The sequence below is a fragment of the Heliconius melpomene genome, unplaced genomic scaffold (genome assembly GCF_056956725.1).
Source record: "Heliconius melpomene rosina isolate 202511_hmr_F unplaced genomic scaffold, ASM5695672v1 ptg000032l, whole genome shotgun sequence".
In the NCBI taxonomy this organism is placed as follows: Eukaryota; Metazoa; Arthropoda; class Insecta; order Lepidoptera; family Nymphalidae; genus Heliconius; species Heliconius melpomene.
Window position 1 is genome coordinate 71,656 of NW_028181866.1, and position 72,089 is coordinate 143,744.

Genomic DNA, 72,089 nt, shown 5'->3' on the forward strand with positions numbered 1-72,089 from the left:
AGGGATACATTTTTTTTTATTTTCTGTTTAAGTCCTCATATCTACTGTTTTTTGAAAGGCGTAAAAATAATTATGATTGTAGTGCAACAGGAACTTTGCTTATTAAAGTTGACAAATGTGTATAAGTTTGCACTCATTTCATAACTTCGATGTATTGTAAGTTTTCACTTTTAGTCAAATTTCAGAATTGTGGACCTCCACAGAAAGTACCATAAAGAGTTTGCACGAGGTGAATTTTATACAAAATGCAGCAAAAACTATAATCACTCGTATTTTTAGATTACATGACTTTTCATTTTCTGAGCTCCAAGGGATTCAATTAGATTCGTAATTCTGGTTATTTGATATTCATTTCAGCTTAACATATCCGATACTCGATCTTGTGGTAACCAGCTTAGAGAGAAATTTTATTTTACTGTTTTCTACTGTTTTTTTAGTTCCATAATATGCTGTTTGTTGGTTTCCTGAGGTTGGCAACACTGGTCACCAACATAATAAAATATAATTAGGTTTCAGAAGTGAAATATGAAAATAAAACTATACAACACTAATGTTACAAATACAATCTTATTTATTAAAAATCTAAATAACTATAAACTGAAGTATAAATAACTAGAAACTTAATATAAAACACCAACAACATTCGAAAACACATATAGGTATTTACTCAGTGTTAATTATAGCATATATGTACATAACAGCACACACTTTCTACATACAATAACATCAGCATCCAAAATAACTAGAACAGGTGTACAAATCTCGGAACAACTATCAAGTCAGCTCCAAGCGAGAGCTCATCAATAGCCAAGGAAACAAAACCATTTCCTCCCATCAAAGTAACAGTATTACTCACCCTCTAAGGTACAGTTTATTGATTCTCCCTCACACAACTAACATTTCAAAACAAACAAAGGTTACAAGTCATACTGCTACCATTTCTAGGTTTCCTTATCCAATGTTACTCACACCCCCTTCACCAACCATAAAATTGTTCTAATCGAAAAGAATTGTGTAACGAATGCCCAATTATTAAGCTATGAATCTCTTCTTTCTTTTTTTTTTGTCACTATGAATTATGCTCAACTGGCATGCTCGAAACGCCATATATCAAGAATCTAATTCAATTTCAAATTCACTAAGCCCTATATACATTGACAAGAATCATCTCAAGGCAAACTGGCACCCGTCTCTCCTCTAGCACACTAAGCACAACCACAGAACTCTTCAGAATCAGCCTGCATAGAACATCAACCACCTATGATCACCAGTAATCACTCACTCACTCATTCAACCATGAACATCACCCTTAAGGCGCCCAAAGTCATGTGATAAACAGTCTGAATCATTCCGGTTATTAGCACTTCTAAACCTCTCCACCTCCTCACACTATAGCTCAATATTATTGACAACAGAGTCAGTTTGATATAAAATAGTTTTGTATTATTCCAATATTTAAAGAAGATATTGCATCAGAAAGATTACGGGCTAACTTGGTAACCCCTGAAGTACATTGAGAAGGTGATGAGGTATCAGAGGCCATACTTTCAGATAATGCACCTTTGGGAAAAGTATCAAATCTAACTGTTAATCATTTAAATTTGTTTTTAACCAACTAGCATGACAGGTTGAATTATGAGAAGGAATATTATTTTGTGTACCTTTTTCAAGTTTGTCTAATCTCCAAAGAAATGCATTGTAACGCTCACCAGTAGAGGCACTCAGATACCTGGAGACACACAGAGACGCGTCGCGCATTGCAAGCAGAAGCGCGCATACACGTGCGGGGACGCGTCGCTCATCAGTATCAGAGGCGCGCAGACACGCGCGGGAACCGCATCGAGAGCAGTGGCGCTCAGGAACTTGTTGCGCATCGCGAGCAGTCTCGCAAACGCATCGCACATTGCGAGCAGAGGGTGTGCAGACGCACATCAAGATGCGCAGGAATGCGTCGTACATCGCGAGCTGAGGGCGTGCAGAGGCACACCAAGACGCCCAGGTAAGCGTTGCACGTCGCCGGCAGAGGAACACAGAGACGCGCGGGGACGCGTCACTTGTCGTGGGAGCAGAAGCACCTCATAGCGGCACGGCGGCGGCATGAATGTCCTGCAACAGAACCATGAAAGCACCAGCACGAGCGCTCGAGACACCCTTAGCGCTCAAGTCTCGTAACATGGCTTTCAAATGACTTAACCTATCTCGCTAACCGCGACCACGTGTCGTGTCCGGTCGACGTGATTTGTTTTGTGATTTACTTCCAGCATCACCCATATTTAACACTGTATTTCTATATAAGCAATAAATAATTTAAGAAAAGAGAAATGATGAAACTGGTGTTTTATTTGCTTTCACAAAAATAACAAAATTATAAAGTACAAGGATCTGGCCTGATGGGCTTAGATAGGTATCCCACTTCTGAAATTAGGTTTCAGAAGTGAAATATGAAAATAAAACTATACAACACTAATGTTACAAATACAATCTTATTTATTAAAAATCTAAATAACTATAAACTGAAGTATAAATAACTAGAAACTTATAAAAAACACCAACAACATTCGAAAACACATATAGGTATTTACTCAGTGTTAATTATAGCAGCTCTTTTGACCAATTCACATTATTTATTAATTAAAACATTTAAATTACTTTATAACTTGCTAATAATGATCTATTAACAACCTAATAACAAATCACATCGACTACAACACGTGTAACCTCAAGTATATGAGGGCCAAATATGTCTTCCCGCTAAAATTAGTAACTTAATAACAAATGAAAAGAGCGGGCTTTTTGATATTGACAGTGACATTGACATATTGCAGTACTATATTTGACAGTTGACATTTGTAGCACAGAAGTCTCCTAACTCGGCCATTCTGACCCTGCGTCGTCCCCGACGTAGCTGATCCAGTTGCCTGATCACATGCTGGTGCATCCCGACTAGCCCCAAAGTCATCGGCGTCGTTTCATGGCTGTATTGATGAAAATTCTACAGTAGTACCATATTCGCTGTCTTCATCATCTAAAATTTAAAGTTAATAAATGTCTAAACATTACAACATAAATGAATAGGCAATCAAAAGGTACAGACAAAAGATATAAAAATAAAAAAGTTTTGAGAGCTCTCATTTTTAACCCTGTAAAATCTTCATATCCAAGTATGTTCAGTCCGGTGCAGCAAACTCTGGAACCTGTGAACAGAACAGTCAGAAGGCGTCCCCTCTGTCTGCCAGGACCAAATGTCCACATAGATGTCACATGATCCACAAAGACCAAACGTCAGCAAGGACCAAACGTCCACAAGGCCATAATGTCAGCAAGGACCAAATGTCCACCTTGACCACAAGGACCAAACGTCCTTCAGAGCCACATGCTCTTCACAAAATCTTTCAGGGCCACACACCCGTCAAAATTTCTCAGGCCATATGCCTCATCAGACCAAACGTCTGATACAAGTCAAAGTCAAAAGTCAAAGTCAAAACACCCAACCCAACCCCATGTCTGTGCCCAAAGGGACCACACATCCAATTGAACTCAATAAACAAACTGCCACATTACACCAGTATTGTACACTAAGCCCCACCTTGGTTGTCAAACAAAAATTAAACATTTAGAAAAAGAATTAATGGAGGAAGAGAAAAATAAAATGTCGGTCTGTATGTATGTAAGCATGTAATGATTTAGAAAGAAATTGTGCTAGACAACAAAGCAAGAATTAGTGCAATACAGTTAAAATAACTTGACAACAAAAAAGGCAGTACAAATTTCCAGTTACTAATCCCCATGCCATTGTACCATGTTAGAGCTCCTCGAGTGGTTTAACTACCACCACTCAATAATTAATTGCCTCAGTCTTATAGAAGCTCGGCCTAACCTGACCTCTATTTATAATTCAACCAACATGTTCAATTTCTGTTGAAGTAATAAACATTCGAAATTTTATGGGAAAATCGGTTTTTTTTTTGTTTGAGTGTTAATAGTAACTGAATCCCATCATAACGCATTATCAACACGTCATCAACATATTCTAAAACATGACCACATTCAATATGTGTTTACATAAAATATGACAACATTCAACATATGTTTACATAAAATATTCATAACCACCACCACCACCAAATTATCCGTGTGTGATCATCAATCAAAGGGAGAAGATAGCTTCCTCCGACATTCAACCCTTTCAGTGCCCCACAATCAACACATATCCAGTCATACACACTTTGGATTGCACCCTCCAACACACATACTACACTCCTCTCTTCAAGATAGCTGACAATTTCATGTACTTTAAGCTTTTCCCCACCCCATATAGAAGATAAGCATTTTCCCATATTTACCGTTGTTTGCACATTTAATGGTACTGGCGACCGAATAATGTGAAAATTTATTTATTATGTACATAAGAGAATCCAGCTAATAACTTAAGTGGTACATTAATGTGTTGCCAAACGCTGAATGTGCTGACAGACACTTCAATACAGACACACACTTCAGACACATTTCACACTTCAGACCAGGACAGACACTTCAACAGACATTCCTAGGCATTGTTTACTCCTCACTAATTAAGTTGTCTGAAATTGTCTCCTATATCATAAACGATAAATTATTATTTACTATAAACATTCTTCTGGTTTCAATTTCCCATTTTAATTTGTTTAAAATAATTCAAACTCCTTAACCTCATAATAGCAGCGTTTTAACTGAAATAAAACGTTTATTAATTTACTTACCTTATTCGAAGCTTATTAAATGAGATAGGCACTACGTTTCCCGCCTGTACTTCCTTCTTAGGCCACGCCTTTTTCCCCTGACGTCACTTCCACTTGGCAGCCCCTTCCTTTTGACAGCCGTGTGTAAAAATATTCATTGCGTTTTAGTAAACACCAGGTAGCGATTAATCGTAAGCTTCGAATAAGGTAAGTAAATTAATAAACGTTTTATTTCAGGTAAAACGCTGCTATTAATTTGACTGTCCCTTATTCGAAGCTTATTAAATGAGACGTGTTTGTGATCGCCTGGTGGAAGTGACGAACGCCAATGTGATAGCAGTATAGATCACTTGAAGACTGTAATACTAGAGTAGTACATAGTATAGGTATATTGAATGCAATATAAACTAGAAAATGTCATAAGGCGTATTCTAACAAATCTACTTTTATATGAAATCACAAACATTGAACTCTGTGTGAAAGCAAATTTTATGAGAAATAAATAAAAAGAAAAATTGTTATTATAAAACTTTCTCATTTTAATGAGAATTTTTTATTACAATTATTCATACATTTATCATCAAAATATAATAAACATAATTATTCAGGCAATAAATCACCTAAATTTATCAATCACACGATAGGATCAAACAATTGTGTCACTGATTCTGTATTTATGATTAGATTTTTCAATCGCAAATAATACTATGAAAAGTACTATTAGATCGCAAATTTCCTTAAGCTAGAATTTCGTTGACGGTTCAATTGTCAAACCAATTTTTTGAAACAACCGCAGATCTAATGCTTTCGGAGATAGCTGACACTCCCGCATACTTAAACAAGGATTTGACCTAACCGCCTATTAATGTACGTGACGCGGGTCTGGGCTCACCTCCAATATTGATAAAAAGGTTAAACGATTGCCTTCTCCGATGTTCAAGTAATGATTTTGTTAATTTTTTCTAGAAAACGGGGTCCATTTTCTCATTTTCCTTATTAGCCAATAATTTACATCCTGACTACAGATTTATTACGTACAGACACGTAATAGAATCGGATTTGACCCAAATGGTGGCCAAAAAACTATAGAATTATCGTCAAGGGTGTAATTGTCTGAACCTACTGTTAACAAAGTCAAGTCATGAATTCTTCCTCCTGAACAAAGTAATAGCAGAGCAGCTGTATGTCTTTGCACTTGGAAAACATTAGTTTTGTCTCTATTTCAAATTGGGGCCTTCATATGACTGATAGCTTACACGCGCTATTGATTTCAAAATGTGCTTTACAAGTTCATGGGAACTAAGTTGACCTGATAAATTCGGATGAATTGAAATGATGAATTCGGATGCGATTTATGAAGCAAAACAGAAGTATATGATAATTTGAAGATTAATGATGTAGATCTGACAAAAAGACTAGCAAATTCACTAATTTAAGCAAAACTTAAGGTGATTTATTTTGTAAGATCTACACTAAGAAATCTTATCGTTTCCACGCGATATGATAGACCTTACGTGTTGATGAACGCCAAGATTTCCTCAGAAACTTCAACTGGTTAAAGTTCCTTCCATCTAGTGCCGCAGACCGCCACACTATCAGACCTCCATTGTCATTTCGAACAATTTCGGAGGAGGTAAGCTTGTGATCATGTCTACGAGAACTTTGTCCAGGCGAGGAATCATGCATGGTCCTGCTAGGGAATGAGCTTTGACATCCGGGTGCCAAGATATCCGTCTCCGGCGAGGGACTATAAAAAGATAGATTCCATGAGCCTGGTTAGATGACACAGTATCTTGGGAATAAGAAAAACGGTGGGATAACTACGCTAGATTGAAGTTCCAAGTCCGGGAAAAACGCCTCATGAAAAGCACACCAAGCCTGATCGACGTTTAGATCCAGTGAGACGTAATTAGTCACTACATGAGCTCGACTGAATGCGAACAGGTCTATAAATGAAATTCCCCATTTATGAAAATTCTGTCCGTGCAATCGTGTGTCAATTGCCACTCGGGTCTCTCTTGCAGCCTTGATAATCCATCAGCGTGATTGTTATAAATTTTAGGAATATAAAATGCTTTCATATGAAGATATTCATTCTGGTGAATATAAGAAAGATAATCACCAAATGCATATGCATCTGGTGAATATCTAGAATCAGAAACACATCGGGTGTTTCTTATTCTAGATATTCACCATGTTAGATTCATGAGAGATTCTAATTTTGTTCCCCCTGCATGACGTAGATGCGCTATCACAGATCTGAATGAGAACAGTACTGCGTTCCATTTCTTTTTGATTGCAATGGAGACGGCGCTCTGTTTGTAACCATAAGCCGGCAAGAGTTATATTATTTAGGCAGGCTCCCAATGCCACATCCAACACATCGGTAGTGAGAAAATGAAGGGGTGGATCGAAATGAATAAATGTTGACCGCCTGCAATTTTATAGCCACCAAAGCAGATTTTCCATTCCAGTCAAAGGAATAGCGTGAAGTGTTTTAGTTCATAGCCAAAAATTTTGCTCAAGAATTTCAGAAGTGCGCGATAGTTGAGCTTGCCCCTGGGTACTGGCAAAATTGAGAAATCTCGACAAACTGGCAAAATTGAGAATCCCGACAAACTGGCTAACAAACCTTTGAAGATTTCTGAGGCTTGTTCGTTGATCCGTCAACACTTCGTTTATTGCTGATACTAAAGGGGTAATTTGTCTGCAGATAGACACTTTGTTTGTCCAGGGATTCCAATGAATCCCCAAAAACACTAAGCTCCTCTCTGCAACCTTGGACGATTTTTCGAAATTTATCACCCATCCTAGTTTCTTTAGAAAAACTATCATTTTCTGCACATGCTCCTGGATGTGGAGAGGATGTTTTTGTCCTGGTTGGCTGACAGAAAATCGCCCAGTAGACGATAATTCTTATTGCTTGCTCTCTGAGAATTTCGAGTCATCCAATTCGTTATTGCTGCAAACGTTTGTGGAGCCATACTCAGCCCGAATGGTAAGCAGGTCATCTCCAGGGGATCCTCGGTATAATAGAGACGCAGAAATCTCGTGTGACTTTACCCAATAGGAAGGTGAAAATAGGCTTGTGAGATGTCTATTTTGAACAACCAATCTTTCGGTTGTATCAAATCTCATATGCGCTGAACATTTACGAGCTTGAAATAGCGCGTCATGACATATTGTCTTAAAGCCTTTAAAATGAAAATTGGTCGATATGAGCCGTTGCTTTTGGAACCAGAAACATTGATGATAGAAAGCTTGGAGAGCGCTTTTATCTTGCTTATGATCTGAATCATGTTAATTGATTCGGGCACGTGTCATTTTGAATTGACGGTACCGAGGTACACCAGAGGTGGCTTTAGATTGAAAGGTATGCGATACCTCAATATTATTTTTAGGACTAGGTTCGGAGCCCCTAGACAAGCTCATTGATCTCGACAGTACGCCAGAAACTAAGTCAGAAACTCAGACTTTTATTGTCTTTACTTTGAGGAGACGGTGATAACGGTCGTTTTTGTCCAACCTTACCTTGATCACGTTGTCTAGTGTTTTGTCGAAGGGAACTTCCCTTATAACAACTTTGAAAATTGCGATTATTCGGTGCGGCCGAATTGAAATGAGCAACAAGGTAGCATGTAGCTGGTAACTTGACAATCACCTTGCGGAGGGGCTGCATGAGAGCAATGTGGATGCGGGTAACTGCGGTTACGCCAAGCTAAACCCTGCGAGAGCTAAAAATTTCGATTGAGCCCCTGCAAGGGGCCGTGTGACTTTTTAGAGCTGCCTTCGAGGCAGAAGTCACATTTGTTTTCTGGGCAGGCTGCATGAGGGCAATGCGGACGCGGGTAACTGCGGTTACACCAAGCTGAACCCTGCGAGGGCTTAAAATTTCGATTGGGCCCCTGCGAGGGGCCGTGTGACTTTTTTAGAACTGCCTGCGAGGCAGAAGTCACATTTGTTTTCTGGACAGGCCAGAAACACTTCTTAATTCCACCAGCACGTTCTAAACTACAGTAAACTTTTCTGCGCTGAAAAAATTAGTAGCTGACGGAGGAACCTTGCGAAGACCGGATTTAGCAGCCAAATCCTCAGCCGACGGCCACAGATTAATTGAATTAGATCTGTGGAGCTTTTATGAAAAACGCCAGATGATCAAAGAGCGCTTATTTAAACGTCATAGTTCGACAGGACGCAATCTTTCGCCCACGACAGTAGATCCCGTAAACCATTTTGTAAAGCTTCCATTTGCTTAAAATATATACATGGTTAAGACAGCATATGTCTTGTCGGCGTGATTGAGATTCCGAGGGGTTTCATAAGAACCTGTTTCAAGTTCCGTAAAGCCCGGAGAAAAATTGTACAATTTATTGACAGTCCGCGTATCTGACATCAGACCAATCATCTTTATCCAAATGTGGATGATCAATAAGCATTGAAGGCCGTTGAAGCCTTAGGAATTAAAGAATTTCAAAAGGGAGAGTCAAATCTTTCTTACAATTAACAGATCTTCCAGAATTATCATGAACGATCTCATCATCGATACAGTATAAGCGTACCTTGCCATAAGCGATGTGACACGATCATTAAAATCTGCACTCACTTAAAATCAGCACTCACGTGACAATGGCGATTTCTTTGGAACACGATCTTTCCACATTCTATTCTTTATATTTCTACGGTGTTTACTCTTCGAATCATTTGACGACGAAGAACTACTTGAACTTAAGGACCTCCGCCACTGCTGATTCGGTGAGGAAGAAGTTCCCGGAACCACTGACACTATATTGTTTTCCATGCTAAATTCCAATACACAAAAAAGAAACACTATCCTCCGAAAAAGATGAGAGAACCATTAACTTTTATTAAATTTATCAATTAGTCACATGAAACAAAACCGTTAACATTTACGAAAGTAAAACGTTAATAAAATATAAAATTAAAAAATGTGAAGGTAGATTAACAAATTATATCGGCCTACTTAGCCATATAATTTCACTATTCAACTAAACATTTAATAAATGAAATGTGAAATGAAAAGAAAAAATATACATTATTATAATAATGTAAAAACTTACTTGTATAATATCTTTGAAGAGTCGGAATAAGTAACTCGGACGACGACCGACTCGGCGGGAAAATAAAACGCCAATGAATATTTTTACACACGGCTGTCAAAAGGAAGGGGCTGCCAAGTGGAAGTGACGTCAGGGGAAAAAGGCGTGGCCTAAGAAGGAAGTACAGGCGGGAAACGTAGTGCCTATCTCATTTAATAAGCTTCGAATAAGGGACAGTCAAATTAATAGTAGTACACAGAAATCTTTTGCTACAATAATCCCTCCCGCTAATTATTTATATAGCTATTAATAGAGGTAAGTCTAAATATTGTATCCTCAGTTATATAAGTAATAGTTGTAAACTTAGTCTTAGCAAAAATTATTTATGTAGTAATCTTAATGAACTTGATGTAATCGATAATCTTATTTGTGAAACTGAAATTATGTCTATGTACGTTATGGCTTTTAATTCACTTCCTACTATTTGTAAAACAAATTTTATTTTAGGAAATTTACATTTTTGTCAATCACTAGGTAATAACTGATGGGTCTTTATTTATTCAAATCTACTAAATTGCATGTTAATTGTAATAACAATGATTTCAATGTAACTTTATTTGACACTGGTATTTTAACTTTGAAGCTGAATTTATTTACTCAGATGTTACCTACAACATATGTTACAGATGTAATTAATTAATTATTAATATTTAGTCTCCATATACATTCTACCATTAGGCATGAAAATATTACATTTGATTTTATTAACATAAAATTTACAATTTTTATATTTACTTGTTATGTAAAATTTATTAGTTCAATTAATCCAACAATTAAATTAAATTCTACTCATTCTGATTTCAATCTTATAGCAGACAATTGTTGCAATTGCACGTAAATTAAAAATATTAATAATCCTAAGGTACAGTTCCTCTAAGGTACAGTTTATTGATTCTCCCTCACACAACTAACATTTCAAAACAAACAAAGGTTACAAGTCATACTGCTACCATTTCTAGGTTTCCTTATCCAATGTTACTCACACCCCCTTCACCAACCATAAAATTGTTCTAATCGAAAAGAATTGTGTAACGAATGCCCAATTATTAAGCTATGAATCTCTTCTTTCTTTTTTTTTGTCACTATGAATTATGCTCAACTGGCATGCTCGAAACGCCATATATCAAGAATCTAATTCAATTTCAAATTCACTAAGCCCTATATACATTGACAAGAATCATCTCAAGGCAAACTGGCACCCGTCTCTCCTCTAGCACACTAAGCACAACCACAGAACTCTTCAGAATCAGCCTGCATAGAACATCAACCACCTATGATCACCAGTAATCACTCACTCACTCATTCAACCATGAACATCACCCTTAAGGCGCCCAAAGTCATGTGATAAACAGTCTGAATCATTCCGGTTATTAGCACTTCTAAACCTCTCCACCTCCTCACACTATAGCTCAATATTATTGACAACAGAGTCAGTTTGATATAAAATAGTTTTGTATTATTCCAATATTTAAAGAAGATATTGCATCAGAAAGATTACGGGCTAACTTGGTAACCCCTGAAGTACATTGAGAAGGTGATGAGGTATCAGAGGCCATACTTTCAGATAATGCACCTTTGGGAAAAGTATCAAATCTAACTGTTAATCATTTAAATTTGTTTTTAACCAACTAGCATGACAGGTTGAATTATGAGAAGGAATATTATTTTGTGTACCTTTTTCAAGTTTGTCTAATCTCCAAAGAAATGCATTGTAACGCTCACCAGTAGAGGCACTCAGATACCTGGAGACACACAGAGACGCGTCGCGCATTGCAAGCAGAAGCGCGCATACACGTGCGGGGACGCGTCGCTCATCAGTATCAGAGGCGCGCAGACACGCGCGGGAACCGCATCGAGAGCAGTGGCGCTCAGGAACTTGTTGCGCATCGCGAGCAGTCTCGCAAACGCATCGCACATTGCGAGCAGAGGGTGTGCAGACGCACATCAAGATGCGCAGGAATGCGTCGTACATCGCGAGCTGAGGGCGTGCAGAGGCACACCAAGACGCCCAGGTAAGCGTTGCACGTCGCCGGCAGAGGAACACAGAGACGCGCGGGGACGCGTCACTTGTCGTGGGAGCAGAAGCACCTCATAGCGGCACGGCGGCGGCATGAATGTCCTGCAACAGAACCATGAAAGCACCAGCACGAGCGCTCGAGACACCCTTAGCGCTCAAGTCTCGTAACATGGCTTTCAAATGACTTAACCTATCTCGCTAACCGCGACCACGTGTCGTGTCCGGTCGACGTGATTTGTTTTGTGATTTACTTCCAGCATCACCCATATTTAACACTGTATTTCTATATAAGCAATAAATAATTTAAGAAAAGAGAAATGATGAAACTGGTGTTTTATTTGCTTTCACAAAAATAACAAAATTATAAAGTACAAGGATCTGGCCTGATGGGCTTAGATAGGTATCCCACTTCTGAAATTAGGTTTCAGAAGTGAAATATGAAAATAAAACTATACAACACTAATGTTACAAATACAATCTTATTTATTAAAAATCTAAATAACTATAAACTGAAGTATAAATAACTAGAAACTTATAAAAAACACCAACAACATTCGAAAACACATATAGGTATTTACTCAGTGTTAATTATAGCAGCTCTTTTGACCAATTCACATTATTTATTAATTAAAACATTTAAATTACTTTATAACTTGCTAATAATGATCTATTAACAACCTAATAACAAATCACATCGACTACAACACGTGTAACCTCAAGTATATGAGGGCCAAATATGTCTTCCCGCTAAAATTAGTAACTTAATAACAAATGAAAAGAGCGGGCTTTTTGATATTGACAGTGACATTGACATATTGCAGTACTATATTTGACAGTTGACATTTGTAGCACAGAAGTCTCCTAACTCGGCCATTCTGACCCTGCGTCGTCCCCGACGTAGCTGATCCAGTTGCCTGATCACATGCTGGTGCATCCCGACTAGCCCCAAAGTCATCGGCGTCGTTTCATGGCTGTATTGATGAAAATTCTACAGTAGTACCATATTCGCTGTCTTCATCATCTAAAATTTAAAGTTAATAAATGTCTAAACATTACAACATAAATGAATAGGCAATCAAAAGGTACAGACAAAAGATATAAAAATAAAAAAGTTTTGAGAGCTCTCATTTTTAACCCTGTAAAATCTTCATATCCAAGTATGTTCAGTCCGGTGCAGCAAACTCTGGAACCTGTGAACAGAACAGTCAGAAGGCGTCCCCTCTGTCTGCCAGGACCAAATGTCCACATAGATGTCACATGATCCACAAAGACCAAACGTCAGCAAGGACCAAACGTCCACAAGGCCATAATGTCAGCAAGGACCAAATGTCCACCTTGACCACAAGGACCAAACGTCCTTCAGAGCCACATGCTCTTCACAAAATCTTTCAGGGCCACACACCCGTCAAAATTTCTCAGGCCATATGCCTCATCAGACCAAACGTCTGATACAAGTCAAAGTCAAAAGTCAAAGTCAAAACACCCAACCCAACCCCATGTCTGTGCCCAAAGGGACCACACATCCAATTGAACTCAATAAACAAACTGCCACATTACACCAGTATTGTACACTAAGCCCCACCTTGGTTGTCAAACAAAAATTAAACATTTAGAAAAAGAATTAATGGAGGAAGAGAAAAATAAAATGTCGGTCTGTATGTATGTAAGCATGTAATGATTTAGAAAGAAATTGTGCTAGACAACAAAGCAAGAATTAGTGCAATACAGTTAAAATAACTTGACAACAAAAAAGGCAGTACAAATTTCCAGTTACTAATCCCCATGCCATTGTACCATGTTAGAGCTCCTCGAGTGGTTTAACTACCACCACTCAATAATTAATTGCCTCAGTCTTATAGAAGCTCGGCCTAACCTGACCTCTATTTATAATTCAACCAACATGTTCAATTTCTGTTGAAGTAATAAACATTCGAAATTTTATGGGAAAATCGGTTTTTTTTTTGTTTGAGTGTTAATAGTAACTGAATCCCATCATAACGCATTATCAACACGTCATCAACATATTCTAAAACATGACCACATTCAATATGTGTTTACATAAAATATGACAACATTCAACATATGTTTACATAAAATATTCATAACCACCACCACCACCAAATTATCCGTGTGTGATCATCAATCAAAGGGAGAAGATAGCTTCCTCCGACATTCAACCCTTTCAGTGCCCCACAATCAACACATATCCAGTCATACACACTTTGGATTGCACCCTCCAACACACATACTACACTCCTCTCTTCAAGATAGCTGACAATTTCATGTACTTTAAGCTTTTCCCCACCCCATATAGAAGATAAGCATTTTCCCATATTTACCGTTGTTTGCACATTTAATGGTACTGGCGACCGAATAATGTGAAAATTTATTTATTATGTACATAAGAGAATCCAGCTAATAACTTAAGTGGTACATTAATGTGTTGCCAAACGCTGAATGTGCTGACAGACACTTCAATACAGACACACACTTCAGACACATTTCACACTTCAGACCAGGACAGACACTTCAATAGACATTCCTAGGCATTGTTTACTCCTCACTAATTAAGTTGTCTGAAATTGTCTCCTATATCATAAACGATAAATTATTATTTACTATAAACATTCTTCTGGTTTCAATTTCCCATTTTAATTTGTTTAAAATAATTCAAACTCCTTAACCTCATAATAGCAGCGTTTTAACTGAAATAAAACGTTTATTAATTTACTTACCTTATTCGAAGCTTATTAAATGAGATAGGCACTACGTTTCCCGCCTGTACTTCCTTCTTAGGCCACGCCTTTTTCCCCTGACGTCACTTCCACTTGGCAGCCCCTTCCTTTTGACAGCCGTGTGTAAAAATATTCATTGCGTTTTAGTAAACACCAGGTAGCGATTAATCGTAAGCTTCGAATAAGGTAAGTAAATTAATAAACGTTTTATTTCAGGTAAAACGCTGCTATTAATTTGACTGTCCCTTATTCGAAGCTTATTAAATGAGACGTGTTTGTGATCGCCTGGTGGAAGTGACGAACGCCAATGTGATAGCAGTATAGATCACTTGAAGACTGTAATACTAGAGTAGTACATAGTATAGGTATATTGAATGCAATATAAACTAGAAAATGTCATAAGGCGTATTCTAACAAATCTACTTTTATATGAAATCACAAACATTGAACTCTGTGTGAAAGCAAATTTTATGAGAAATAAATAAAAAGAAAAATTGTTATTATAAAACTTTCTCATTTTAATGAGAATTTTTTATTACAATTATTCATACATTTATCATCAAAATATAATAAACATAATTATTCAGGCAATAAATCACCTAAATTTATCAATCACACGATAGGATCAAACAATTGTGTCACTGATTCTGTATTTATGATTAGATTTTTCAATCGCAAATAATACTATGAAAAGTACTATTAGATCGCAAATTTCCTTAAGCTAGAATTTCGTTGACGGTTCAATTGTCAAACCAATTTTTTGAAACAACCGCAGATCTAATGCTTTCGGAGATAGCTGACACTCCCGCATCCTTAAACAAGGATTTGACCTAACCGCCTATTAATGTACGTGACGCGGGTCTGGGCTCACCTCCAATATTGATAAAAAGGTTAAACGATTGCCTTCTCCGATGTTCAAGTAATGATTTTGTTAATTTTTTCTAGAAAACGGGGTCCATTTTCTCATTTTCCTTATTAGCCAATAATTTACATCCTGACTACAGATTTATTACGTACAGACACGTAATAGAATCGGATTTGACCCAAATGGTGGCCAAAAAACTATAGAATTATCGTCAAGGGTGTAATTGTCTGAACCTACTGTTAACAAAGTCAAGTCATGAATTCTTCCTCCTGAACAAAGTAATAGCAGAGCAGCTGTATGTCTTTGCACTTGGAAAACATTAGTTTTGTCTCTATTTCAAATTGGGGCCTTCATATGACTGATAGCTTACACGCGCTATTGATTTCAAAATGTGCTTTACAAGTTCATGGGAACTAAGTTGACCTGATAAATTCGGATGAATTGAAATGATGAATTCGGATGCGATTTATGAAGCAAAACAGAAGTATATGATAATTTGAAGATTAATGATGTAGATCTGACAAAAAGACTAGCAAATTCACTAATTTAAGCAAAACTTAAGGTGATTTATTTTGTAAGATCTACACTAAGAAATCTTATCGTTTCCACGCGATATGATAGACCTTACGTGTTGATGAACGCCAAGATTTCCTCAGAAACTTCAACTGGTTAAAGTTCCTTCCATCTAGTGCCGCAGACCGCCACACTATCAGACCTCCATTGTCATTTCGAACAATTTCGGAGGAGGTAAGCTTGTGATCATGTCTACGAGAACTTTGTCCAGGCGAGGAATCATGCATGGTCCTGCTAGGGAATGAGCTTTGACATCCGGGTGCCAAGATATCCGTCTCCGGCGAGGGACTATAAAAAGATAGATTCCATGAGCCTGGTTAGATGACACAGTATCTTGGGAATAAGAAAAACGGTGGGATAACTACGCTAGATTGAAGTTCCAAGTCCGGGAAAAACGCCTCATGAAAAGCACACCAAGCCTGATCGACGTTTAGATCCAGTGAGACGTAATTAGTCACTACATGAGCTCGACTGAATGCGAACAGGTCTATAAATGAAATTCCCCATTTATGAAAATTCTGTCCGTGCAATCGTGTGTCAATTGCCACTCGGGTCTCTCTTGCAGCCTTGATAATCCATCAGCGTGATTGTTATAAATTTTAGGAATATAAAATGCTTTCATATGAAGATATTCATTCTGGTGAATATAAGAAAGATAATCACCAAATGCATATGCATCTGGTGAATATCTAGAATCAGAAACACATCGGGTGTTTCTTATTCTAGATATTCACCATGTTAGATTCATGAGAGATTCTAATTTTGTTCCCCCTGCATGACGTAGATGCGCTATCACAGATCTGAATGAGAACAGTACTGCGTTCCATTTCTTTTTGATTGCAATGGAGACGGCGCTCTGTTTGTAACCATAAGCCGGCAAGAGTTATATTATTTAGGCAGGCTCCCAATGCCACATCCAACACATCGGTAGTGAGAAAATGAAGGGGTGGATCGAAATGAATAAATGTTGACCGCCTGCAATTTTATAGCCACCAAAGCAGATTTTCCATTCCAGTCAAAGGAATAGCGTGAAGTGTTTTAGTTCATAGCCAAAAATTTTGCTCAAGAATTTCAGAAGTGCGCGATAGTTGAGCTTGCCCCTGGGTACTGGCAAAATTGAGAAATCTCGACAAACTGGCAAAATTGAGAATCCCGACAAACTGGCTAACAAACCTTTGAAGATTTCTGAGGCTTGTTCGTTGATCCGTCAACACTTCGTTTATTGCTGATACTAAAGGGGTAATTTGTCTGCAGATAGACACTTTGTTTGTCCAGGGATTCCAATGAATCCCCAAAAACACTAAGCTCCTCTCTGCAACCTTGGACGATTTTTCGAAATTTATCACCCATCCTAGTTTCTTTAGAAAAACTATCATTTTCTGCACATGCTCCTGGATGTGGAGAGGATGTTTTTGTCCTGGTTGGCTGACAGAAAATCGCCCAGTAGACGATAATTCTTATTGCTTGCTCTCTGAGAATTTCGAGTCATCCAATTCGTTATTGCTGCAAACGTTTGTGGAGCCATACTCAGCCCGAATGGTAAGCAGGTCATCTCCAGGGGATCCTCGGTATAATAGAGACGCAGAAATCTCGTGTGACTTTACCCAATAGGAAGGTGAAAATAGGCTTGTGAGATGTCTATTTTGAACAACCAATCTTTCGGTTGTATCAAATCTCATATGCGCTGAACATTTACGAGCTTGAAATAGCGCGTCATGACATATTGTCTTAAAGCCTTTAAAATGAAAATTGGTCGATATGAGCCGTTGCTTTTGGAACCAGAAACATTGATGATAGAAAGCTTGGAGAGCGCTTTTATCTTGCTTATGATCTGAATCATGTTAATTGATTCGGGCACGTGTCATTTTGAATTGACGGTACCGAGGTACACCAGAGGTGGCTTTAGATTGAAAGGTATGCGATACCTCAATATTATTTTTAGGACTAGGTTCGGAGCCCCTAGACAAGCTCATTGATCTCGACAGTACGCCAGAAACTAAGTCAGAAACTCAGACTTTTATTGTCTTTACTTTGAGGAGACGGTGATAACGGTCGTTTTTGTCCAACCTTACCTTGATCACGTTGTCTAGTGTTTTGTCGAAGGGAACTTCCCTTATAACAACTTTGAAAATTGCGATTATTCGGTGCGGCCGAATTGAAATGAGCAACAAGGTAGCATGTAGCTGGTAACTTGACAATCACCTTGCGGAGGGGCTGCATGAGAGCAATGTGGATGCGGGTAACTGCGGTTACACCAAGCTAAACCCTGCGAGAGCTAAAAATTTCGATTGAGCCCCTGCAAGGGGCCGTGTGACTTTTTAGAGCTGCCTTCGAGGCAGAAGTCACATTTGTTTTCTGGGCAGGCTGCATGAGGGCAATGCGGACGCGGGTAACTGCGGTTACACCAAGCTGAACCCTGCGAGGGCTTAAAATTTCGATTGGGCCCCTGCGAGGGGCCGTGTGACTTTTTTAGAACTGCCTGCGAGGCAGAAGTCACATTTGTTTTCTGGACAGGCCAGAAACACTTCTTAATTCCACCAGCACGTTCTAAACTACAGTAAACTTTTCTGCGCTGAAAAAATTAGTAGCTGACGGAGGAACCTTGCGAAGACCGGATTTAGCAGCCAAATCCTCAGCCGACGGCCACAGATTAATTGAATTAGATCTGTGGAGCTTTTATGAAAAACGCCAGATGATCAAAGAGCGCTTATTTAAACGTCATAGTTCGACAGGACGCAATCTTTCGCCCACGACAGTAGATCCCGTAAACCATTTTGTAAAGCTTCCATTTGCTTAAAATATATACATGGTTAAGACAGCATATGTCTTGTCGGCGTGATTGAGATTCCGAGGGGTTTCATAAGAACCTGTTTCAAGTTCCGTAAAGCCCGGAGAAAAATTGTACAATTTATTGACAGTCCGCGTATCTGACATCAGACCAATCATCTTTATCCAAATGTGGATGATCAATAAGCATTGAAGGCCGTTGAAGCCTTAGGAATTAAAGAATTTCAAAAGGGAGAGTCAAATCTTTCTTACAATTAACAGATCTTCCAGAATTATCATGAACGATCTCATCATCGATACAGTATAAGCGTACCTTGCCATAAGCGATGTGACACGATCATTAAAATCTGCACTCACTTAAAATCAGCACTCACGTGACAATGGCGATTTCTTTGGAACACGATCTTTCCACATTCTATTCTTTATATTTCTACGGTGTTTACTCTTCGAATCATTTGACGACGAAGAACTACTTGAACTTAAGGACCTCCGCCACTGCTGATTCGGTGAGGAAGAAGTTCCCGGAACCACTGACACTATATTGTTTTCCATGCTAAATTCCAATACACAAAAAAGAAACACTATCCTCCGAAAAAGATGAGAGAACCATTAACTTTTATTAAATTTATCAATTAGTCACATGAAACAAAACCGTTAACATTTACGAAAGTAAAACGTTAATAAAATATAAAATTAAAAAATGTGAAGGTAGATTAACAAATTATATCGGCCTACTTAGCCATATAATTTCACTATTCAACTAAACATTTAATAAATGAAATGTGAAATGAAAAGAAAAAATATACATTATTATAATAATGTAAAAACTTACTTGTATAATATCTTTGAAGAGTCGGAATAAGTAACTCGGACGACGACCGACTCGGCGGGAAAATAAAACGCCAATGAATATTTTTACACACGGCTGTCAAAAGGAAGGGGCTGCCAAGTGGAAGTGACGTCAGGGGAAAAAGGCGTGGCCTAAGAAGGAAGTACAGGCGGGAAACGTAGTGCCTATCTCATTTAATAAGCTTCGAATAAGGGACAGTCAAATTAATAGTAGTACACAGAAATCTTTTGCTACAATAATCCCTCCCGCTAATTATTTATATAGCTATTAATAGAGGTAAGTCTAAATATTGTATCCTCAGTTATATAAGTAATAGTTGTAAACTTAGTCTTAGCAAAAATTATTTATGTAGTAATCTTAATGAACTTGATGTAATCGATAATCTTATTTGTGAAACTGAAATTATGTCTATGTACGTTATGGCTTTTAATTCACTTCCTACTATTTGTAAAACAAATTTTATTTTAGGAAATTTACATTTTTGTCAATCACTAGGTAATAACTGATGGGTCTTTATTTATTCAAATCTACTAAATTGCATGTTAATTGTAATAACAATGATTTCAATGTAACTTTATTTGACACTGGTATTTTAACTTTGAAGCTGAATTTATTTACTCAGATGTTACCTACAACATATGTTACAGATGTAATTAATTAATTATTAATATTTAGTCTCCATATACATTCTACCATTAGGCATGAAAATATTACATTTGATTTTATTAACATAAAATTTACAATTTTTATATTTACTTGTTATGTAAAATTTATTAGTTCAATTAATCCAACAATTAAATTAAATTCTACTCATTCTGATTTCAATCTTATAGCAGACAATTGTTGCAATTGCACGTAAATTAAAAATATTAATAATCCTAAGGTACAGTTCCTCTAAGGTACAGTTTATTGATTCTCCCTCACACAACTAACATTTCAAAACAAACAAAGGTTACAAGTCATACTGCTACCATTTCTAGGTTTCCTTATCCAATGTTACTCACACCCCCTTCACCAACCATAAAATTGTTCTAATCGAAAAGAATTGTGTAACGAATGCCCAATTATTAAGCTATGAATCTCTTCTTTCTTTTTTTTTGTCACTATGAATTATGCTCAACTGGCATGCTCGAAACGCCATATATCAAGAATCTAATTCAATTTCAAATTCACTAAGCCCTATATACATTGACAAGAATCATCTCAAGGCAAACTGGCACCCGTCTCTCCTCTAGCACACTAAGCACAACCACAGAACTCTTCAGAATCAGCCTGCATAGAACATCAACCACCTATGATCACCAGTAATCACTCACTCACTCATTCAACCATGAACATCACCCTTAAGGCGCCCAAAGTCATGTGATAAACAGTCTGAATCATTCCGGTTATTAGCACTTCTAAACCTCTCCACCTCCTCACACTATAGCTCAATATTATTGACAACAGAGTCAGTTTGATATAAAATAGTTTTGTATTATTCCAATATTTAAAGAAGATATTGCATCAGAAAGATTACGGGCTAACTTGGTAACCCCTGAAGTACATTGAGAAGGTGATGAGGTATCAGAGGCCATACTTTCAGATAATGCACCTTTGGGAAAAGTATCAAATCTAACTGTTAATCATTTAAATTTGTTTTTAACCAACTAGCATGACAGGTTGAATTATGAGAAGGAATATTATTTTGTGTACCTTTTTCAAGTTTGTCTAATCTCCAAAGAAATGCATTGTAACGCTCACCAGTAGAGGCACTCAGATACCTGGAGACACACAAAGACGCGTCGCGCATTGCAAGCAGAAGCGCGCATACACGTGCGGGGACGCGTCGCTCATCAGTATCAGAGGCGCGCAGACACGCGCGGGAACCGCATCGAGAGCAGTGGCGCTCAGGAACTTGTTGCGCATCGCGAGCAGTCTCGCAAACGCATCGCACATTGCGAGCAGAGGGTGTGCAGACGCACATCAAGATGCGCAGGAATGCGTCGTACATCGCGAGCTGAGGGCGTGCAGAGGCACACCAAGACGCCCAGGTAAGCGTTGCACGTCGCCGGCAGAGGAACACAGAGACGCGCGGGGACGCGTCACTTGTCGTGGGAGCAGAAGCACCTCATAGCGGCACGGCGGCGGCATGAATGTCCTGCAACAGAACCATGAAAGCACCAGCACGAGCGCTCGAGACACCCTTAGCGCTCAAGTCTCGTAACATGGCTTTCAAATGACTTAACCTATCTCGCTAACCGCGACCACGTGTCGTGTCCGGTCGACGTGATTTGTTTTGTGATTTACTTCCAGCATCACCCATATTTAACACTGTATTTCTATATAAGCAATAAATAATTTAAGAAAAGAGAAATGATGAAACTGGTGTTTTATTTGCTTTCACAAAAATAACAAAATTATAAAGTACAAGGATCTGGCCTGATGGGCTTAGATAGGTATCCCACTTCTGAAATTAGGTTTCAGAAGTGAAATATGAAAATAAAACTATACAACACTAATGTTACAAATACAATCTTATTTATTAAAAATCTAAATAACTATAAACTGAAGTATAAATAACTAGAAACTTATAAAAAACACCAACAACATTCGAAAACACATATAGGTATTTACTCAGTGTTAATTATAGCAGCTCTTTTGACCAATTCACATTATTTATTAATTAAAACATTTAAATTACTTTATAACTTGCTAATAATGATCTATTAACAACCTAATAACAAATCACATCGACTACAACACGTGTAACCTCAAGTATATGAGGGCCAAATATGTCTTCCCGCTAAAATTAGTAACTTAATAACAAATGAAAAGAGCGGGCTTTTTGATATTGACAGTGACATTGACATATTGCAGTACTATATTTGACAGTTGACATTTGTAGCACAGAAGTCTCCTAACTATATTTTATTTTATTTGTAATATTATTATATCGAGCAAGTACATAAAATTAAACACTTTACAAAAACTAAAATTTATGGAACACCTTTCCACAATTTTTGGTAAAAATATAAAGAAATAAGAAAGATAGACAAAAAAAGAATAGCATTTTGTAGATTTACTTTAACAAATGTATTATTTATTGTTCCATTATAGAATGATTGAGAGACAATACAAAATTCGCATTATATTTACGCGGTGTATAACTGATAGTTGGCCTGTAGGATCTTTGATATTGTATGGGAGTATTAAAAATCATTTCTCGTCTAGGAGACTACTTCAATGTTGAAAATTTTAAAAACACCTTCGGATTTGTTTGTGCTGATTTTGGAATCGGTTCTTTACTTTTAGCAAGTATGTTTTATCTGTACATTATGTATTACTTAACTCTTTGCCATAAATGAAGGCTAAACGTTTGTGAAGCCTAGGAGTTTGTAAGCATTTGCCGAGCCATCACAAGCGTATGAAGCACATATTATAATAATATTCAAAAAAGGTTTTAAGCGTATAAATTTATAAATATTACATACAAATTTTAACAAATTAATCTTTGAAATATTCACTATTTTAGGTAAAAAAAATAATGATACAATAATATTTTAGATAAATGATTTATAACCTGTGATAATATGCTTATATTGAAGCATTAATTATCTGTGCGGACAATCGTCATCAGTAATCTTGAATATCTTCTTGTTTCTACCTTTCCCTGTGTCCTCTGAACGACGCTAACGGGTAATGTAATGTACTTTTTTTTTTTATATTCATTTAAAACATAAATTTAACTTCATTTGTTTGTGTATTTACTTTATTTGGTAATTTCACGTTGCTTTGTGTTATTGTATAAGTTATGAATAATTATTTCGTAAATTTCAATTTATAAAGATGGCGACGAAAAAAACTTTAGTGTTTGTCGTGTCAGTTTTGAAATGTGATCTTTAATTACATTTATATAAATATTTAAAGTAATTATTACAAACGAAGCTAATAAAATTAGTTCAGCAATACAATATATTATATTTATTTTAATAGTACCTACCTACGGTAATGGCGGACTATGCTCATTGCAATTGTTAAGATTTCAAGTTATCATAACTTAGCTACAAATACTTAAATATTCTCTAGCTTATTCCATATTAGTGTTTGACAATTACTTATTTCATTTCCAGTTGTAATTTCAAAATGTATCGCCGCCACGTGCTGTCATGCTGTGTCGTCAGTCTTCTAAAAGTAAGTGTAAGCACATTCGAGCAGTTTCTAAAGTGAGTATTTTATTATTTATGATATTTTAAGAAATAAGAAATTAATGATTGAGGCCAATCTGGCGCAGGGGCACAGTGTGACAGTTTTATTTGGGTATAAAGGGTAATTTTAAGCTGTTATAATAACATTAACTAGGGGGCGCGAATCGGACCTCAATGTTGACTCGCTGCGGTAGTGTTCACATGTTGAGCGAAGCGAGCATCAATTGTTTTCTAAACTCAATTATAGTTGCATTAATGACCTGACCGGTATCTATAGCAGGCGCTCAGCATTACCCCGTTAAAGGAGACATGTAACCCTATGGGGAAATTTGTCACTTGATTATTCCTCAAGTTCATTGAATTTTTAGAATAGTTTCTCAACTATTCTTATTTAATTTGCAATTCTATTTGGTTTATAATGGTGGTATAAATTCCATAGTTACTTTGGAAAATCTTTTGGCTTACTTTTACTAAAACAAGAAATAACATTAATCTACTAGATGATTGATTATTCGTTTAAATTACATTGCAAGTTAAATAAAAGCTTTGAAAAACAGAATCGACTGACAGCCATATGTGTTGATGTCAATGACTAATTTAAGTAACTCGTTCAGAAACAGCCTTAAATGTAATGTTATTGATTGAATCAAATAATCCAATATCAAAATCAAATTCCAAATAATTTAATGAACCTAAGGAACCTAGGAAATATTTTCAATTCAAAATATTTCCTCCTCCTCCTTGCTTTAAAAGATGGTTTAAAATACAGATTTATTATAAATATAAGTATGGATATGGATTGCTTTATATTTGCAGACAAACTCATGCCTTGGAGTTCATTCAAATGCCGATAACTTTTTTTAATGAACAGATTTAGATGAAACAAACTTTAATGTTGAGTTAGTTATCGCATTACCGTAATACATACAGACAGACAGACAAGAAATTAAAAAAAATATTTTTGCTCTTTAAGTGTTCCTCTATCCATTTCAGTCAAAAATATTAAATGTACAGACAAAATATTTTCACTGTGTTATTATATATATAGTTTATAAAATTATATAAACAATATTACATCCCATCTTTATATTGCTGACTTTAAAATGATTGTCATTCAGCTACATTAATGTCGAACTAGAATATTGAAAACTAGTGAGAGTAAATAAATTTAATAGTAGTTTTTATTTTGTCCGCTTGGTCAATTGGAAACAATTACTGGTTTGTATATGAGCTTCTCACTTTTTGTGGGATGTTGTGGTCTTATAGCCCAACACTACATGTCTCAAGTGGACTCAAAGATAGAAATACATACATGAAGACCTCGTGTAGGTATGGAGAAAACCAAAACATAACTTTTAACTCATTGTTAAGTATAGTGACGTTTTTCCATTAAAAGATATTTGATATTGTTGTCTATCACTGCTGCTGCTGTGGAAACAGCTTGCCTTTCTTCTTTTGGCTACTTTGACCTATTTATGGTATTAATTATATATTATTACATCAATTGCATTTTGTCTTGCAAAAGCAAGGGATTCATGCTATCTCCATATAACTTAAGCCCTAAAATTTACCAATTTGAAAATGTTATGTATGTTAAGAAATATTAATAATTTTATCAAAATGGGTGGTGTACATAATATTAATCGGTACTAGAAATAGGCTTAAACTTATCACACTTGTAATTGGATTGCATAAAGTCCATAATTCTTGTATGGGACAATATGTATGCTTTTACCTGTTGTAACTGTTGAGTTTCTTGCCGGCTCTTCTCAGCAGAACTACCTTCAAACCGTTGGTAGCTTTTAGTTGACATGTACATTCAACGATTCAAAAGTGCTTTTATAGTTTATTTGAATAAAGAATATTTTGAATTTGAAGTGAGTGATTTGAGTGAAGAGAATGTTCTATATCACAATTTAAGAGTTGGAAAAAGATGTATATGTATTTAGAAAGAATAGAATAGAAAAAAACTTTATTGCACACAAAAATACATATAACATAAAAAGAAACAATATATTTTTATAAAATGTATTGCAAAGGCGGCCTTATTGCTTCAAGCAATCTCTTCCAGGCAACCCTTGTAAAATAAAGGACTAAAAATAAAGAAATGTGAATAATGTTATAGTGCAAAAAAAATACAGTATTTTTTTAATATATATATTATATGTATATATATATATATATATCTTTAGTCGTTATATATATATATATATATAACGACTAAAGATAAACTAGTTATATTTTGAAAAGATACTTTTTTAACCGATTCTTAAAAATATTAAGCGATTTAGAATGACGTATTTCGGAAGGAAGTTCATTCCAGAGAATAGCAGATTTTACAGTGAAGGAATTGGAATAGAATTGGGTACGGCAAGTTGGAAATTTAAGAATATTATCGCTCCTGGACCTAAGTTCAAGGCGTAGGCTAGAATCGGAGCCGCGGAAGCAGAAACGATTTTTTAAATAAGCAGGATAGAGAGGATTATAAAGGATTGAATAGAGGAGAGTAAGCATCCGGAAGTTACGGCGATGTCTGATAGGAAGCCATCCAAGCTGACGACGTGTATTTAGTGTTATTTCTAAACGAATTATTTCATAAATGATAGAATTACTTTGAAATTAAATGCTCACTCCATTATTATTTATAACTTGACTTCCCTTTGAATTTCCTGTGCTGTTTCTTCTCAGTTCTTAGACAGCAACTATTGAAAGAGTGGTAAATTAATCAACATTGGTTAATTTACATTGTAAATAAAATTATTTGACTTAGAAGGAGTACAACGGGACCCTATTACCTTTATACTTCCTACTAATAATGTAAGCAAAGAATGCCTATAAAAACTAATGACTAATTTCTATATTATTAGCTGCATTCTAATCAAGTGGTGTAGTAGTACAGTCTGATATGTGATGGTCATGGGTTTGATTCCTACTTCTGGTGATGGATTGTTTAAATTTTCTTGCTCGGGTAACCTGGAGGGAGCGGGGACAAGATTTGCCACTTAATGTGAAATATCTTACATTGGAACAGAAAGTGGTGCTAGAACTGTGTAATCATGGTTATAAATTAAAATTAAAAATTAAACACATACGTTTTGCAGTTGGCGGTGACGGAGAGTGTATTGAAGCATACAAATGCTATTGTCCGGCGCTGCTCGCGACTCATCGTACCGGCTGCTTCCTGCATCTAATATGTCTATGTCAAATGTCGAAACTATCAAAAATCTTCAAAAAAGTTGACAAAAATAGTTCTTCACAGTGATTCTGATGTGCGAAGGAACAAAAGGAACTGTGAAAGGTATATAAAATGTCTTTTTACTTTCAGTGTGTGTTGAGTGTTCCCACACTCAACAGGGTGGCAAGAGAACCTGGGAACTCAGCTTAACAAAAAGTTGAGTTCCATGTATTCATATTTTGTAAGTTCATGTATGCATTGTGCATATATATATATATATTTAATTACCTAAAATTTTTTGATAAAAACATTGGATTGAGGCTGTCCACCCCCTCAACCGAAAAGTAATAAATGCTTATTTAACGTTATTACAGGAAAAAATACAATTTGAGATTACAGATTGTATTTTTTCCTGGTTCCTAATTACAGAGAGCGACGAGGACGGGAGCGGGCGAGGGGAGAAGGGACCGCCGCGAACATCTGGTAAGCTTATTCATAATTACTTTCTCTTATTATATTATGTGGATGTTTCATTAAATACGGTATTATATTTATCGGTTTGATAGTTATGTATTGAAAATAAAATGGTGCATGATAAATGAAGTTGCCCTCCCTTAGCTACTGTGCTATTAGTAGAGTATCTGGAAAATATTTTCTGGCCTGGACTTCAGCTTTGAACAGATATGTTCGTGTAAATGTTGTTTTTTAAGGTTTCGTATATTTAAAGGAAAAAAGGAACAAAGTGATCTTATAAAGATCACTTTGTTGTCTGTCTGTCTTTTTGTCAAGAGTCTTTATCTCAGAAATGCTTGGAAATATAGAGTTGAAATTTAAATTTGATTTCCTGAAAAAACCACCAACCACTTCTTCGCCCTGGTATCGAGGCAAAGCACTAACTCGCAATATCTGTACAATTTGGCAGAAAGTAGGGAAGGGAGTGTCTTAACACTAGGTTCCTTTTGCCTACCTGCTGTGTGCGGGATACAGCGTGATACTGATAATTAATCAGTTTTTCATAAATAATAATGTTTGTTTATTATTTATATTAAAGATATGCGGCGTTGTACGAGAGGCGCCTCTGAAGATATAACCAAGATAAGATGTAAAAAATATATTAACAATTATTTATAGCACATGTAGTACAATCTCAGTAATCCCAGGAACTACTTTATGAATAGTCTGTTTATGGAAGTAGGCTGTTGGCTAGAGCCTAATAACTTTCACCAGTGAACATTTCTTTATTGTTTTCTCTTATGTCATTAATTTAAGAAATATATTATTTTTAACTTAACCTTTGCTTGAGTTGGAATAACTTACATTTTTTATTTAGATTACTGAGATTGTTCTATTATGATTAATTAATTAAACGTACTAGTAATCGTATTTTAGTTATAGTTATAAATAGTATTATTATCATTAACACTAGAAGCGCCGCCGTCCCATTTTTGACCCAAACGCAAGGTTGATTGTATATAACTTTTTTATTTGTTAATTTATGAAGATGAAATTTTTTTACTATTACCATTTTTACACCTTTATTTAATTAAAAATATAAATAATTTTATAGCAGTCATACTTTTTGAAAAAAAATGAGATTACCTAGAGCTGCCGCTGGGTCATTTTTGTCCCGCCATTATTATTTTATTATTTGAGGGTATAATTGATTTTATTATTTGAGGGAGGCAATGCGGGGGCGGGAAAAAATTGAATAGTAGTTAGTAAATCAAAGACGTGCTTCCCAATTAACGTTTATTGCAAGACTGGCTATGCACAATTGCGTTTACCTAGTTATGCCAACACATCACCTTCACCCTAAATTAAAGACATATAACAATGAATACTTAAATTAATACTTACTTAAATTACAACTAATACTTAATTAATACTTAATAAATACTTAAATTAATTAGAGATATTAATCAATTCAAAGCCGTAACGTTGGGGAGGTTTACGGTTTCTAATGGCCTTAGGTGATTCCCGTGAACATTGAGGAATATCGCTACTATTTTTATTACATGATGCATCGGGGCTCGGTGTTGGTAATTCCACCGATTGGTTCTTATCATCCGAACCGGGCGAGTCCGACGACTGAACCTCATTTTGTTCGTGCACCACTTGACTGTCGGCCGTGCCGCCTTCCGACACCACCTCTCTAGTCACAGCACCCCCCAAAGCTACTTACCCGTGATTGCCTTGCTACCGGCAGCTCATATCTGCGCTTCAATTGATCAACATGCCTATGTACGTCGGTTCCAAATTCCGATCTAATTGTGTAATCCGAACTACCTAATTTGCTCTCTACCCGTCCTGCCACCCATTTGTTAGGACCCCTATAATTTCTGTACCATACTGCATCATCTGGTGCCATCTGTCGGTGCGCTCCGCCTAATGCGTTCTCAATTCGAGCCTGTTGAGTCTGAACACGCGCTTCCCGATCCGGTTTTAACACGTCTAATCTCATTCTTAATTTCCTACCTAGTAAAATCTTTGCAGGACTCTCACCCGTTGTATAGTGCTCTGTATTCCGATAAGATAACAAGAATCTACACAAAGCTGTATCAGGATTTAATTTCTGTAACAGAGCTTTTTTAATAACACGTTTGCAAATTTTTACGGCATTTTCTGCAGCTCCGTTAGAAGCTGGATGATAAGGTGCGGAGAATAATTGTTCAATACCATTACTACGTAGGAATGTTCGAAATTCATCACTCGAGAATACGGTAGCGTTATCGCTGACTACTTGACGGGGAAGACCGAATCTCGCCCATATGTTTCTTAATACGGCTATCACGGCATGCGAAGTTGTCCGTGTCATATTTATAGCTTCGATCCACTTAGAACAAGAATCAACAATGATTAAATAATTTAAACCCGCTATAGGACCTAAAAAATCTAAGTGTAATCTTGACCAGGGTCGGTTAGGGTAAGGCCAGGAGTGTGGTGCCTGTTGGCGCGGTGCCTCCGCCGCGGTGGCGCATACTTCGCAAGCACGGCACACTGCCTCCACCTGTTCATCCACTCCCGGCCACCAAACATAACTCCTAGCTAACGCTTCAGTTTTCACTATTCCCATGTGGGGTTCGTGTAATTCCCTCAGAACTCTGTCCCTGCAGTTAGAAGGTATTACTATTCTATGTCCCCATAAAATACACCCTAACTCGGTATATAATTCTTCTTTACGATTAAAAAACGGTTTTAATTCTCTTATGTCTACTTCGTGTGGCCACCCGTCTTGAATAAAACTCAAAACACGACTCAAAATCGGATTGGAGGAAGTCTCTTTTTTTAAAAGTCTATAATCTAACAGAAGAGCTACGGTTGCAAAATGAAGGTATGTCTGTTCTGGTAATTCTTCAGTATTTACTGTGTTCTCCTTATGCGATCTAATCAAACGTGAGAGTACATCAGCTACATTCCTACTCGTATTCACAAATTCTATTTTAAAATCATACGCTGACAATTTAATTGCCCACCTCTGTAAACGACTCGCAGCTGTACTCGGGATACCCATGTTAGGTCCAAATATGCTCACTAACGGCTTGTGATCGGTCTGTAGGGTAAATTTACGACCGTATAGATATTGATGAAACTTATCCACCGCAAATATAATAGCTAACGCCTCTTTATGTATTTGACTGTAATGTTTTTCCGCGCATGTGAGGACTCGTGACGCATACGCAACGACTCGTTCCCGTCCTCCCGATTCACGCAGTGCTAGAATGGCACCAATGCCGTGTTCGCTCGCGTCGCATGTGAGAATTGTTTCTAAATTCATGTCATAGTGTGCCAATACTTCGGTGCTACATAACATTTTCTTAACTCGTTCAAAAGCTATATTCTGACTTTTACCCCATATGAAATGTTTCCCCTTTTTGAGCAACCCATACAATGGACTTAAATACGAACTCAGATTTTTTAAAAATTTACCTTAAAAATTGACCATCCCTAAAAAAGATTTAAGTTCACTAATGTTAGTAGGAGGCGGCATTGAAACAATAGCTTCTATTTTGTCTTTATCGACTTCAAGTCCGTTTTTACTTATTATAAAACCTAAATACTTGACATCATTTGCAAGAAATTTACACTTATTGCGCTTAATTTTCAACCCGTTAGTTTCTAAAATGTGCAATACCTTATCTATGGTTTCTAAATGCGTTTTCAAGTCCTTATTTGTAATTAAAATATCGTCATAAAATATAAGCGTGTTAGGTATATTTTTTAAAAGATTTGACATGAATTTTTGAAAAATACCGGGACTCGAAGATAGCCCGTATACCAAACGTTTATATTTAAATAATCCACGATGCGTGTTTATGACCGTATAATCCCTAGATGACTCATCGAGCTCCAGCTGATTATACGCTTGTGAGAGATCTAGCTTTGTATACCAAACTTGCCCCGACAGTTCGCTAAATAAATCATCTAATTTTGGAACCGGGTACCTGTCAACCATTAAAACACGATTGAGCGTTACCTTATAGTCGGCGCATATGCTAATGCCCCCGTCCGCCTTACGAGCTATGACTAGAGGCGTGGCCCAGTCGGAGTGGTCAACCGGCTCGATGACGTTGGCGGCCAGCATGCCATCTAACTCGGTGTCGACCCGGTCGCGCACCGCGTACGGCAGCGCTCGCGCGCGACAGTATACGGGTTGCGCTCCCGCCCGCACACATAGGCTCACCGTTCCACCATTGAACCGCCCCAACGTGTCATCAAATAATGCTTTATGTCTGGAAATTATAGAATTAATAATTTTATCTTTATCATAAACATTTGTTTTTAGAGAATTTACACACAATTTAGGTATTTCAATACCTAACTCGGCTAGCCATTGCCGCCCTAGTAAATTAGTTGTTCCATTAATAAAAATGTACAAATCTAACATTTTCGTTACATTTTTATACTTCACATTTACTTCTATATAAACTAATGGTTTTACAAGGGATCCGTCGTAAAAACTCAATTTGATACGGCACGGTTTTATCATAATATTATTAAAATGTTTATTATAAATATCAAAACTAATACACGACAACGGAGCTCCCGTATCTATTTCCATTTTTTAAAAAATATCATTAACTAAAATAGTGATATGTACCGGCTTGTATTGCGTTAGCGACATTTGATACATTGGCTCGTCACCTTCTTCACAGAATTGAAGGTCACTACTCTGTGCCCTATAGTGACTCCGTCCTACCTTTTCTGACGCTGCATGCATCTTCAACGAGTCATCCTCAGATTGCGTCACCCAGTAGGTACTGGCCGACCTGCCATACGAATGGCCTCCACGACCACGTGCGCTGGCGTCACCCCGCCCGCCGCGGCTCCCCGCGCTGTCCCGCCATTCTCCACGTGGCGTTAAAACGTTCTTATTTTTTAAAAGAAATGATTTTTCCGTTAATTGCACGGCCTGCCTCGCTTGTTGAGAATTTTCTAATAATTTTTTCCACGTACTCCGCAATGGACTCCCCCGTCAACTGTCTCCGTTGTCTAAATCTATACCTCTCCGCCATTACTGAAGGCTTCGGCTGTAAATGTTCTTGCAGAAGATTTATAGCTTCCGAATATTTTAACGCTGATGGTTTTAACGGACACGCTAAACTCGACAACAGCTCGTAGGCTGCCTCGCCCATTAACGATATAAGCGTTGGTAATTTTAATTCCTCCTTAATATTGTTTGCCACAAAATACATTTCCATTCTTTCTGTATATGCTAACCAGTTCCCGGTTGTTAAATTAAATTCACTGATTTTACCGACCGACATTTTTAATATATTAAACCGGTTTGTCCTCGTCGCCACTAGTAAATCAAAGACGTGCTTCCCAATTAACGTTTATTGCAAGACTGGCTATGCACAATTGCGTTTACCTAGTAATGCCAACACATCAGTAGTTTTAGCAGTCAATGCCTAAGTTTTTAGGGTTCTGTAGCTTTTAAGGAAAAAAAAACCCTTATAAGATCATTTTTTTGTCCATCCGTCTGTCTGTGCCTTTATCTCAGGAATGCTTGGAGAAATCGAGTTGATATTGATATGAGTATATGAATATCAACTATATGACGATCTACAGTCCCTTGATTTCCTGAAAAAGCGCCCTTAAAAAAACATATGGCCATTTATATAGTAAAAAACGTGTATTTCGACACTATAAAGGGAATCAAATTAATAAGGTACTTTCAGTTAACTTAGAATTATGAAACTTGGCAGCTAGCATCTACATGTAGTACTAGTACAGGAAAAAATCTGAAAACTATACATTTATGTATAAATCTTAAAAAATAATAGCCTAAAAAGTGGGGTGAAATTGGTGTCAATACAAAATTTTGCCGCTAGTCCATGTGAGGTATTAGATGAAAGGATGACTAAGCTAGGCTTCAATTTCAGAAAAACACTTGATACCAAATGTGGGCAATTGTAGGGTAGGTAGAGGGAACCTGGGAACCTAGTGCTATGCACTCCGCTGGCATTTTCCGCCGAATTCTGGAGGCGTTACCACGCAATATTATAAATCATCTGTGATGTATCACTGATGAAGAATATATTAATGCATTACTTGGCCTACTAATAATATTAAGTAATTTCAATAATTTATAATTTTGTAAGAGTTATTCAGTTAGTTGTCACGACCTTAGAACGTATTAGAAATATTTTATTCTTTCTTGGTTAAATAATAAGAATTGATTATTAAAGATGGTCTACATATTTTACGAATTATTTTTATAATATTTTTTGTATTATACCAACAATTAACATAATAAGTAGAATCGGACAAATTTGACACGACGGCGGTTCAATCTTCGGCACTTCTAGTGTTAATATAAATTTGTAAGTCGGTTGTGGGTTGTGTTCCCATTTGCAATTTCTATAATCTTTAATTATTAGTAAATAATGAAATGCAACTTTTATACCTAAGTATTATTATACTGTAATTTTTTTTTATGAAGGAATTAAAGTATTAAAAAAAACAGATTTTTTTTAAAGACATCTTTAGATATAATTCCCATATACGAGAAATAACTATTATTTAATTTTCCTGTTGTTGAGTCCCGCACCTCTTAGAACTATAGAAGTTTTTAACATTATTTTTTATTATTTATAGGTATGATGTATGTAGTAGTAGTAGTAGTAGTAGTAGTAGTAGTAGTAGTAGTAGTAGTAGTCGTCGTCGTCGTCGTCTTAGAAGTCTAGTAGACATGTTTTACTTTTTAATGTGTTACAACATTTTTATGTTAGAAATCTCTATTGAAATGAATATGTTTTTATATTTTCTACTTTGAACGTCATATTATATTAATATGTAGTACGGGATGAGTGTTTATAAATGAAAACTCATGGCCACTCTTTTTAAATGCCAACATTTGTTACAAATTACAATTAACAATTTTAACTTAGAAATAGAGCAACTCATTTCATCAAAACCCTGGTTTCTGCTTGTTGCACATTCTTTGTCTTATCAAAGAACCTGATACATTTAGTTTTACTACTATTTAAAAGCAAGTTATTGGCACTAAACCAGTGTAATATCCTAGAAAGAGCACTGTTTACATCGTCAATTTCCAATTGCCGTCTATTAACCTTAAAAACTAAAGATGTATCATCTGCAAACAACACTATTTCTCAGATATCTCTCATAAGGTGAGGTAAGTCATTAATGTACAAAAGGAACAAAAACGGACCCAGAATAGAGCCTTGTGGCACCCCCAATGCTACAGGTGACCCGTGTGATAGTTTCCCGTTGACATTTACTTTTTGAATCCTATCACTTAAATAAGAAGTGAGAAGATCCAAAGCAATGCCTCTTATACCATAGTGGTGTAGCTTCCTGATAAGAGTTTTATGCTGCACACAATCAAATGCTTTGGACAAGTCACAAAACACCCCAAAGGCATCACGTGACTCCTCCCAAGCCGCGAATACACTCTCTAATAATTTGACCCCAGCATCAGATGTTGACCTTCCACGAGTGAAACCAAATTGACCTGTGTGCAGTAATTTATTTTTTATTAAAATAAGTAAGAAGCTGACTGAGTATCAGCTTTTCAAAAATTTTACTAAACGTAGGTAGTACTGAAATCGGTCTGAAATTTGTAGGGTCTTGCGTACTACCTGATTTAAACAATGAAGTTATTTTACTATATTTCATCAAATCAGGAAACACTCCACAATCAATACATCTATTAAAAATTGTAACTAAATCAGGAATGAAAATATCAATTAAAGAATTTATGATATTAACTGAGACACCCCGCAAGTCGGCTGTCTTTTTCATACTAATTGATTTGAAAGCTACACTAATGTCTGAATAATTTACATGACGGAAAACGAAACCATTATAAAATTCGGGAACATTGTCTTTAATTAACGATTCTGCAATAGTGGTAGAAGAACCTAAATCGTTTGTTAGACTGACTGGGAAAGTAGAGAAAAACTTTTCAAATGCAATGGCCACTTCCAAATCGGAATCAACAATGTGACCGTCAATACTAAGTTTAAAATTAGAATCTTTCACCCTAGTTCTCCCAGTCTCGGCATTAACAACCTTCCAAGTGGCTTCAATTTTATTATTACTATTTCAGATTTTGTTTAATAAATAAAGATTTTGCAATTTTGCAAACACTTTTGAAAATTTTAGAGCAAGATTTTAAGTACTCTTTAAACTCTTCACCACTATTAAACTGTTTTTCATAATATAACATATACAGTGTCTCCCTACTCTTATAAATACCTGCTGTGGCCCAGTCACCAAAGATAGGACTATCGGTAATTGTAATCTCTTTGGGAGTAAATATTGAATGAAATTTATTAATAAAAGAGTAAAAAAAGAATTGTACAAAGAATTGGGAGGTAAAGTTATATCTAAAACTGGTAAATTAGTTAGTAAACTAACTCTCATACGTTCCAAACGACTAGCTGTGACAGGTACAAAAGCAATTTTTCTCTTAGCCACCTGTTTTTTCTTACTAGAGAATTCTACTAGCTGACCAGAGTGGTCAGAATCCAATTTATTAATAATGCTTTTGTAGCATGGAATAATGTCAGTAAATATGTTATCTATACAAGTACTAGTCGTAGGAGTTATTCTGGTTGGCTCCATAAATAAATTAAGTAAATTGTGTGACTTAAAAAGACTTAATAAATTTATGGTGGGGCTTAAACTTTCCAAAATATTAACATTAAAGTCCCCACACACTAACAAAGGCTTACCCGACTTGGTAAGTTTGCTTAAGGCCTCATCCATTACTTCTAAAAATAATTTTAAATTGGCAGAGGGAGGTCTGTATACACATATAACAATGAATTGCTCTAGTTGAACACACGCTAATTCGATAGAACATTCTACAGAAAGGGACACAATATCTTTCCGTTCCTTGAACTTAAGGTTCTTGTTTAATATAATAAGCGACCCCCCGTGTATTGTGTTGATTCTGCAGAATGAGCTTCCTACCCGGTGGTTTCTGAAATTAAACATGAGCTGGTTTACCTTTAACCAATGTTCAGTAATACACAAAATACTAATTTCCTCCGAGTTCATGAATAATTCCAGCTCTAGCTGCTTGCCCCCCGTCAAGCAACGGATGTTCTGATGAACTAATCTAATAGACTTAACATTTTTATTATTATTTTTGCATGGATATTGTGATGATGTGCAGTGTGCGTTATTATTGTTGTAATTTAATTGTAAAGCTAGCTGGAGGGAAGAGCTCAAAGGGATATTTAATAATAAATTAGAGCTAGAGGTTGCTACCTCTGTTGTCTGAGAAATTAATTTAAATGTTGAGAAATGTCAACAGAGTGTAAATTCTTCTTCTTCTTCCTGGCATTAATCCCGGCTATTACCAGGGTCTGCCTTCCTACTTAACCTACTCCACTTTGCACGATCTTTTGCGTCCTCGGTGGTTAGACCATTGGCTCTCATGTCCTGCATCACGACATCCAACCAGCGCTTCCTTGGGCGTCCGGGAGGTCGCGCCCCAGGAACTGGTATAGCAAGGCACTTGCGTCCGACATAGTTCTTAGGCCGGCGCGTAACGTGGCCAAACCATCTCAAGCGACGCTCTTGGAGCTTATCCGCTACGTCACGGACCCCAAGACTACCTCGAATGAATGTGTTGCGCATGCGGTCAGACCGCGTTACGCCGCACATCCACCTCAGCATCTTCATTTCCGTGACGTGAAGCTCCTGAGTGTGCCGAGATAGTGCTGGCCAACATTCGCTGCCGTATAAAAGAACCGGTCGGACGATGCTCTTGTACATCAGCCCCTTGAGCTTGGGCGGTATTCTGCGGTCGCAGACCACACCAGTGGTCCTCCCGCCATTTGGCCCAGGCAGCGCTTATCCGGCCATGGACATCGTGGTCGATGCCTCCAGACTCGTGCATAACAGATCCAAGGTACCTGAACTTCTCCGACTTAACGGCTGGCTCAGGACCTATAAGGATGGTGCTCGAGTCCCGGCTCCCGCAGGCCATGTACTCTGTCTTCGACACATTTAGTTTAAGACTTAGAAGAGGTTCACTTTACGCTCCAGCGTCAGTCGGTTCTCGGCAATGAGTGCTATGTCGTCGGCATACATCATCAGCCATGGAGGCTGGTCCTGGATGTGAGCCGAGACAGTATCGAGCACTACATTGAATAAGAACGGCATAAGAGCCGAGCCCTGGTGAACCCCCACTGTAATCGGGAAGGGTCTAGTGTCGCCAACAGCAGTCCTAACCATAGAAGCGGAATCGTGGTACATGTCTCTGATAATCTCAATATAGGCCTCAGGGATCCCTTTGGATCGCAATGCCCACCAGATACACTGACGAGGCACACAGTCAAAGGCCTTCTGCAGATCTAAAAAGGCCACGTGCAGAGCTCTCCTTTTTTCCCTGTATGCCTCCATCAAAGTTCTGAGGGCGAAAATGGCGTCCATGGTGCCCGATCCTGGCTGAAATCCATATTGAGACTCAGAGACAGTACACTCTCGGCGGAGCCTGAGGTCGATCATGCGCTCGAAGAGCTTCATGATATGACTCATAAGCTTAATGCCCCTATAACTACCACAATCTTGAACACTGCCCCTTCCCTTGTAAATAGGGGTAATAAAGCTAAGCCGCCACTGATGCGGCATCTTACCAGTGTTCAAGATATGGTTAAAAAGGTCAGTAAGCATGAGCACACCAAGAGAGCCCAACGATTTCCACGCTTCGATCGGAATGTCGTCAGGTCCCACCGCTTTTCCGTTCTTCATGCGTCGAAGGCAATTACGTGTTTCGTCAAGGGTTATTGGGGCAATAAGTCCGAGGTTAGGCGGTGGGTCGTGATGAAGACTGCATGGATGCTGAGTATTCAGCAACTCCTGGAAGTAGCTTCGCCACCTCTCCTTCACAGAGTCATGATTACAGAGCAGCGTGCCCTGGGAATCTCTGACGCAAAGACATTTTGCGATATCTTGCGTCACTTTATCCCCGGAACGTGCCAGTTTTTAAATGAGCTTCTGCCCCTCCACAGTTTCAAGTTTATCATACAATGGTGACAAACTCTCACTGCGGGCTCTGGCTACAGCTCTTTTACTGACACGTTTAGCTACTGTGTACTCCAGTCTGTCTTCAGGAGAGTTGGATTCCTGCCACTTCTTAAAGGCAGCCTTCTTTTCACGAGTCACCTCCTGGAACTCGTCATTCCACCACCATGTCTCCTTGTCGATGACACGTCGTCCCCTAGAAACGCCAAGAACTCGCCTGCCCGCCGCAATGATTGCCGACTGAGCCCGATCCCAAGCATCCTGAGCAGTCTCGGTGTCAGTCGAAAGATTATGACTTTTCACCTCTGCCAGGAAGTCGGTCTGCATCGGTCCATTCAGCAACCACCACTTGATCCGAGGCCTACGTTTCTCGGCTACTTTCTTCTTCGGAGTGACGTTAAAGTCCATGACAAGAAGTCGATGTTGGGCCGTTAGGCTTTCGCCTGGAATGACCTTACAGTTAGTTACCCTGCCCATATGACACCGTCTGGTCAATAAGTAGTCTATTTGAGTTGAGTGGGACCCGCACTTATACGTGATAAGGTGCTGAGAATTCTTTTGGAAGAACGTATTCACGACGGCCAGATCAGACGCAATACAGGTTCTCAGAATGTTTTCTCCCTCTGCATTGCGAAGACCGTGCCCAAAACCCCCGTGAACACGTTCATACGGCTCAGCAGCCCTACCGACGTGCCCGTTCAAGTCCCCCCCAACTAAGACCACTTCGGTAGACGGCACAGCAAGTAGCACCCCTTCATACTGCTCCCAGAATGTCTCCTTTTCGGCCGCGCTACATCCCGCCTGGGGAGCATAGGCACTGATTAAGTTTGTGATAACGCCCTCAATCAGTACCCTCACTCGCATCAAGCGGTCGGAGCGACGGTCAACTTCAAGGAGCCCATTCTGAAGCTCTTCAGAAAGCACTACCGCTACACCGTTTCTACCCGAAGGTGACCCAGTGTAGATAAGCCGGTAACTCTGTCCGATGTTACGGAACTTATTGCCCTTCCAGCGTGTTTCCTGGAGGAAAGCACACTGGACCCGACGTCTCATGAGTACATCTGCGAGTTCCCTGCATCGTCCGGTCAGAGAGCCAATATTCCACGTTGCAAAGCGGAGTTTCTTTCTGGGTACTAGCGTCTTTGGTCGTGCCCGTACATGACACGGTAGCCCTTGCCCACTTGTCGCAGGTGTAGGGCGATGTGCCTGCGCTTCGTTTTGCGGCGACGCCCTAGCCGTACCCAGTCTTGTGTTTCGTTGTCGGTCCATTTAAGTGGCGGTTGGCGGTTTTTAAATGGAGCGACTGCCGTCTGACCTCCAAAACCCCTTCGTGGGGAAAAACCGAAGGGAGAGGAAAATAGAAGGGGTAGGATAGGTAAAAGGAGGCAGCTAAGGAAAAGAGGAGGGGAAGGGGGGGGGGAGTTAGGACACCATTCTTACGGACTGGATGAGGATGTAAGAGTGGCGGCTCGAGGATCCGGGGTCGCGTACCCGTATGTCCACAAACAAATATCGGACAGATATTAGTCAGGACATCCTCTGGATTGTTCGTCCATAAATTTGTCTATAGTAGCTATAATCCCCCGGCACTGGCGGCGGTGGTCCGCCTTCTGTTCATATAGATTTTTGTGGGCGTCGACGAGAATGCTGACTAATTTTTTATTTGAATCATGCTGTGTTTCGACGTGCGTAGTGTCCAATTTCTCCTTAATATGTTTGAAGAGATCCCTCAGTAACTGTATTTCCGTGGGTTTTTCGCGATCGTTTCGGCTAAGCCAATCTTGTATATTAGAACTGATTACAGAACCAATATTTTCAATATTACTTCTGCTATCCACTTTTCGAGTTGGCAGCCATTTTCTAATTTCATCCGATGATGATTCTATTGTTATTAGTGTCTCCGGTGAATTATTATTTATTTTTTGTATTAATTTTCTTTGTGTGTAAATTATTAGACATAATGTCAGAATAAATTGCAATGTCAGTCTGCTCAATAGAAGCAGTTGAAGTAGTAGCCATGAACTGACGTATCATAATTAAAATATTGGTATTGAGTAATTTAGGTCATATAAATAAATGCTAGCTAAGCGCGACATGTACGCGCTTGCTCGTACATATTCCCGGGCGGGAAAGATGAGGGTTAGTAGAAGAGATGATATGCTGCGATGATAACAAGGTAGGTGATTATTACAAAATTGCTTAACTGCCATGAACTCCGTGATTAGTAATAATGATAACTAGATGAGTACATTTTTTCTTAACATCTAACTTATACTGAAGAAGTGTTCAAATATCCCTCGGGAACACTTAGTCTAGGTGTCTCTTTCACTAAGACATTTGCACTTGTAGACTGAGTCGACGGGGGCGCCTCTCGGGTCGGGGCCGCCTGTGGTCCTCGCTCCGGCGCCCATTACGCTCGCCTGCTGCTGCAATTGTAAACCTATACTGCTCCACCGAGGCCCACTAAAGCGAATAACATGTATATCGCAGCATAGTGGTGGACGTCGTGAAAATACATTTCTGCTAAGGGTTCGGTATTTTTCATTAATTCGATATTTCTCAGTGCGTTTTATTAAATTAAACTCTGCTTCTACCACCGACGTCTGATTCTTCCATAGCTTCCAGTGACGTCACCTCATGCCGTAGCTGCAATGTGATCGTGATTGTATTTTTTCACAAATATTTTCCAGGTACTTATGTATTTCCCAAATAGCCTTAATGCCTTCTGAATACGGTTGAGTATCGTAATACACTACTAGCCGCCAGTCGTCTCTAATTATTTGCATGTCTTTAATGTGGTCGAAATAAATACTATTGTTACTTGGTAAGGGATTTATATTATAAAAGGACTGACCTAGTGGGATATTTATAAAAAATAATAAAGAAAGTGCTACGGAGGCAAAGTTAACGGTTTTATTTTCCGTTACAGATTTAATAGAATTTTGTTCGTTATTTTCGGGAAGCCTACATAATTTTATAACTGGCCTTTTCATGAACCCGTCTTTAGGTCTAAGCGTCACAACTTTTACGTAGCCGTCGCTACCGGGGTGTAGCTCTAGTACGCGACCTAAGGCCCATTTCCCCGGCGGGAGATTGTCTTCCTTACTTACTGATGACAATATCGTCTCATTTTACATTTGATTTAGGCTCCCTTTATTTACTACGAGCGGTAAGTGAAGTTAAATATTCCTGGGGCCACCTATTCCATTTTCTTAAGTGAAAACCACCCTTCTTCATTAAGTTAGTCATGTCTGTTTGTAGCTGTTTGGCAGCTTGAAGCGAGTGGGCATCATGAATGAGGTCAACCAAGTAAAAGGATTCTTCTAGTACGCTAGGCGCTAAACTATCTTGAAAGTTCGGCCTCTCGTCGTGAGCTAATCGTTGAAGCGTCATCATTGCAAGGAATGGAGCCGCTTTAGTTTCATATGAAATTGTAGCTAAGTAATATTCAAGCAATATTTTATTTGGATTATCTCTCCATTATAAGAGATGATTAACCCATATAGACCCGCCGTGCCCAAATGGGTACACCTACAATAGTACCCTTGTTTTTTTTATATTTTTATTTTTATGCAGTTTATGTCTAGGATTGAAAAGATAAGTAGTATATACTTATGTTGTAGCCGTAAAATCCAATTAAAATTTTTTTACAATCGTTCATTTCGTGCCTTTTGTAAAGCTGTTTCACGAAATCTGTGAAGGCAAAATGTAAGTATATTTATTTTTAATTTTTTCTTCTAAATACATTTCTTTTGGTACAAAACATACTTAAGTACTTAGTATTCTATGTAATATAATTACATTTGATTAGAAAAGAAGAGTCGTAATAGGACAAATTCAACTTAGACCTAAAGACGGGTTCATGAAAAGGCCAGTTATAAAATTATGTAGGCTTCCCGAAAATAACGAACAAAATTCTATTAAATCTGTAACGGAAAATAAAACTGTTAACTTTGCCTCCGTAGCACTTTCTTTATTATTTTTTATAAATATCCCACTAGGTCAGTCCTTTTATAATATAAATCCCTTACCAAGTAACAATAGTATTTATTTCGACCACATTAAAGACATGCAAATAATTAGAGACGACTGGCGGCTAGTAGTGTATTACGATACTCAACCGTATTCAGAAGGCATTAAGGCTATTTGGGAAATACATAAGTACCTGGAAAATATTTGTGAAAAAATACAATCACGATCACATTGCAGCTACGGCATGAGGTGACGTCACTGTAAGCTATGGAAGAATCAGACGTCGGTGGTAGAAGCAGAGTTTAATTTAATAAAACGCACTGAGAAATATCGAATTAATGAAAAATACCGAACCCTTAGCAGAAATGTATTTTCACGACGTCCACCACTATGCTGCGATATACATGTTATTCGCTTTAGTGGGCCTCGGTGGAGCAGTATAGGTTTACAATTGCAGCAGCAGGCGAGCGTAATGGGCGCCGGAGCGAGGACCACAGGCGGCCCCGACCCGAGAGGCGCCCCCGTCGACTCAGTCTACAAGTGCAAATGTCTTAGTGAAAGAGACACCTAGACTAAGTGTTCCCGAGGGATATTTGAACACTTCTTCAGTATAAGTTAGATGTTAAGAAAAAATGTAATCATCTAGTTATCATTATTACTAATCACGGAGTTCATGGCAGTTAAGCAATTTTGTAATAATCACCTACCTTGTTATCATCGCAGCATATCATCTCTTCTACTAACCCTCATCTTTCCCGCCCGGGAATATGTACGAGCAAGCGCGTACATGTCGCGCTTAGCTAGCATTTATTTATATGACCTAAATTACTCAATACCAATATTTTAATTATGATACGTCAGTTCATGGCTACTACTTCAACTGCTTCTATTGAGCAGACTGACATTGCAATTTATTCTGACATTATGTCTAATAATTTACACACAAAGAAAATTAATACAAAAAATAAATAATAATTCACCGGAGACACTAATAACAATAGAATCATCATCGGATGAAATTAGAAAATGGCTGCCAACTCGAAAAGTGGATAGCAGAAGTAATATTGAAAATATTGGTTCTGTAATCAGTTCTAATATACAAGATTGGCTTAGCCGAAACGATCGCGAAAAACCCACGGAAATACAGTTACTGAGGGATCTCTTCAAACATATTAAGGAGAAATTGGACACTACGCACGTCGAAACACAGCATGATTCAAATAAAAAATTAGTCAGCATTCTCGTCGACGCCCACAAAAATCTATATGAACAGAAGGCGGACCACCGCCGCCAGTGCCGGGGGATTATAGCTACTATAGACAAATTTATGGACGAACAATCCAGAGGATGTCCTGACTAATATCTGTCCGATATTTGTTTGTGGACATACGGGTACGCGACCCCGGATCCTCGAGCCGCCACTCTTACATCCTCATCCAGTCCGTAAGAATGGTGTCCTAACTCCCCCCCCCCTTCCCCTCCTCTTTTCCTTAGCTGCCTCCTTTTACCTATCCTACCCCTTCTATTTTCCTCTCCCTTCGGTTTTTCCCCACGAAGAGGTTTTGGAGGTCAGACGGCAGTCGCTCCATTTAAAAACCGCCAACCGCCACTTAAATGGACCGACAACGAAACACAAGACTGGGTACGGCTAGGGCGTCGCCGCAAAACGAAGCGCAGGCACATCGCCCTACACCTGCGACAAGTGGGCAAGGGCTACCGTGTGTAATTCATGTTGGGTTGATTGTTTTGTTTCAACGGCCACTTTAGTTACAATACAAATTAAATATAGATATGAGAGTGTATTGAAATTGTAGTTATCTTTAGATTTTTTTAATTGTAAATCTGTACTTTTCCTTGAAAATAAATAAAGTAAAAAATATAATTTTATATTCAAGAGAAAATAAAGCTAAATAAATCATCAAGTTAGAGAACAAAAAACCCAATCACATACAAGCAATCTGTGCCCAAAAACGATAGTTTGCAATAGACAACAAATCAACATCCACGAGCCTCGAACCTGAACCTACCCATTCAGTTTAAACCAATGTAGAACAAAGTTTGACAACCACAGAAATACTTTGTAATAAGAAAAAACTTATTTTTCTTCTCCTATATATAGATTTTTTTAGTTCTCTGCGCGGGGAACGCGGAGAACTTAGTGCTCCACACACTTTTCTCAATTTGGTTGACTTATTTATTAGCCTTTCGAATTTTTTCCAACATTTTAAGTAAAATTCATTCATTCATTCATTGATATTAACAATAATAGAATTTAAGACCAAATAATAGACAATAAAAAACCTCACCTTTCAATTTAATCAAAGAAATAACTAAAAGAAGACAACCACTAGACTAAAAACAAAACAACAAATTTATACTTCCAATCACTTTCTGCTTTATCCAAAATAGCAACTAGACAAGACTAGTGTCATAACACTCCAATTTATTCCGCTTTAAAGATGGCGGATGGTGCAACTTAACGCTGCGGTATAATCTATTCTTTTGATAATAAGAATGGAACCTACAATCTTGAAATATTACTTAAAAGGAATCTGCCATAATGTATTCATATGCCTGCCTAAAAACGCGTTGATAGTGTAAAAAGTGTTATAAAACATTTCATGTCGCAAAAATAGTTTCGAAAATTTAGATACTACTACTAATGTGCCCATTGGCCCCATTTAAGGACGGCATTTTTTTTATATTTAAATAAAAAAAAAAAAAAATTTTTTTTACGTTTTTTATTTTCTTACATCGATATCTAGCAATTATTACCTAAAAAACCTTTTATTTACTGCTAGTTTGGCTATGGGTCTAAATGGGTTAAAGAATCATTTGCAAATTCTGATCTTTATTACTAACCCATATTTGCCTAAACATTTTTTCGATATCGGCAGTAAATGCATATTTAAATTGTCACAACTTCAGAATGAGATCCATAATTCTTGTTGAAGTAATTAAAGTAAAAAAGTTTCGGGTGACACAATGGGGAGGTAAATAACATCTGCTGGAATGCATTACGGTCGACCGCCGCTGGTGTCATATGTCCGAGCGACAAAATTCTTGAATGAATTGCGAATAATCATTTTTAATTGGTTTATTTAATTGAAGTCGTCTTTCTAAATTATAAAATTGAGCTATTGCTTTTGGTTTTGAATTCCCTAATTTCTCCTGGTACTCGGGTTTCAGTGGCAACGTAACTTCGTATCGACCGTCATCGTGCCTTTTTGTAGTAGGAAGTAAGATCTCGTTTGGATCCTCCTGAACTGACACGTATGAGTTACGTGGAAGTTGTTTTTCTGCGCTGGCATTTTCCCTTGTATAAGCAGAGTTGCCCTCACCGCTATGACCGCCTTCCGTCGATGCGCGAGTCTATTGCGAATTGTTAAGAACTGGTGAAATTACTTTACTATTAATAAAGGACGGTTTATGATAATACTGCATCTTCTGTGCGTCAGACATGTTATTATTTTTATGAATAGTCTCACTGGACAAGTCTTTGAATAAAACCCAGTTATTGTAGTTTCCGCTAAACGTAGGAATTTCCATCTTTTTATTAATGGCCTTTCTGACGGCCTGGTACTTATATTCATACGCTGAGAATGTACACTCGTACTCCTCGTTTGATCCGTTCAGCTCGCTGTCTAGCTCCCAGTAGTGTGAACGTGGGAGGTTTGCCGAGGGGAGATTGTGGTTTCTCTCCGGCTGTAATATCACAGCTCTGGATATGAGTCTTAATAGTATCATACCTCTCTTTCATCATCCCATTTCATCAGTGTGAACCTCTCTAACTCCTTAATCAACAGTCTCGAAAAGTTACTCTCATATGCAAACCAATAGCTGTCTAGAAGGACCAACATCTTATATTTATGTATCTACTTGCGCCGACTTTCTTAAAATTTGTATATACCCTTTCTATGGCCGATGCCACCTGCTTTAGGTTATCCAAAATATCCGCCACCGAAGACATCGTTGAGAGAGAAATAATATAAAATAAATGGACAGATCTTACTTGGAATCTGCGCGCCTGAATCCTTAGCGTTCAGGCGATTTTCACTGGAACTCTTAACGTAGGTACAGGTAGTACACGAAAGTCACTTATTATAGTTAATGCACTGTATCTCTACAAGTACACCGGTATACAGAACCGCACACACGCGGATGTACTAGGGTTCCGTTGTTATGTAGGTTCGGAGGACCAATATGTGTGTTTATAAATAAAACAGTTTTCTTTAACAAATATATAATATTAAATGCATCTAAAAGTATAATGAACTAAATGCAAAAATAAATTGAGCCACGCGCGGTACTACAATATTGGGATTGCGTAATTTAGGTCATATAAAGGAAATGCAAGCTAAGCGGTCTCAAGTACGCGCTTGCTCGTAAATAATGAAAGAAGCTTAATTTTTGGAACTATTCGTATGTCGCATGATCTCAATACTTTGAAAGAATGTTAAATGATTTAAAAAAAAATTAACATAATGTGATGGTTGACTTACCCACTTTATTTTTTCTTTTTTTATCTTACTAGCTGAGCCGGTGTCCGGAATAGCAGAATAAGTATTAAAAAAATAAAAATTAAACAATGACTGTTAGGCAGGCATATGAATACACTAGCGGACGCGCGCAGCTTCGCTTGCGTATTTAAGGGTGAATTCTAATAACCCATGAAACATGTATTCAATGAAATACTTTTAAAAATCTAAATTTCAAATTTTATAAAAATCGGTGCCGATTTAAATTTTATTCCATACAAACTTTGAACCCCTATTTCACCCCTTTAGGGTTAAAATTTTTCAAAATCCCTTCTTAGTGGATGTCCAGATTACGAAAGTAAACTTTTGTCCAAATTTAACGTTTCTACGCACAGCGGTTACGGCTGTGCGTGCGTCTTACCTCAGTCAGTGAGGACAAGTCCTTTTATATATATAGATTATGGCAGATTCCTTTTAAGTAATATTTCAAGATTGTAGGTTCCATTCTTATTATCAAAGGAATAGATTATACCGCAGCGTTAAGTTGCACCATCCGCCATCTTTAAAGCGGAATAAATTGGAGTGTTATGACACTAGTCTTGTCTAGTTGCTATTTTGGATAAAGCAGAAAGTGATTGGAAGTATAAATTTGTTGTTTTGTTTTTAGTCTAGTGGTTGTCTTCTTTTAGTTATTTCTTTGATTAAATTGAAAGGTGAGGTTTTTTATTGTCTATTATTTGGTCTTAAATTCTATTATTGTTAATATCAATGAATGAATGAATGAATTTTACTTAAAATGTTAGAAAAAATTCGAAAGGCTAATAAATAAGTCAACCAAATTGAGAAAAGTGTGTGGAGCACTAAGTTCTCCGCGTTCCCCGCGCAGAGAACTAAAAAAATCTATATATAGGAGAAGAAAAATAAGTTTTTTCTTATTACAAAGTATTTCTGTGGTTGTCAAACTTTGTTCTACATTGGTTTAAACTGAATGGGTAGGTTCAGGTTCGAGGCTCGTGGATGTTGATTTGTTGTCTATTGCAAACTATCGTTTTTGGGCACAGATTGCTTGTATGTGATTGGGTTTTTTGTTCTCTAACTTGATGATTTATTTAGCTTTATTTTCTCTTGAATATAAAATTATATTTTTTACTTTATTTATTTTCAAGGAAAAGTACAGATTTACAATTAAAAAAATCTAAAGATAACTACAATTTCAATACACTCTCATATCTATATTTAATTTGTATTGTAACTAAAGTGGCCGTTGAAACAAAACAATCAACCCAACATGAATTTCGTTTGCGGCAGTCGAGGGATTAAAAAAACCCAAATAATTATTAATTATTTATTAATTATATATTAATACAATTATTCTTAAAACTAACGACTGCTTTAATCGAAGTGAGAATAAAGAGTGTTTTTAACTTCTAATAAGATATTATAATTACGAGAATTAAAACACAGGTGCATTGGACAATTCGAAGAAATCGCTGGGTGGTCGCCCGAGATCAGGCGAGTCACTTTGGTACGTCAGCATATTCGTAGGGTTAGGGTTCCGTAACTCCTCCACCCCTAGAGAGGCAACTATTTGAGAATGTTGAGTGAAAAAGTTGCCGGAGTACTCGCTTCCTTAGGATCTTCTGGGTTATCTCCATTTTCCAAGCTTTCTTCATTCTTTGCAATAGTTTTCTTGTACTTTTTATATTGTAATAAAATGATGAGTGCACCTGCACTGAATAATATTTCGTATACTGGTATGGTTGTATGATATACTGTAGAATCCTTTTCGTGTTCAATGTGTAGCGGTGATTGCATCACAATTTTATCGTTGCTTCTATGGAGTCCATGAAGATTTATAGATGATATATTAATAGTTGTATCTGATGATTGAGTTCTACTTGGCAGAGATACCAGCTGCTATGTTTCGGGCATTCGGCCTTTATGTACAAGAATGAATTCTCGTTTGTTGCAATGAAAGGAGAGGATGGGATAAGAGCCTGTGATTTTTTTATTAGGTACTACTAATAACTAATCTATATAATAAAAAAAAATATCTTTAGAAATAATAGGAAATCGGAATATAAAAACTATTTGCTTATTAGCATAGTAAGAAGCCGGTTGAATTATAAGAAACTAACTTAATATGTCTATACTAATCATAGAACGGTGCATGCTTGATGCATGTATAAAAGCTAAACTATTTTCTATTCTTAATAATTCGTTCCTTAAATCGTCTATGTTTTTACTTAATATTACTAATAGTTGGCCAAATTTCGCATATTTAATTAAAGTCAAACCATTATTCATTTTGTTAGAAAGTATTAACATTAAGGTACTATTAATTTTACTTTGATTTTCTACTAGTTGAGTCAAAACACTATTATATTTAGTGATCCATTCTTTGCTTATGCTTAATTGATTATTAATTTCATTTGTAATTTTATCTTGATTACTTTCTAATAATTTTATAGCTTCGTTATACTTTAAAGCATCAGTATAGTCTAAGTTCCCTGTAATACTTTTTATAACTCCTCCGAGTCCATCAATGATTCCTCTTTTAGATCTAGTGGGTTGTAAGGATTTAATTTGAAGTAATATCTCGTCTAATTTGTTAAGCAAGTTATTTATCTGTATTTCATATACTGAACTGAACTGGTTTTTATAATTGTGTGAATGATTCTGTAGACTGTGTGTGCTATCTTTTTATATTTAATGTCCGCGAATTTAATGTCCTGAAGATGTACCAGGGGTAGCATCGCAAACACGAGGATCCTGTAACAAATTCGCTGTTTTAGGGATTCGCTTTAGTCGCGATTTTGCTATAGGGCCACGTTTCTTTTTAGTGTAAATATGTATGGGTAAATCGACAAGGACAGTGTCTTGTGTATATCTAGGGGCTGTTTTTTGTCTTTCAGCTAATGGAATCTTTACAAAGATCTGTTGATCGGGTGCATATTCTATCTCAGGTTCGCGTGTATTATTTCTATTTTGGATAAGGGTCGTTCGGTCACTAAGGGATGATTGATTAATGATGTCGTACACTTTTTTCATCCGCTCTTTATGTGTCTGTAAGTATTGTTGTAACATTTGTTGAGTGAGGTCAACGTCAAGGCAATCTCGGGGGTCAAAATGTCCATTTAGTAAATCAAAAGGTCTACATCTCGTAAAACTGTGTATGGAACTATTGTAGGCTATAAAAGCGTAGGGCATGAGATTGACAATGGGTTCGTCTTTGTGTTGTAATTTTAAAAGTCGTAGATGTTCAAGGAGAGTTGAGTGAAATTTTTCAATGTTTCCGTTGCCATTAGGAGAATTAGCTAAGATTTTGTGGTGGTTAATTTTGTGAAGTTTAGTAAATTCGTTAAATAATTGGTTGGCAAATTCTGTTCCATTGTCTGTTATAATGGTCATAGGAACGCCATGGTGGGTACAGTATTGTAATAGAGCTTGTAATACACTAACAGCTGTTCCGTCACGCAAATAATAAGCTTGTCCGTATTTGGTAAAAACGTCTATGAAAGTCACGTATTTGATACTCTGTATTGTCAGTAAGTCTATGTGAATAATTTCGAACGGTTTCATCGCTGGGGGTACAATATTAAATTGAGGTCGGACTGGGTTTCGATCGTACTTGGCTTGTCCGCATATAGTACATTCTGTGATAAATTTAGTTATTTGATCCTTCATTTTCGGCCAAAAGTAAATTCGTGATAATGATAAATAGGTTTCATTGATTCCTCGGTGATTTGTCTTTCCCTCGTGATAATGATGAATAATTTCCTGCTGTTTAGGATATTCTTTAACGTTCTCTACTTCCGTTTTCGCTAAGACTAAATTCATTGAAGATGATTTAAATTTACTTTGTAGAATTGGAACTATGGTATACATATCTAAAATAGGATTAACTAAAATAGCTGTCTTAATTTTAGAACAAATGTATTCTTTTACGGCGTTAATTATATCTTCCTCTAAATTACTTTTACTTAACTGGATGTTAATTCGAGTGTGCTTTTCAAAAGGCTTTGATACTGTAGGTTTTCTTTTTACACCGTCAACTATAGTAAAAATTATTTGTCTATGAAATTTATTAAGAGGTTCATCCGTAATCGGTATTTCTAAAATAGGGTTTTCGTGATTACTGTGTGCCGTTAACGTAGAAGAGTTAGAATGATGAGAGGCGGTTATTGTTGAAGAGTTTGATCTTTCAGGAACCGATACCGTAGAGGAATTTGACACCCTGCGTATGGTATCGGATGGATTGGCTAATAGTGAATTTAATTCATCGATTTCTTCTATTAATGAATTTGTTTCTTTTGCATGTATTTCTATTCTAGAGAGAGCGTCCGCGTTAGTATTACTCTTACCTTTTTTATATATCACTGTATAGTCAAATTCGCTTAATCGTAAACGCCATCTCGTAAGCCGTGAATTTGGCTCCTTTAGGTTCATCATCCATTGCAATGGTTTATGGTCTGTAACTATTTTAAATTTCCTACCAAATAAGTAAGGCCTAAAGTACTTTGTTGCCCAGACTATAGCCAATAATTCTTTTTCTATGGTACTATAGTTTTGTTCACTATCGTTAAGGATCCTAGAGGCATAGCAAATTGGTCTATCGGATCCTTTAGGGCCTTGTGATAAAATAGCACCTATAGCCACATTGGATGCATCAGTTGTGAGGTTAAATTCTTTATTGAAGTCGGGGTATTGAAGTATTGGGTCATTTGCTAAAACTGTTTTACACTTTTCAAAACTAGATATGTATTCGTCATTTAAAATGATTTTCCTACCTTTTTTTAGACATTGTGTAAGGGGTTTTGTTAATTTTGCGAAGTCTGGAATAAATTTACGATAATATCCAACTAAGCCTAGGAATTGTTTTATTTCTTTTGGTGTTTTCGGTATGGGGTATTTTTCTATTGCAGCTATTTTTTCGGGGTTAGGTTTAACTCCGTCTGCACCTATAATATGGCCTAGAAAAGCTGTCTCTCGTTTTAAAAATTCTGACTTATCCATTTGGATTTTAAAGTTGGATTCTCGAAGTCTCTGGAAAACTTTACTTAAATTTACTATATGCTCCTGTAAGGATGTACTAAAAACAATTATATCATCCATATAGACTAGACAAATTGAGTTTTGTAGGCCTTTCAGCACATCGTCCATCACTCGCTGAAAGGTCGCTGGAGAATTTTTTAATCCCATGGGCATACGAAGGAATTCATAATGTCCATGTTCTACATTAAATGCCGTTTTATGTATGTCCTGAGGATCTGTTTGTACCTGATAAAATCCGCTGGCTAAGTCTAAAGTCGTAAAATACTGACATTTTCCTAATTTATCTAATACGTCGTTAATGTTGGGGATAGGATATTTATCGTCTATTGTTTTTTCGTTTAATTTGCGAAAATCAACAACGATTCGCCATTTTCTTTTACCGGATGCGTCGACCTTTTTAGGCACAACCCAAATAGGTGAGCTCCATGCCGAATTAGAGGGTCTTATTATTCCTTGATCGAGCATTTGACGTATTTGTTTCTGTACTTCCTGTCTATTAACATATGGGTATCTATAGCTTTTTGTGTGGACGGGGACTTCGTCGGTGGTTTTAATCGAGTGTTTTAACTTATTTGTAAAAGTAAGAGGTTCGCCTTCTAGATAAAAAACGTCAGCGTATTGGCTACATAGTATTTCTAGATTTTTCCGCTCCTCAACGTTAAGATGCTCTGTACGAAGTCGCGTCAGAACGTCTTTTACACGTTGCGATTGTTCATTGCATCTAAAATTGATATTATTAATTTCTGCATAGACGGCTCGGTCCATTGAGAATATTACGTCATTCCTACTAGGATTTTTAACTAATACGATACCTCTGCTATTCTTAACGGACGTAAGGTTCTTTAAGACCACGAACATAGGCCTGCATTGTTACTTTTTTATATAAATCGCGCTTTGCTTCGATAGTGGTGGATAGTGTCTCATGTAGTGTAACATAGGTCATTAACATGCTAAACAAATTTTGACAATGGTCATAAAATTCTTGAGGGCTTCTATTACCTTGTGTGGCTAAGGAGAGATCATTGTATAGGGCGGTCTCATCCCTTTGGTCGGAAAAGTTATTAATTAAAAGTGTTTTAATACCTAGCCAACTATCGGGTATTCCGTTTGAATTAATTTTGCTTGCTGCTGTGCCCGTTATCTTGTTTAAAATTCCATTTAACAAACATACGTTAGAAAATTCACTACCAGGTAATTCACTAAGATATTGGATCGCTAAATGGTCACAAATTTGAATAAATCGAGTTAAAATATTTGGGTTCCCGTCGAACTCCGGGACAAGGCGGAGGGCCTTAAATATGGTGTCCGGATCGTGAGACATGTTAACTAAATTAATTAAATTAGAATAACTACAATCTAAATTTAAATTTTTTATTTCTTGCGAATTAATATTTCTTAATCTATCTATACCTAACCGACGGGCCTGCCTAGATGGAGGCTCTCGGGTCCTAAATGTGTTAGGATGGAAAATTTTGGTAACTTATGAATAGGAAGGAGCCACACGAGAACAATTCTTATGTACTCACATAAATTGCATTATCTGGTCTCTTCTCAGTTGAATCGAAGGCTGGATTCTACTCCCGGCTGCCACAGGTCCGTAGATTCTGGATTCTCGAACGGTGCTCGATAGCCACCCGGGCGGCACGCGACGCGATGATAATTATCGAGTAATTAATTTAAACCGATCGCGAACCGGCCCGCTAAAATCCTACCGACTGCGCCAATTACGTTTGCGGCAGTCGAGGGATTGAAAAAAAACCGAATAATTATTAATTATTTATTAATTATATATTAATACAATTATTCTTAAAACTAACGACTGCTTTAATCGAAGTGAGAATAAAGAGTGTTTTTAACTTCTAATAAGATATTATAATTACGAGAATTAAAACACAGGTGCATTGGACAATTCGAAGAAATCGCTGGGTGGTCGCCCGAGATCAGGCGAGTCACTTTGGTACGTCAGCATATTCGTAGGGTTAGGGTTCCGTAACTCATGGGTAACATGGACGATATAATCTTATTCATTAACAAAATGTTTATTGTTCATTTAGGTTTTCTCTTAACAAATACCTCCTTTGTTTATTGTGTATATATTGATAATATTTCTCAAATTGTATTAGGAAAAGTCTCGTCTTGTAACGAATCAAAAACATTAACCAGTAATTTGTCTCGCCTTCTTGAAATAATAATGGCATGAACGTCGAGAATACGTGTGACTTGCACTTAATATTGTATTCAAGAAAGTTGAAGGAGGTTGAGGAGGAGGGAGAGAATTCGATTTCTGTTTTTTTTTCATAATTTGATCCAGTCCTAGGAATGTCCTGCATGAGAAAATAATATATGTCACACTACTTGCACTAAGTATGTGCGCGAAAAATGGACCAATAACTCAATTTTAACATTTAAGTTTACTGTTCGAAGTCTGTTTTTGTTTTTAAAAATGATAAAAGCTCTTCTCTACATGTCAGGACACGCTCGTCCTGTCTGTAACCGTCTCCAAATATAGTGTTGTTTGGTGTTCTGTTAATGCAGTCGGGTAACAGTAAATAAGTGTGCAAGTTGATGGTGAGAAATACATTGAGGAAAGTTAGGGAATTATTTACCCACAAAACTAATGTGTATCGAATATCATTGTTAATAGAATATAATATAATATAAATTCAAATTCAAAATATTCTTTATTCAAATAAACTATAAAAGCAGTTTTGAATCGTCGAATGTACATGTCAACAAAAAGCTACCACCGGTTCGGAAGGCAGTTCTGCTGAGAAGAGCCGGCAAGAAACTCAACAGTTGCTCTTTTCAAAGTCAATGGTATATTTTACTATTACATTAGCTGGCAGCTATCCTGCATTACATTCAATAGACATTAATTCCAGACATGTTTATCCTCTAAATATTCTTGAACAGTGTAATAAGCTTTACTTGTTAGAATTTTTTTTACACATACTTTAAATCTTGGTAGTGGCAAACTAATACACTGCGGAATTTTATTATATACACGTATACTCAGACCCATAAAGGATTTATTAACTTTTTGGAGGCGAAAACTTGGCGTAACAATCTTATCTTTATTTCTCGTTTCTATCGTATGATTGTCACTATGTTTACTATGACAATGTATATTTTGTCGGTCAAAGAGAATATTATAATATACAAATTATGATCTGCAACTGCATCTTTAAAACATCTCGCAGAGATTTTAGGTTTTTAGCCTTTAGGTTATAAATATATCTCACAGCTCTTTTTTGGACAATAAATATTGAATTTATATCTGAAGCACTGCTCCATAGCAAAATACTATGAAAATAGCTATAGTAGACTAGTCGGGCAGTTTCAACGTCCGTCATTTGTCTTACTTTTTTAATTGCGAACGCGGCAGAGCTGAGTTTATCCGCAATTGCTTCGAGATGAGTGTTCCACTGTAGTGTGGAATCTTATGGCTAAGAAAATTGCTGATATCGACACACATTGAGGGTTTCTCCGATAATTACTAGACTAAAGTTATGTGTTTTAACATTTGGTAAAGTAAAGTAAACTGGATACATTTAGTTTTTTTGTCATTTAACATTAGATTGTCAATATCAAACCAGCGAAGGATATGCGATAATGCGCTATTCACTTCGTCTTACTATTGTGACGCGCTGAACAATCGTTTCTATATCAGTGCGAGTGCGATATCCTGCGAGTCCTGTGACCACGGTAGGTGTTCAACTTCGAACGTTGTTTGTGTGCCGGACGGGCGGAACTCAAGTGAATGAGCCGCTGACGCCCTGCACACTATAGGTTCGGATCGTGGGGACACGGAGTACGATGAGACCCCAAGACGTTCTTGCCAGACGTTCTGATAAGAACGTTGAAACAGGAGGTTGGAAAAGGATATTGAAACACGATCTTGAATACGGTATAACGATCGGTGACTGTCGGCTTTTTTAACTGTGTCTTGTTTCCGATGTTCCTTGTTCCTTGCTTGTTGCTGTTGGTTGCCGACTGACTGACTGACGTTGGAAGACTGACTTTGGGCCGCCCGACGCGCGCCTTTTATACGCGACGCGGTCGGAGCTAATAACGGTAAAGAGCCGAGAATCACCGAGCCGTTTTGTCTTTATTTACAACAACATTTTTACTATCATTTCGGTACATTTACATTTATATCTTTATAACTAAAATTCGGATGTTCTTATAATTTATACATATTGAAAGTATACAAAAATGTCTACAAAACGATATATAACACATTATACTATTAACTATTAGAAAATAACGAAAGACATGAAAACTATGACGGAATTTACACAAGTAATTACGAAAAAAACATCTCTCATTAATTATTAACAAACATTCGGTATATGTAAATGTAATATTTGATGTCTTCTTGTATCAATAAAACACAGCTTTAATAATTAATCTCTGGATATGCAATATAGACAGAACGCCGAGCACGTCTGCACGTGTTCACGATCGGTGCGCGAGTGAGTCGCATTCGGGGTTCGCATATACTACATCCCTTGTTTATTTTATTTTTTTTCCAATTTACAATTAAATTATTTATTAATCTTACATTTACTTACTTATTTTAAATACAAAATAACATGAAAACAATAATTAATCAATACAATTCTGACATAAATAAATTAATTTAAATCGTTATTATGTTCTAAATGTTCTAAACTATCATTGTTAACATTTTCATCAACCACAGTCCACGAATCATTAACTTTCTTCAAATGAACTATATTTCGACGATATTCTCTTCCAGTATCATCGTTCCGAATATTAACATCGCCACCAGTCACACCAGTGACTGTATGTATAGTGGGATTAAAAGTAGTGGTCAACTTATTATCTCTAATTACATTTTTTACTAGTACCTTTTCACCTAATTGTAAGTTATTGTCTGTTGCTCTTCTTTTTAAGTCTCCATACACTTTCCCTTTTTCTTTTAATTGAAGATCTCTGTCTCTTACATCCTCGTCAACTATTTTAAATTCCATATCTGGAGCAGACGGGATCTTGTCTCTAAACTGCCTCCTATAAAATAACTCTGAAGGGGATTTTCCTGTAACAGAGTGAGGTGTACTATTATACATCATTAAATAACTAAAAAGGTCTTCTTTCCAGTCCCGACTTTCTGCTTGACAAATTTTTAACCGTTTTAAAACATCTCGGTTTTGCCTCTCAACTTCCCCGTTCATTTGAGGCCAATAGGGTACTGTATTATTTACAATGATACCACATTCTTTACAATATTTTTGGAAAACCTCACTGGTAAACTGATTTCCATTATCACATGTTAAAGTCGCCGGGTAACCTAATCTGGAGAAAATTTCTTTCAGGGCCTTTATCGTGTCTAAGGAAGTAATACTACGCATAATTTTAATTTCTTTATATCGACTATAGTAATCGACAAGTATTAAAAGGTAATCACGACTAGGGAGAGGTCCTAAAAAGTCCATCGCTATATCAACCCAAGGTTCAGCAGGAAGTGTTCGTCTCTTCATTGGATGCGGTGGAGTAGGATTAGATACCAGAGTACAACCTCGACAGCATTTTACTAATAGTTCAGTATCTTTATCGATCCTTGGCCACCAAACCTTTGTTCTAAGACGAGCCTTCATTGCTACTATACCTGGGTGTCCTTCATGAGCTGCTTCTAGTACACGTTGACGCAAATTATGAGGAATAACTATTCTTGTACCTCGGAGAAGGATGTCACCATTAAAGCATAGTTCATTTTGAATTAATTTATAATTATTAATGGAATCGTGCCAATCATTATAGTAGACACCTTTCTTCACTTTCAAAATTTCTCCATCTTCAACAGAGCCTCCTTTAATTTCATGTAATGGTACTGCAATAGGTCTGCTATAGTTTACTACGTAGTTTATATAATTTTCAGAATCGAATGGTTCTGATGGGGAAGTTTTGCCGAGTCTCGAAATGGTGTCAGCTATGTTTGATTTGCCCGGACGATAAATTATTTTATACCTATAAGCCTGTAATCTAAGAACCCATCTCTCTATCCTAGCGCATGGTTTAGACGTTCTTCCAAAAATGGTTTCCAATGGTTTGTGATCACTTACTAGTTCAAAATCTTTGCCAAACAGGTATATTTTAAAATGTTCAACAGCCCAAACGAGTGCTAACGCTTCTTTTTCTGTTTGGCAATATCTTTTCTCACAGTCTGTTAGAGCTTTATGACCAAAAGCGATCACACGGGGACCATCTTCGCCAATCTGAACTAATACTGCACCTAAACCCACAGGAGAGGCATCAGCGATAACTTGGGTCCTATCAGAAGGATTATAATAACCTAATGATTGAATATTAGATAAGCTTCTCTTTAGAAGTTCGAATGAATTATTTTGCCTAGCTGTCCAATTTTTTTGTATATTTGCTGACTTTCCTAAGCCTAACCGTAATATTTCGCGCAAAGGTTCAGTAAGTGTAGCTAAGTCTGGGATCCATTTACTAACGAAATTAACCAATCCCAAAAAGCTTTGAATTTCTTCTATGGTATTGGGGGTTCTACTATTTTTTATTGCGGTTAAATATTTATCTAGTGGTCTGACTCCATTACCTGAAAGTTCATGACCAAGAAATTCAATGCTTTTGGTTTTATATATGCATTTTTTTTCATTTAATAGTACGTCATTTTCTTTCAAAACCTGTAATAACTTTTTCAACCTTTCATCATGTTCTGTTTCTGTAGACCCGTGAACTATAATATCATCGATAAAATTAAATGTTCCTTCACAACCTAATAACATCTTTTCCAAAAATTTTTGGAACATTTCCGGAGCACAAGAAATTCCAAACATTAGTCTTTTGTACCTAAATAGACCTTTGCTAGTGCTAAAAGTAGTAATATATCGACAATCTTTATGAATTTCTAATTGATGAAAGGCATGTTTTATATCAAGGGAGCTAAAGTATTTAGCTTTGCGGAAATGAGGAAGTAGTTCATTCATTGTTGGAAGGGGGTGATTTTCTCTTATAATAGCTTCGTTGGCTCTCCTCATATCCACACAAATACGTACCTCTTCTTGACCTTCTTTAAGTACCGGAACAATTGGAGAAACCCACGGTGATGGTTCATTTACTTCTTCAATGATATCAGCATTCTTTAGTTCCTTTAATTTTTTAGCAACCTTCTCTTCTAAAGGAATAGGAATTCTTCTATGGGGTTGGACCACTGGCTTAACGGATTGATCTATTGGAATCTGAACAGTCACTCCTCTAAATTTAGGGAACGGTTTCTCTAAAGATGGCTTACTTATAGCATTAATTTGTCCAATTTTAAGCACGTTTAATGAAATCGCAGATTCTTTGCCTAATAAATCACGTGTCCCATTTTTTATTACATAAAACGTTGATTTTATACCATTGTTACCAAAAACAGAAATTTTTGCGTCAAAAGAACCCATAATGTCTAAAGGTTTTTTACTGCCGTAAGAGATAAGTGTCTTGTTAGGATTGCGTATTTGGTTAGAGACTAGTACACTATTGTTTTTTAAATATTGCCAGGTTTTGTCAGTGATTACATTACATTTGCTTCCCGAATCTATCAACATATCAACAATTACTCCTCCAATGTTACACTTTATAGTTTCATCATCGTCCAGATGAAAGATATAATCAATTTCAGTCTTGTCAGTGCAATTTTGCGTTTCTGTTTTAGGTTTTTTATGTACAGTCTCAGTTCTGTAGTTAGAAAATTGTCTTTTTTGCCTGGTTCTACAATGTTCTCTAAAATGTCCAATAAAGCCACATTTCATGCATCGTTTGTCCCTTGCAGGGCATTTCAAGTCATTGGATGAATGTGTGGAGCTACCGCACCTACCACAGCTTGTGTTAAACGGTTTATGTCGGATAGGTCTGCCCATTTTTTTCTTGCTATCGATTTTGTTAATATCTGTTTTGGTAAAATTGTTCATGTTATGTGTATTCTCATTTTTAAATTGTTCTAATTGTCTGGCTACAACTTCTAATGCATTTGCTTTACTAATAATTTCATCAAGAGTAATTGAATCACCGATTTCCAAAATTTTTTTTTCTCAGCTCAACTAACCGGCACTTTTCAGTTATTTGGTCGATAATATGATCTTCTTTTTTATGAAATTGACACTTTTCAGCCTGATTTCTCAATCTTAATAGAAATCGTTCGAATTGTTCTCCTTCTTCCTGTTTCATAAGTCGGAATAGGTATCTTTCATATATTCGACTTTGTTTTGGAGCAAAATAACTATCTAATTTTTCTAAAGCTATTGTATATACATCAACACCATCTGCTTCTTCAGAATGAGCACCAGGTAAATTATAATAAACTTCTTGGAGTGATAATCCCCCTAAGTGAAGAAGTGTCGCTCGTTTTTTTAAAGGTGTCTCAATATTAGCAGCCAGTAAATAAATTTCAAATGCCCTCTTCCATTTTACCCAGCGAGTTCCGACAGATGTCGGATCGCCTTCGCAATCAAAATGGTCTAAATTTGTGAGTGTGAGTGATGCATGAGACATTGGGGCGACCTGCAAACAAATGTATCTCTTATACTTGCGTGGCTTTTACTGAAAATCAGTAACAGTATTTATCTGCATAGCCCTATTTTATTATTACAATTGCACATGGCCTTTTCTATTTTATAATTATACTCTTTAAATAAATTACACATTTGCATAATATGTATAATTTCAACATTTTATATTGTAATGTGCATGGCCCTTTTCTTTGCCATTAACTTATTGCGTGGTTCTAGACCTTTACTGTAATTACGATCTTCTATATATTATTATTGTGTTAGTATGCAATCAAGTACATATAAATAAAACAAAAATAGAAAATAATATGAAACAGCAAAGTAATAAAGTAGTAAGTAGGTAGAATTGAATGTTTCATAGTAAAATGTCAAACTAATTCCAATGAAATTTAAATATTATTTTATTGTTTTGATTTTATGGTTCAATTATGTATAAAATTAGTATTAATAAAATAATAATAATATCAATAATAATCTTAATCAATTGAGTTAACCAATGTGTTCGGAAGTACTGTTAGATTGCATACATGCACAATGTTCAGTAATCATAATCATTATCAGGTAATAATGTCATAATGTCGTAATTACTATTACTTTTATATTTGCGTGGCCCTTATCTATTCAGATCTAATGCGTGGCCCTTTACAGTGAATGATGAATGAACGGTTATTTACGTATTATCTCACTTGATACAGGTATAAGATTTAAATAAAAACTGTTTCTTAAACACATGTACACAGTAGTTTAAGATATAAAAGTAAACATCGTTTTGTCGGTTAGGTTATAATAATGTTTCTTTTTTTTTTTTTTTTGTACTCACTTTTTTCCTCGTCGCCACTTGTAATATTTGATGTCTTCTTGTATCAATAAAACACAGCTTTAATAATTAATCTCTGGATATGCAATATAGACAGAACGCCGAGCACGTCTGCACGTGTTCACGATCGGTGCGCGAGTGAGTCGCATTCGGGGTTCGCATATACTACAGTAAATGTGTAATTAAGCTACAGAAAACTATGATAAACAAAAGTTAACAATAGAATTTACGGTACGAAAGTTATTTTTATCTAAAAATGCGGTTAATTCGGTAAATCATAGTACAACTATATAATACAATGTAAACTCGGAAATTACTATGCAAAAACGAAACTGTGACATTTAAAACGGTTAATGAACCTACCTATTGAACTATATTTATATTAAAGTATTTAATTATACACAAAAATACTAATAATATCATACGAAACTACGATAGCGGTATGACGTCACTCTTTGTCTAACTAAAACGGTCGTAGACACGATGTAACAAGTCCGCGACCGATGCTCGGCGTTGCGCTGTCGCGAACAGTTTGGTTTATTGGTGTTCTAAGTTGTGGAAGACGCCATTTAGTATCGAAACGTAAATTGTATTGGTCAAAAATAATAATAATGATGCACATCACTCATTTCACGGCTATTATTTCGAACACCCAGTTAAGTTATTTTGTGTTTGGTTCATTTATAATACTTTGAAATCGTATATTTAATTAGACGAAGTCAACTGACGTTTCCTGTGTTGTCAGTTTTTGATGAAATAAAAATGAGTGTTGTGACTACGTGAATGATTGAAAAAACTCCTGAGTGAATGAAATTGCCTCGATTGTCTAGTGAATAGTTAGTGTGTCGAACTGCCGATGTCAGGTTCGGGGTTCGCATTTTAGTCGTGCTTTGTACATACCAACGAGTTTTCAACGAGTACCGTAAACTAACAAACAAACTTACAACATCAAGAACAATATATATTTTTTGTAAATGAGGAAAAAGTAATTTCTATTTACCCGGAAAGAAGGGTCATAGGTCACGAGGGGAGAGGTAAATATAGAGAATATATTAGTATTGACAAAATAAACTAGACAGTTATGTGATAAATGAATATTATATATGTAATATAAAAGACAACATAATCAAAACAGTATTTATTTAAAAATCCAATGAACAATGTATAATTTCACATCAACTTTTTTTTTTATAACTTTATATTATTTTTATTCATTTAGAAATGATAAGAGTAAGTTATAATGAATGCAATGCTAATTTGTCCATAAAATCAACAATACAATGAAATACTTAGCTTAACAAAAATAAAAAAAATACTCTAAATTAACAATAATTCAAAAATAAAATAAAATAATAAAATAAAAGCATTTGGTAAATAATCTTAGGCAATCATACAATCTTAAAAATAAATGAGTATCTGATGAGATGAATAAACACTATTAATTACTTATAATTTGGGATGTGACGATGCACAGCATCTGTGAGAGGGCGCTGTATACTTCCCTTTGATTATCCAATGATTTTCACTTCCGGTTGCTGTCTTCGACCAATCAGCGATCGCCGGAAGTCACGTGGTCTCAGGTGGTAGGGCGCCGGAACGTATAAAAGGCGACACTACGCTTCTTACCTCATAGCGTCGTTATTTCCCATTAGAGTAACATCGTTTAAAATTGAAAGTGCTGTGGTAAGTGTAGTGTTGGAGGTGGAATTTCTTCACATCTTGAACCGGATTTCTATATGGGGCCTACTCCTGGGAAGGCCTCCAGCAAAGATGTTCATCCTCATCAAGAGAATTAGCTTTTGTGAAATTCAAAGGTAAAACAACGACAACGGGTGAGTCATTTGAATCTCTTGTGTAACAAGTATCTACATGCATGTAATACTGTTCTATTGCTTGGTATCATATATACCAATACTGTAGTGGATTCTGAGCTTAACGAACACGGCAGTGTTATAACCTACAATAAGGTTAGGTATATGTCTCAGATTTTCAGCAGTTATGGCCCATTTTTTTTCAACTAACGGGCATTGCAAAAAGCAAGAGGACTCATCGCTTGTTTAACGCTCTTGGAGACGTTCTCGGCATAATATCATGCGATGTAAACGGAGTTTACTAAATAAATCGGTTTTCACCGAGTTTACTTAGTTGTATTATCCATTAATATACTACCTTCGTTTAAATACGATAAATTCGTTAGGATCGTATCCTGAGCGAGTTATCAAATATATAAAAAAAAAAAAAGATCTGTTCTCATCATATATATCAGGGAAGCGGATTATTTAATAGTTGCCAGTTGTCAAAACCAGATGGCGTTGCCTGCCCCTCTGACGTGACACCAATCGATGACAATCAGAAATGGGATCGGAACAAGCTCCGGTCCCAACCAGCTTATTCTGCGACATATATAAAAAGTCTATTTTTAGTCTATTTTTAGATAAATCTTTTTTATTTATTTGTAATAGGATAATTACTAACGTTGTTGAAAGGTTATAATCGCTGGGAGCATATCCTAAGCGAGTTAACGAATAACAATGGATAAATCTGCGTGGGAGTTTCTTTTGGCTTCTTTCGACAATTGCAAGCGAATACTCGGAAGAACTAGATACAAGGATTCGAAGACAATTTCAAAGCCTCCTGGCAGGAAGTGTTTCAAACACGGAATATCGGAGGTTCATTTTCTCAATCCTGGAGGAGTGAGGATAAAGGAATTGTGGATTTGCTGCTTATTCATGGTTACTGCCATCGACGTGAACGTCATAACATTTAGCAATGGGCGTCATAGTATTTAGCAATCACGGGATCTTCTGTATGGCCTCTTTGGCCAAAATTCTAGCCAGTCACCTTATCTTAGTTGCCTTAAGAGGGACTCGGGCTAATACTTGACATAAGGTATGTCCAATTATTTAAAGTGCATTTATCCGTACATTAGAATTTAAAAAAGCTCTGTACTATTTTAATGCTCTCAATTGTACGGGAGGGGGGCAGTTATAAGGAGGCTGCCTCTGAGCGTATCGGAGGCAGTGGCTGATGGTTTGGGCTCCGTAGGCCCTTCCCGGTTTAATCGCGGGAATGCATCTAGCCATTTACCTCCATGCCACCAATAATCCTTTTCCAAGATTATTTGAAGCAGTTGGACCTTCGTCAACCGTACATCAAAAATTGAGAAGCATGCGTTGAGTATGAAACTCTAGCACGTTTAATTATACATTAGCAATTGTCAAGTATCAGTGCATACCGGATATCGGTAGTATGGAGTGAGAACCCGCCGACGGGTAACACAAACCCAGAACTTAGTACAAGGGTATTGCATGATTGTTAATAAATTTAATTAAATGTAACCGTATCTTCCTGTATACAATTGTGTTAAGAAATACTGAGGCTGCCTATGGGTATATCGGAAACGCGTATAGATGGTTTGGGGGCTCTGAAAACTCTTTTCGACTTAATAATGAGCATTCTCCATATCATCTCTCTCTTTATCCAATAAGAATTTTCAAGCGGTTCGAGAAAGCAAGGATAGAAAATAGTTCGACTCACGTTCGACAACTGATAAAGATTCAATAATAGGTTTACAATGAAAAGAAACTGGAAGGAAGTCTTTTGACCAGCCTACAATTTAGGCAAGTCGTAGCTCGCAGATTAGTCAACGTCTTTACTTCCAGACACAGAGATATCCTTACTTCTAAAGCAAGTGCTGTACGAAAGTCTATAAAGCGCCAGTTACCACTACATCCGATGGAAAAGGCTAGTGCCAGAAACAGATGCGTAAATTGTGTCAATATTAAAAACAAAAACCGTACAAATAATATTTGTTCTATTTGTAAAGTTCATCTCGGCTATACAAATGAGAGAAATTGTTACGCTTACTTTCATAACCAGTAAAGTTTAGTAAATTGATTATTTAGGTAAAATAATATATTATTTCATTTAAAAATAAGAATACGTGTAATAATAATAGCGATTTGTTTTATTAAAACCTCTATTTAATTTATAATTAATATAATTATAAAGATGATTTTTATGATAAAAAGTTACCTCTTACGACCATAGGGACAACCGTGTCCCATAAAAAAACTCAAAAAGTAAAAGTAATTTTATTTTTTTTATTTAAAAATATGTTTCTTAGATCGACAATTAACTAATTTAAGCAGTTAAAATTATTGGAATACCTCTCAAAACCTTATGGTCCTGAAAGGGTTAAGGAGTTAGAGAGGTTCACACTGATGAAATGGGATGATGAAAGAGAGGTATGATACTATTAAGACTCATATCCAGAGCTGTGATATTACAGCCGGAGAGAAACCACAATCTCCCCTCGGCAAACCTCCCACGTTCACACTGAAAACACAGGAGGAGGAAAATAAAGGATTGTCTCCAAATAATCTACAACCGGGCGGCAGTAGGGCTGCTCTACAACACTCACATACGGATAGCAAAACCGTAGACATGCTGAGAAAGCAACAAAGCAACTTCAGGGCCTTCCATAGGGCAATGGAAGGTAAGACTTTAGATGTAATAAGCGAGAGATAGGGATTAGAAGATCTGCTTTGCACGATTCAGTCCCGCTGGTCCGCCATCGACACCCTGTACTGGAAGCTAGACAGCGAGCTGAACGGATCAAACGAGGAGTACGATTGTACATTCTCAGCGTATGAATATAAGTACCAGGCCGTCAGAAAGGCCATTAATAAAAAGATGGAAATTCCTACGTTTAGCGGAAACTACAATAACTGGGTTTTATTCAAAGACTTGTCCAGTGAGACTATTCATAAAAATAATAACATGTCTGACGCACAGAAGATGCAGTATTATCATAAACTGTCCTTTATTAATAGTAAAGTAATTTCACCAGTTCTTAACAATTCGCAATAGACTCGCGCATCGACGGAAGGCGGTCATAGCGGTGAGGGCAACTCTGCTTATACAAGGGAAAATGCCAGCGCAGAAAAACAACTTCCACGTAACTCATACGTGTCAGTTCAGGAGGATCCAAACGAGATCTTACTTCCTACTACAAAAAGGCACGATGACGGTCGATACGAAGTTACGTTGCCACTGAAACCCGAGTACCAGGAGAAATTAGGGAATTCAAAACCAAAAGCAATAGCTCAATTTTATAATTTAGAAAGACGACTTCAATTAAATAAACCAATTAAAAATGATTATTCGCAATTCATTCAAGAATTTTGTCGCTCGGACATATGACACCAGCGGCGGTCGACCGTAATGCATTCTAGCAGATGTTATTTACCTCCCCATTGTGTCACCCGAAACTTTTTTACTTTAATTACTTCAACAAGAATTATGGATCTCATTCTGAAGTTGTGACAATTTAAATATGCATTTACTGCCGATATCGAAAAAATGTTTAGGCAAATATGGGTTAGTAATAAAGATCAGAATTTGCAAATGATTCTTTAATCATCTCTTATAATGGAGAGATAATCCAAATAAAATATTGCTTGAATATTACTTAGCTACAATTTCATATGAAACTAAAGCGGCTCCATTCCTTACAATGATGACGCTTCAACGATTAGCTCACGACGAGAGGCCGAACTTTCAAGATAGTTTGGCGCCTAGCGTACTAGAAGAATCCTTTTACTTGGTTGACCTCATTCATGATGCCCACTCGCTTCAAGCTGCCAAACAGCTACAAACAGACATGACTAACTTAATGAAGAAGGGTGGTTTTCACTTAAGAAAATGGAATAGGTGGCCCCAGGAATATTTAACTTCACTTACCGCTCGTAGTAAATAAAGGGAGCCTAAATCAAATGTAAAATGAGACGATATTGTCATCAGTAAGTAAGGAAGACAATCTCCCGCCGGGGAAATGGGCCTTAGGTCGCGTACTAGAGCTACACCCCGGTAGCGACGGCTACGTAAAAGTTGTGACGCTTAGACCTAAAGACGGGTTCATGAAAAGGCCAGTTATAAAATTATGTAGGCTTCCCGAAAATAACGAACAAAATTCTATTAAATCTGTAACGGAAAATAAAACCGTTAACTTTGCCTCCGTAGCACTTTCTTTATTATTTTTTATAAATATCCCACTAGGTCAGTCCTTTTATAATATAAATCCCTTACCAAGTAACAATAGTATTTATTTCGACCACATTAAAGACATGCAAATAATTAGAGACGACTGGCGGCTAGTAGTGTATTACGATACTCAACCGTATTCAGAAGGCATTAAGGCTATTTGGGAAATACATAAGTACCTGGAAAATATTTGTGAAAAAATACAATCACGATCACATTGCAGCTACGGCATGAGGTGACGTCACTGGAAGCTATGGAAGAATCAGACGTCGGTGGTAGAAGCAGAGTTTAATTTAATAAAACGCACTGAGAAATATCGAATTAATGAAAAATACCGAACCCTTAGCAGAAATGTATTTTCACGACGTCCACCACTATGCTGCGATATACATGTTATTCGCTTTAGTGGGCCTCGGTGGAGCAGTATAGGTTTACAATTGCAGCAGCAGGCGAGCGTAATGGGCGCCGGAGCGAGGACCACAGGCGGCCCCGACCCGAGAGGCGCCCCCGTCGACTCAGTCTACAAGTGCAAATGTCTTAGTGAAAGAGACACCTAGACTAAGTGTTCCCGAGGGATATTTGAACACTTCTTCAGTATAAGTTAGATGTTAAGAAAAAATGTAATCATCTAGTTATCATTATTACTAATCACGGAGTTCATGGCAGTTAAGCAATTTTGTAATAATCACCTACCTTGTTATCATCGCAGCATATCATCTCTTCTACTAACCCTCATCTTTCCCGCCCGGGAATATGTACGAGCAAGCGCGTACATGTCGCGCTTAGCTAGCATTTATTTATATGACCTAAATTACTCAATACCAATATTTTAATTATGATACGTCAGTTCATGGCTACTACTTCAACTGCTTCTATTGAGCAGACTGACATTGCAATTTATTCTGACATTATGTCTAATAATTTACACACAAAGAAAATTAATACAAAAAATAAATAATAATTCACCGGAGACACTAATAACAATAGAATCATCATCGGATGAAATTAGAAAATGGCTGCCAACTCGAAAAGTGGATAGCAGAAGTAATATTGAAAATATTGGTTCTGTAATCAGTTCTAATATACAAGATTGGCTTAGCCGAAACGATCGCGAAAAACCCACGGAAATACAGTTACTGAGGGATCTCTTCAAACATATTAAGGAGAAATTGGACACTACGCACGTCGAAACACAGCATGATTCAATTCAGTCGCCGTACGGTTCGCTCATCGTACGGTCGTGCGTATAAGATTCTTTTTTGTTTTTTAAATTCACCTACATAAAGAAAAAAAAAAAAAATGGTTCAGTGTAAGAAGTGCAAACTTTTTGTGTCTGTAAATAAGGACGATACTATAAAGTGTAAAGGATGTGAATCCATCTACCATAAAAAATGTGCACCAAATATAAAACAGTTTGCACAGACGAGTACTTGTGAGGACTGTCAAAGCACTAGAACTAGTCCTCCACTGCCAAGAAATCCAGGTGGGAACGTATCCAGGGATGTAACACACGAGAAGGTGTTAGAAGACATAAACAAAAAACTCGAGGTCATCTACTGTGTGGAAAAAAAAATTCAAGACCTGACGACTAGTATCGAATTTTATGCTGAAATGTACCAACATCTAAATGAGTTTAAGGAAGAAGCACAGAAAAAGATAAAATCCTTAGAACAAAAGAATGTGTACTTAGAAAAGTGTAATACTGCCCTCGAAGAAAGGATCCAGGAGATAGAATTGCGGGAAAAAGAAAAAAACATAGAAATTCACGGACTAGAGAAGAGAAACGACGAGAATACAATAAAGGTGGTTAAAGATCTAGCACAAAAGTTAAAATTAGACCCCAACGATATCGAAAATGCAAGAAGGGTAGGCCAAGAAAAATCAAATGATAGTAAACCTAAAATCGTACTGGTTACACTAAGATCTAAACATGCTCGGGACCAATGGACAGCAGTAAAAAAGGACCACAAAATAACTAACAACACAGTATACAGCAATGGCAGCAGCAACAAAATTTTTATTAACGAAAGCTTGCCGAAATACAAGCGCCAGCTGCTATGGACGGTTAGAAATACTTTAAAACCAATGGGCTATCAATATATTTGGGTTCAAAATGGTAATATCTTGGCAAAAAGGAGTAATGAAGAAAAAAAAATATACAATATAAGATCGGAGCAAGATTTAAATAAGTTTGAGGGTAACAAATAAGTGCACTTAGCACTGTTGTTCTACACTAGGTGATTTTGTTCCATAAAATTCGATTCAACAAATTTTATTACAGCTGATTATAATTTCAAACGTTACTGCGACATAGAAAAATTGAATAATGATTTGACATCAAATAAGAATTCCCTACACTTATTGCACTTGAATATTAGATCACTACGAAAAAAATTTAATGAGTTGCAAATGTTGCTGGAAAATTATAAACATAAAGTAGATATAATTGTATTGAGCGAAATAAATATAAAGGAAGAAGAATTAACTTTCTATAAAATATTAGGATATAATACACATATATATACAAGGGAAACTACCCGAGGAGGAGGTTTACTGGTTTATGCAAAAGATAAATTCCATCTAAACATCAAAATACAGAAAACTTCAGAGTTCGAGGTGATCCACGGACAGCTAACAGCAGGAAAAAGCATTACGCACATTTTTGCTATTTATAGGCCTCCAAATAGAAATAAATCACTATTCGTGGAACAGCTGTCGAATATGATTAAATTTATTCCGAAATCTGAACATATTGTGGTAATTGGTGACATGAATATTGACATTCTCAAAAACAAATTAAACCCGATAACTACAAAATACAAAAACACCTTGTGTGAACTCGGGCTGCAGTGCGTCATACCAAATGCAGAAACAACGCGCGAAGCGATCGTCGGCGGCCGCGTCGACGCATCTTGCCTGGACCACGCATGGGTGCGAGCGAGACAGAGCGAGCCCACGCGGTCGTACGTGCTCGAGGCGGACCTGTCCGATCATCACGCCATCGGAGTGATTTTAAGTTTCCGTGCGAGTGTGTGTGACGACGCGAACGACAGCTTAAACAATGACGTTAGTGTGCGTGAAGTGATTAGTGATAAGTTAGTTAAGCAAAAACTCGATGATTATGATTGGACGCAATTACTGGAATATACTTGTCCGGTACAGTTATATGAATGTATCAATGTAGTATTTAAGCAAATTTACAAAGAAAGCACTATAATTGTTGTTCCTAAAAGTAATAAACGAAAAACACAACCGTGGATTAGTAATTGTTTAAATAATCCGCCTCGAGCACGTACGACCGCGTGGGCTCGCTCTGTCTCGCTCGCACCCATGCGTGGTCCAGGCAAGATGCGTCGACGCGGCCGCCGACGATCGCTTCGCGCGTTGTTTCTGCATTTGGTATGACGCACTGCAGCCCGAGTTCACACAAGGTGTTTTTGTATTTTGTAGTTATCGGGTTTAATTTGTTTTTGAGAATGTCAATATTCATGTCACCAATTACCACAATATGTTCAGATTTCGGAATAAATTTAATCATATTCGACAGCTGTTCCACGAATAGTGATTTATTTCTATTTGGAGGCCTATAAATAGCAAAAATGTGCGTAATGCTTTTTCCTGCTGTTAGCTGTCCGTGGATCACCTCGAACTCTGAAGTTTTCTGTATTTTGATGTTTAGATGGAATTTATCTTTTGCATAAACCAGTAAACCTCCTCCTCGGGTAGTTTCCCTTGTATATATATGTGTATTATATCCTAATATTTTATAGAAAGTTAATTCTTCTTCCTTTATATTTATTTCGCTCAATACAATTATATCTACTTTATGTTTATAATTTTCCAGCAACATTTGCAACTCATTAAATTTTTTTCGTAGTGATCTAATATTCAAGTGCAATAAGTGTAGGGAATTCTTATTTGATGTCAAATCATTATTCAATTTTTCTATGTCGCAGTAACGTTTGAAATTATAATCAGCTGTAATAAAATTTGTTGAATCGAATTTTATGGAACAAAATCACCTAGTGTAGAACAACAGTGCTAAGTGCACTTATTTGTTACCCTCAAACTTATTTAAATCTTGCTCCGATCTTATATTGTATATTTTTTTTTCTTCATTACTCCTTTTTGCCAAGATATTACCATTTTGAACCCAAATATATTGATAGCCCATTGGTTTTAAAGTATTTCTAACCGTCCATAGCAGCTGGCGCTTGTATTTCGGCAAGCTTTCGTTAATAAAAATTTTGTTGCTGCTGCCATTGCTGTATACTGTGTTGTTAGTTATTTTGTGGTCCTTTTTTACTGCTGTCCATTGGTCCCGAGCATGTTTAGATCTTAGTGTAACCAGTACGATTTTAGGTTTACTATCATTTGATTTTTCTTGGCCTACCCTTCTTGCATTTTCGATATCGTTGGGGTCTAATTTTAACTTTTGTGCTAGATCTTTAACCACCTTTATTGTATTCTCGTCGTTTCTCTTCTCTAGTCCGTGAATTTCTATGTTTTTTTCTTTTTCCCGCAATTCTATCTCCTGGATCCTTTCTTCGAGGGCAGTATTACACTTTTCTAAGTACACATTCTTTTGTTCTAAGGATTTTATCTTTTTCTGTGCTTCTTCCTTAAACTCATTTAGATGTTGGTACATTTCAGCAT

At 36.9% G+C, this 72,089-nt stretch overlaps 1 protein-coding gene across 2 annotated transcripts; it reads right to left on the reverse strand.

The window, feature by feature from the left end:
- Nucleotides 1–2,468: 2,468 nt before the first annotated feature.
- On the reverse strand, nucleotides 2,469–22,575 carry LOC146526465 (uncharacterized). Of its 2 annotated transcripts, none has more exons than XM_085207102.1 (2): nucleotides 11,578–22,575; nucleotides 2,469–3,025 (listed from the first exon to the last, which is right to left on the reverse strand). In XM_085207102.1, exons 1-2 carry the CDS (start codon nucleotides 11,750–11,752, stop codon nucleotides 2,970–2,972), a joined length of 231 nt encoding a protein of 76 aa, XP_085063228.1. In that variant the 5' UTR covers nucleotides 11,753–22,575; the 3' UTR covers nucleotides 2,469–2,969. The 2 variants fall into 2 exon arrangements, with proteins under 2 accessions (XP_085063228.1, XP_085063227.1); XM_085207101.1 differs by having other exon boundaries at nucleotides 11,558–22,575.
- Between the last annotated feature and the right edge of the window lie 49,514 nt (nucleotides 22,576–72,089).

Excerpts from the sequence above, each read along its gene's own strand:
- LOC146526465 (XM_085207101.1), bottom strand. The coding sequence starts at position 11,807 with ATGTACGACGCATTCCTGCGCATCTTGATGTGCGTCTGCACACCCTCT. Across the intron at positions 3,026-11,557 it reads GTATCTGAGTGCCTCTACTG|ATGATGAAGACAGCGAATAT; the intron begins GTGAGCGTTACA and ends TTTAAATTTTAG.